The sequence below is a fragment of the Chenopodium album genome, chromosome 10, assembly GCF_948465745.1.
Source record: "Chenopodium album chromosome 10, dcCheAlbu1.1, whole genome shotgun sequence".
Taxonomy (NCBI): Eukaryota; Viridiplantae; Streptophyta; class Magnoliopsida; order Caryophyllales; family Amaranthaceae; genus Chenopodium; species Chenopodium album.
In genome coordinates, this window is record NC_137843.1 from 21,463,657 (window position 1) to 21,535,745 (window position 72,089).

At 34.6% G+C, this 72,089-nt stretch overlaps 2 protein-coding genes and 1 pseudogene across 6 annotated transcripts; 2 read left to right on the top strand and 1 right to left on the bottom strand.

Moving 5' to 3' along the window:
- The first annotated feature begins 21,229 nt into the window (after nt 1-21,229).
- LOC145563788 (nudix hydrolase 25-like) lies at nt 21,230-25,924 on the top strand. The gene is made up of 6 exons (XM_081624214.1): nt 21,230-21,474; nt 23,601-23,651; nt 24,145-24,237; nt 24,387-24,481; nt 25,339-25,450; nt 25,538-25,924. The coding sequence occupies exons 1-6, from the start codon at nt 21,409-21,411 to the stop codon at nt 25,640-25,642; spliced, it is 522 nt and encodes a 173-aa protein (XP_081480340.1). The 5' UTR covers nt 21,230-21,408; the 3' UTR covers nt 25,643-25,924.
- A 3,032-nt stretch (nt 25,925-28,956) lies between these two features.
- LOC145562351 (serine carboxypeptidase-like 50 pseudogene) lies at nt 28,957-31,035 on the top strand (annotated as a pseudogene).
- A 48-nt stretch (nt 31,036-31,083) lies between these two features.
- On the bottom strand, nt 31,084-51,358 carry LOC145562349 (uncharacterized). Of its 5 annotated transcripts, none has more exons than XM_081622598.1 (27): nt 51,044-51,358; nt 50,415-50,527; nt 50,016-50,142; nt 48,731-48,829; nt 48,334-48,402; nt 47,964-48,098; nt 47,806-47,874; nt 44,184-44,239; nt 43,561-43,720; nt 42,793-42,957; nt 41,836-41,920; nt 41,514-41,747; nt 41,253-41,347; nt 41,112-41,154; nt 40,004-40,161; nt 39,691-39,801; nt 37,528-37,596; nt 37,297-37,440; nt 35,539-35,613; nt 35,263-35,439; nt 35,075-35,160; nt 34,003-34,057; nt 33,150-33,275; nt 32,917-33,030; nt 31,678-31,794; nt 31,532-31,593; nt 31,084-31,368 (listed from the first exon to the last, which is right to left on the bottom strand). In XM_081622598.1, the coding sequence occupies exons 1-27, from the start codon at nt 51,152-51,154 to the stop codon at nt 31,296-31,298; spliced, it is 2,928 nt and encodes a 975-aa protein (XP_081478724.1). In that variant the 5' UTR covers nt 51,155-51,358; the 3' UTR covers nt 31,084-31,295. The 5 variants fall into 5 exon arrangements, with proteins under 5 accessions (XP_081478724.1, XP_081478723.1, XP_081478727.1 ...); XM_081622597.1 differs by having other exon boundaries at nt 42,793-42,960; XM_081622601.1 differs by having other exon boundaries at nt 42,793-42,960; nt 50,016-50,134; nt 51,044-51,179.
- Between the last annotated feature and the right edge of the window lie 20,731 nt (nt 51,359-72,089).

Consider the following 72,089-nt stretch of genomic DNA (forward strand, 5'->3'; position numbering starts at 1 on the left):
ACTCGTAGCACTTAATAAGTTATAAGAGGCGGGGAAAAAACATTAAAATAACCGTCTTTTGCAAAGTTGTACCCTTTTTAATAAGTAATTTTAAAAGGTATTATTTTAATTAATCATTGTAAATGGCATTAGTTTTTTTAAAAGGTAATTTTTTTTATTTATAGTATCATATTTGAATTCGTAAAAACGCAAAGGACGTAACAGATTTATTAAACAGACAACATATTCTAATAATTGCATTAATAAAATCAAAACCAAATACAAACCAGACCTAAACTGAATTTCAGACCTTAAACTTCAAACGTTCATAAAAAATTAAAAAAAAAAAAAGTAGAAAAACAAAAGGCACAATTTAGTGAAGCAATCATCCCCCCATCATCAAAAAAAACGAAAAGCTTATATAGCATTAGAGACACAATTTAGTAAGATCATCATCAACACCCTCGTTCGGGATAGGCCCTGCATCTGGACGATGTTGTGGTTGGGTTTCCTTTAACGCTTTCCTTGAAATGTCCACTTTCACTTTTTCAATTAGCACAAGCAATTCTTCTCGTCTTTTTTTTGCTGCTTGTTGTTGATTGCAAACCTCAATAAAACGACCATGCAAAAAAGATAAATAGTGCTGTAAACCAACCAATTGCATATCGGGTTGCGTGTTAGACGAAGAACCGCCATCTTGAGTAGCCATTGTAGAGGTTGATAAAAGGACAAGGTTTTTGAATGCCGTTTGAAAGTTGTTACAAAGAAAATGTTATGAGAAGTTTAAGTATAACTAGGGTTCTTTAAATACATGATAATCCACATATGTCCATTCATCTTACACTCTTTTTTTTGGGAATATGCACGTCCCTTCAATGACCCCTCTCTCTCTCTCTTTTTTTTTTCTTTTAAATGGATTTTTTTAAATATATCTCATTTTTTACTGTTGTATTAATTAATTGTATTTTTTCAAAAAAAAAAAAAATGTATTTAAGTTGTTGATTCTGAAAGGACAAAACACTATTTTTTACATATGTAATATCTTATTTTTAAAAAAAGCAGGTACATTTTTTAAGAATGTAAAAACAAAAAATTAATCTATTTTTTTTTTTTTAAAAAAAATAGAAACTTAATGGACAAAATTCCACATGAAAATAAGACTTTCTTTTAAATAAGATTATATTGAATATGTATTGAAACTACAATAATAATATCTTTTTATTTTTAGTGGTATTTTAAAATAAAATGTGCTGTTTGCATACGTTTTGAAACATAAATGTTGACGTACAGACGGAGTTGTGAACTAAGTTGTATTAATACTTTATAACTCTTTTTCTTATTTTAAGAATTATAAAGTATTTATCCTTTATAAATAAAATTTAACGGTGGTATTTAAATACTTTGGAATGTCGAAAATGATATTGACATGGATTATTAATGTTATTCCAAATGTTGAGTATTGACATCTAGATATTACATACGCATCGTGTTGATTTATATTTTTTTTATTAAGTTTGAGTTGTTAATTAATGTATGAGAAAACATTTTACAGCATCAAATTTTGATTTATGGTATATATTTGTGGAGGTACTTCAAAACATGTAAAATGTGAAATAAAAAAGGCGATATAGATTATTATTAAGGAAGAAATAAAACACCCAAAGTCACTACAACAGACAATGGTGACTTTAAACGGTTAACACACAAAACAAAGAAAAAACGATAATTTAAGCCTAATCGAAGAAAATGCGATAAGTTTTACCGTTATCATTCAAAACAAACACACATGTAAATTTAAACGCTTAACATGAACTTAGTGAATGCGGCTTAATTGTAGTCCCATCTTCAATCCTTGATAAACCAACGTCTTTCTGGCCATGAGTCGTAAGTCCTCCTCTTCCTCATTCCACCATAAGTGTTAATGAGGTATTTAACCCCTCTTGATAATGCACGGTACCTCATAGGAGTACTCCAGTTGCAAATTTCGCAGTCCATTAATTCTTCAAAGCAACCGTGTTTTACCCCACAGGTAGCTATGTTAAATTTCACGAGATCCTTGTAGCAAAATGACTCTAACTGAGTGTAGTCCACATCTACATTATCGTTTAGCCTTTTTCCTACACGCTCATTGTATTTATAGTTCAATGACATTAGGTTAAGGAGGTAGAAGATTTCGTTAATTTTTGGGAATATATGCTTTTCAAAAATTGTTTCCCATGTTCCGAAGGCATCGTGATCGGGATAGTAGGGTTGTTCTTGGTTTGGAGATGACATGTTTGAAAGGGGAAAAAATACTGGCAATTGTAGTAAGTAAGATGGATAGATGTGGGTTTTTGATGTAAAATACCTATTTATAGGTGGTGTCACTCGTGGAAGTTAGAAGGTTTTCTCATAATTTTTATTATTATTATTATTATTATTACTATTATTATTATAATTTTTATTATTTTATTATAATTAGGGGATCTTGAAAGTCACATTTGCCAAAATGCTCTGACATATTTTTTGAGAATGTCATCGTTTGCATTATTTCATAATAACATAATTATTATGAACACAGTTGCCAAAATGCATTAACTTGCTTATTTTGTAAATTATTATTCATTTAGTTCATATTACGGTTTTAATTATAAAGGATTTTTGTGAATGGATTTTTTTTCCCACAAGGCATCCCCAAGGCTTTATAGTAAATTTATTTGTTTTAAATAAACTATAATTAATTAATTAAAAAACAATAATAATAATAATATAAAAATATATTTTTGCCGCTTCAAATGCTACAAGGACTGACCTTATTTTTTTGAAAGAAGGACTCACCTTTTGTTATAATGTATTATCATAAAAAATTAGTAATAACACACATTATATACATTAATAATATAATATTAAAATGTGTTTAAAAAAAATAGTATTGAAATAATTAGTGCTAAACGTATTATAAGATTGTTTAAAAAGCTTTTGCGTATGCCGATATACAGGGAATGCAAAGGGGTTGTTATTGATGATTGTTTTTAGACAACTATTGAAATTGTGTCCACGTTCAACTAATAAATTCGAAAACCTTTTCAAATTCCTGTATTTAAATTTTTTTTTATGATTCGTTAATTTTGGAAATGATATTGGTCATTTAATAAATATTTTAAAATAAATTTTTTTTTTTCAAAAATTCAATTTAAAGATGACAATTTGAATCATAAAGTAATTAATAAATATAATGTTTTTTTTTTAGGGGGGGAGGGGATTGTAACTCTGTATTATAAATTACGTCTCCCTTCGATGTAGTTTGTATTCTCATTACGACCCATTTTTCCATACATTCGTCACCAACACATAATTTTCTTTTCATATTCCCATATTTTCTTCGTAATTCTTATGGAGGAAGACGAACCATACTATCCAGACCATGAGAAATTTGGTGACTGGGAAGTTATTTTTGTGACGCATATTTATCCTAAGATTAATGAGATTTTTCATCTTATGAATTTGTTACTTCTTAATTCTAAGTGGAACTATGTAGTTGGAAAAAGGATCAACGAAAACATAGATGTTGACTGGGCACAGCTAGAAAAATATTATTGTAAGAATATTTATGACAGTCCTTGTGGAGGGCATGAAAACCTTTCCAACATGCAGCATTGTGAATCATGCAATTGGACAGTGCCATGGAGAGTTGAGGCTTTTGACTCAGGCAAACGATATCTTGTTCAAACTTATGGTGGAATGATGAAGCGACGAGTGTTCGATACATGGGAGTTCAAGCGTTCTTTTGTGAAGAAATAAGAGTCACTAAATAAATTAAGGGAATTTAGATAAACTAGTAATGTTTTCGTATGCTAAGTTATGAATTAGTACTATTATCCATCACTTAGTGCTTATCAATATCTATTTTAATTGTTTTACCTATTGTACGTTAAGTTTAAGAAAATTATGTAAGCATCATCATAATATATTAATAATAATCATTTTTCCTTTTAAAATAACATTACACATATATAGCCGTCTGGAAAACTGATGTAACATGTAGGCATGTTACAAAATACATTGGCGCTACGCCTTAACTAAGCAAAAGGTAAAAGCTACAAATACTGAAATACATAAATAAACCATAGTAGATCAAACCATGTGATACCAAACCTAACTAATCTTCTGTGAGATCAACAAATTCAACCTTTTTGTATTGTTTTGGACAAATTTCATCATCATCCAAGTTAATTGGCTTAATCTTCACAACACGGTCATCTACCTCGGCTAGAGATATGATTCTTAATCCCTTGTCATTCACTGGAATGTCTTTGAAGTTACCTTTGTGCACCATGTAATTAAAATGCTCCTCTTCATACATTTTCTCAATCAAAGGGGAATGGCCACCCACACTAACCAACTTTCCCATGTCAAGTGGCCCAATGTGGTACAACACGTTCCTCATAAAGATTCGAAAGCTATGGCAGTCCTTCAATATTTGCATCTCCAACTGCTCGACCTTGGTAGGGGCTGCATAACAATAAAAAGTAGTTAGCATTATAGTACTGTAAAAAAAAAGATGGAGTGTAAAATTGTATTAAGATTGTTTTGTTACCTTTGCATCGGTTACGTTTCGCCATTGAAGAAACCTCAACTAATTCCTTGAAATGTAATGAACAATGTAACCAAAGTATATAATGATGAGTATTGTTAACGCTTTATGAAAATGTAGAGGGAGTAATCCTTCTTATATAGGCGTTTTTTTTCCCGCCAAAGATGTTATAATCAGATATTTCGGCGGGTAAAATGAAATGTATTTGTTTTCACTAGATAAGATTGTAAAATAAATACGGAAGTTCATAGTATCATAACAATGTTTATTGTATCTTATTTGTTTTTAAGGAATTAAAATGTAAAACATTTCGTCAAATTAAAAATAAATGTTAATATAGTGGAATCAAAACAATGGTTATTATATCGTACAATGTCTCTGATACTTACATATTCATTATGCCCTTTTAACTTACCACATTGGAAATAGTAAAACTTCTAGGATGAATAAGGAAATTTGTAATTACCTATGTTATGTGTTACCCATATAAATATAATTTCTCATTTAATTTGTTTAATTGATTTCATTGTACATTTTGTATTATTATTCAATAGGATTATGAATAATATTATAGTCTCACATGAAATATTTTATAAAATCAACAACACAATTTTGACAATATACACATATAATTTTCCATTACTTAATTTTGTTTCAGAGAGCTGATAGATAACTTTGTAACTTATATAATTACATCTACAAATAAAATATCCCAAGAACCAAAGTTTCTAGAACTGAACAAGAATTTTGTATGTTTTCAGTCCTTTTTCATGATTTAATATTTTTATGGAGAAAAGAAATAATTTAAATGAACCAATTATATTATGACACGTTTCAAGATTTAATCTTAATGACTAACAGAGTTAACGGCCATTAGTCATTAATGACATTTGGTGAAATTTTTACAAGCTCGATGGCATTAAGTGAATTTTGAAAACCTTGATGGCATTTGGTGAATTTTTTTAATACTCAGTGGACATTTGGTGAAGTAGCTAACTCTAGATTTGTTATTATTATTTGATCCTTAAAATCATTATACAAAAAAGGGTCTTAAAGTTAAACAACAAATTAATACTCCGTCTGGTCTACTTGAATACCTAATTAAAGAATTTTGAGGATATACTAGACGATGTACGTTAACGTAACCCGTTTAAAATTGGCAAAACCAGTTGTCAAACCGACTGAGTTTAACTTGAACCAATTACAACCGAATCGATTACAACCCGACCCAATTAGGACCCGATATGTGTTGACCCAAATCCGCTTAAACCTGACAAACCCCGTTTTTTAACCGATCAAATTTAACCCAAACCGATTATGACCCGAACAAATTATAACACAACTTGATTAGAATGCAATAAAAATAAACCAAACCGAACCGACCCGAAATTATTTAAAACCGACCGGAACTAAATTATTTCGTTAATTTATAATAGTTATTCCCTAAAAAAACAAAATAATATTATATACTTCAAAAAAACTCTGTGGTACCAATTTAATGATTTCGTAAATTAAAAATTGATACACATAAGAAATCTGATTGACTAGATTTAAAAAGAGGGATACCCAGTTAATAAACAAAATTTGTTTATCTGGGGGTATAATTGTCTTTTCAGGTACTAGTGGAGGGGTATATGCGTCTTTTCATGTACTAGTTGAGGGGTACATGTGTAATTTCCTCACCAAACAGTAAAAGAAAAAAGCAAACAGTAATTGGACAGCTCACCAAAAGTACTGACTAAATGACCCTGTTTTTCAATATATTTACAAAAATGCCATCAGATTAACAAAAATTCTTTTATCTGGCAGATTAACTTGTATTTTCCAAAAAAAAATAAGGAAAAAAGGAGTACATAATTTACACAAAACTTAATGTCATCCATTAACAAAACATAACTTTGCAAAACTAAAATTCATATGTAAACATGCATAACTTTGACAAACTAAAATTCCTCCGAATTGTGAAGAAAATAAAGTGGTCTTTATATTTGATATTGTTGGAATTGGATGCCTATAAATAGAAAGAGATTGTGGGTTTACATGGTTATTTTCACCCAATTTTTTCGTTTTTATTTTGAAAATAAAAATAGTGGTATAGAAAATTTATTTTTTACAGTTACCATGTGTAGGGGTCGTGGTTAGTTGTGTAGTGCGTAGTTTTTTTTTTTATATTTTTTAATTTTTAATTTTTTTTAATTTATAATTATTATTTTTTTAACTTGTAACATGTTGTTAGTCTTTTAAGAAAAAATTCCGAACAAAAATTAAAACTTAAAAAAGGAATTTAATTATTGTTTGAATTTAAAAATAAGTTTCTAAATAGTAATTAATTTTTAACCCAATTTCACTTAATATATTACTACAGATATAAATTTAGGTAATATTTTTTGACAGATATTGCTAGCGCGCAATTGGGTGAATGGTATTAAACGTCCACAGATTAAAGTTCAATGCTTCTTATATGTATCTATTTTTATTTGTACATTAATTGTTCCTATTTACAAAATAATATAATAGACAAAAGGTATTTGTAAATGGAAATCATATCGTCGGCCTTGCTAAAAATTGTCATTGTGCAAAATGATAGTATAAATGTCATAATTTAAAACTAATAATAAAATAGTATTATTTAAATTTACAAGTTAAGGGATACACGATACGCGTGTACAATATAAAAAATGAAATAAAAAAATAATCGAGTCAAGGGTGGTTTTTTTTTTTTTTTTTTTTTTTTTTTTTTTTTTTTTTTATGCGGAGTGAGAACAATTAAAAAAGTAAATTTATGTGGTTGAAAGGGAACGGTTAGTGTAGGGTAGTAATGCTACAATTTTTTTAAAAAACTAATTCTTAAATTGTCACTGTAATTGTTAAAAAAAAACAAAAACAAAAAAAAATAGTATGTTTCTTTAGTCAATAGTTTTATTTTTTTAAAAAATAACCAATAATAACTTTGAAAAATAAATAGATGTCATTAGTAATATTTTAAAAATAAAATTGATATCAATAAAAAAAAATAAGACATTGACAAGACTAGTCAATTAAAAAAGAAAAAACTAAAAGACTTAGTGATTTGACAAAACATTTCCGAACAAAAGGAAAACCGTCAGTTTTACTTTCGGTTCAATTACAAAATGGAACCGTCATTTTGAATAAACTAAAATGAATTAAAAAAAACTACCCGCCTTCAATATTTCTCTATATATTTTACAATTGCACTCTTTCCCACATTTTCCATGGTTACTCTTCTCTTTCCTCTGTAATTCATAGACCCGAAGAACACAAACCCGGAGGGCGACGCCGATGAACACTCCCTCTCTTCAATCATCTTCTCAATTTCATCCATGGATGAACCTACCAAAAACTAAGTACCCACAAACTAAGTTTTTTCCTTACTTATTTATAATTTGAACTCCATTGGTAATGTTGCTTGACCATGATATACTTATTGTTAGATCTAGTTATTTTGCGTTGTTTAAACAATCGAACATGTTGTTAATTTATATTAAGAAAAAATTGAATTGTTGTTTTGGAATTTTTTTTTTTCGGACATCTTTTTCAATTTTAAAGTTTGATTACCCTATATACTTTGTGTTGATTTTGGAGAATTTTTCCTCAATTTCGGAAATTGGTTTTAACATTTCGGATATTAAATTGTTTTAGAGGAAGAAGCATAGTTGAGTGGATTAACAGGGGGGTTATACAATTTACAACTATTTCAACTTAACCCTAGGTTTATGTTAGGAAAGGGTTCATTCAATTTAAGAGTACTTCCGGTAAACTCAAGTTAGATATGGATAACTCAATAAAATTTAATTTATGCATTCCTTAATTGAAGTAAAATTTGATAAAGTATGGTGAAGTAAGACAGGGTATTTAATCAATTATGTTATTTCCTTCGAAAGGGTTTCCGAGGATGATGATCCCGCTACTAATCAATGGAATAATGTAACAAAATTGGCCGAGCAACTGGAAAAGGAGATAGAGGTAAACCGTAATGTTTTTAATTTTGATTTATTGTGGATGTTTGGTAGACTAAGCTATATGGATAATCATGTTAGAGACTCTGTCAATTGGTGTCATACGTTGGAGGGTTACTCTGTTTTCTCCAAAATGTTTCCCATCTATCTTTTTCAATTCGCTTCAAATGAATTGGTGTGGAAGCACACATTTGACCCTATAAATAGTTATACCAATTTTATTGTAATTTATATTTTATATTTTTTAAATTTTTGTATACCTGACCTGTAAATTAAACAGTAATGATTCTGCTAAATAAAAGATGACCCTTAAATACAAAATGACCCTACAAAGCTTATGCTATTTTGAAAAAGGCCAATCAAACAACCCCCCAAACAAATGTCAGTGAGGTTTCTGTCAGCAGGACAGTTTTTGTCTATGTAATTGACTTGGAAGTAAATACACCGATTATACTTTACGGAAAATGACCCTATAAATAGTTAAACAAATGTCAATGAAGTTGGAAAATCACCATCTGAAAATGTAATAGAGGTAAAGCTGATTAAAGCCCCTAAAAAGTCGAAGTTGATTTAATAAATAAAAAGATGATCCTGGAAGTATGAAATACTTTATTATCCTTAACATTGTGTGTGTTTGTAGAGACAACCTGTAGAGGGACATGGTTTTCAGGAAACAAGAGCCCCTGAAAAGCCAGATCAACATACAGTTGATGAAACAAACAAGGTACTAATTTACAAATTTTTTGATTCTAGATTTTGGATTTTGATGAAATGAACAAAAATATGGTGCTATAAAACTATATATTTTCATGCAACTGCTTCCTGGTATAAGTACTACATTAGCTATAAAGATATGAAGTCATTAAAGCATATGATTCAGGAAACTAAAATATGATCTTAAGAAACTTAAAATGATGTTATAAAACTATATGTGATTGATATATGTTTATGTGTTGAACAGTCTGGAGAGGTTCAGGATAATGATTCAACAGAACCCCCAAAAGACACACATCAGCCTTCAGTAGATGAAATAAATCAGGGCAGCTCGTCAGCTCAACCCTTAGTAAATCCAGAGGCTAGTGTTCATACAACTACTTCTGCTGTAAGTAATCCAGTAGCTACAAAGATATAAATTCATTTTAAGCTTATGATTTACTGAAACTACATATGATTGATGTACGTATGTGCATTGAAACTACATATGATTGATGTACGTATGTGCATTGAACAGTCTGCCACCATTGAACAGTCTGCCAATACATATCAGCATACAGTGCAGGATACTAACCAGGGCAATGCATCAGATAAGCCCTTGCCAAATCCTGAGGCTCATCCAACTTTTGGAGCTCATGTAGTAGAAAAAGAGGTACATTGACTTTTTAATAATGTATGATTCTACAAAATAATTTATGATCCTAAGAAAATATATATGATGTTATTAAATTAAATATGTCAGACATTGGCTGCTTTAGACAAGCCACTTCAGCATACAGTGCAAGACACTAACCAGGGCAATGCATCAGATAAGCCCTTGCCAAATCCTGAGGCTCATCCAACTGTTGGAGCTCATGCAGTAGACAAAGAGGTACAATGACTTTTTAATAATGTATGATTCTACAAAATAATTTATGATTCTAAGAAAATATATATGATGTTATTAAATTAAATATGATTTATATTATTAACTCCAATATGTCACATACTCAGACCTCATAAGCTCATCCCACTGTAGAAACTAAGGAGAAGGGTGGAAGAAAAAAGAAAGTACCTTCCGGTGACAACCTTAATAAAGAAAAGGTTCCACCATCTAAAGAAACTACAAAGAAGCGTGGAAGGTCAAAGAAGAACACTTCCATTGATGGCCCTGAAGAAGTAGAGGTGTCAACAAGGAAAGAAACATCGAAGAAGCGTGGAAGGTCTAGAAAGGACACTACAAATGAGGACCTTGATGAAGAAGAGCCTGGGGAACCTAAGAAGAAAAGAGTAGCAAAGGCAGAGGTGAAGCTTGGAAGGCCAACACTTCTTGAATGGAAGAAAGAAAAACCTATAAGAAGCATTAGAATTCAGATTTTAGTGGTATACTCTGTCAATTTCCTTAAGATGCTTGCTAACTGTTAGTAACAATGGTGGGTTTTATTTTTGTGGTTGTAGTACCCAGTCATGAGGATTTATCCAGACAGGATATTCAAAATAGTGAATGCATTGGACAAAGAAAAGGCATGGATCAGCATGGCATGTTTTTAGACCTTCCTTGATTTGCAATTCACATCTGTTGACAGATACTTTCTGTCATGGCTGATAGGGAGGTGGGATCCCAAGACCCAAATGTTGCGCTTTAGGGATGATTATGAGATTAAAATAACAGATAAGATAGTGGGGTGGGTATATGGCTTGCCATTTGGGGATTTCACATTGAGAATTGAGGAGCCAAACGCAGGTGAATCTTTCTCTAATAAATTGCATCTTTAACTTGTTTACAGTATCATAACATTTGTAAAAAGCATCATCAAATAGTTTTCTAGTAAGTCAATTAGAAACTATAAAGCATCAATAACTTATTTACAGTATCTGTCAGTTATTTACAGCACATGTGTTTTATTTTCAGCATCACTAAATTATTTGCAGCTGATCAGAACATTATTTACAACATTAGTTAATTAGTAACAACATTTTTTTGTTTTTGAATATTTCTATTCCCCTCTTTGTGATGACAAATGGATGTAGGTGACAAGGAGTACAAGAAAGTGAAGAGCTCATACTCTAACCAAGGTGGTATTGGTCATGGGATAGTAGAGAAAGATTTAAAGGAAAACATGCTCAACAAAGACCGGTTCATGCAGTCATTCATTTTGTTTGTATTTGGAAATATGATTTGTACGACGTTGAACAATTGGATTAGTCCTACTCTCTGCTGGGTATTGAAAAACCGCTACTTAAAAGATGCAAGAAAGTTGAATTGGGCACAATACGTACTTGATTGGATGATACACACAGTTGGTGAAACAGAAGCGGAGAAGGGTGAAGTGAAAGGATCTCCAATAGTGCTCATGGTAATAAATAACAGTGTTTACGGTTTAATTTTAACACGATTTTGATGATGTGTTGATTTTTCCTTCCGTGCACAGATTGCGTACCTTGACAGGCTTAACATTGATGGAAGGGGTCATCGATGGGACTTAAACGTTCCAAGGCTAGGGATGTGGCAGCAGCGAGACATCAATAGAGCTATTGCAACAGACACTGCAGATGATGGGTCATACGGTGTGGCAGAGGTTTGTGTTTGTTCTGTAATTTACCTATATAGACTTTTTTTACATGTAGAGTACTTACATAGCTACATAAATCCGTTTATTTGAAGGTTGTCAGAGATGTTGTTTATGGTAAGGCTTACCCTATTGGCCCGTCGGGTGATCGTCCCGTGTGGTTGCAAGTTCCACCAGGAACATCAACCGATGCATTTCAAACTATGGTCAAGCTGAAAAAAGTTACCACCACGACAAAACCCAAATTCAGAGAGTTGAAAGGCTACAAAGGCATTCACCAATTAATCTCAAGCGATGAGGTAAATTCTATTTACATTTTATTCTTTCTGTTTTATTACGTTGGGTGAAACCTAAACCCTTTCTTTGTTTTGTAATTTTGAAAGGACAAGGATGATAATGAACATCAGCCTTCAACAAAAAATGTCAAAGATAAAGGAAGGGATGTTGTCTCTCAATCACAGGTTTCAACCAGGACAAGATCTAAGTCATCAGCAGCACCTATTGACAAGATGCAAAAAGAGGTAAACAAACCTCAAGTGCTTTACAACAGAAATATATGCTTCGTAGCATCATTATAGAAATTACACAATGATTACAATATTTATTGAATCATTACTGACTTTACAGAATCGTAAACTATTGTTTTCAGGAATTAATCATTTACAATCAAAATTTATTAATAAATTTAATCTGTTTAGAATTTACAGAATCATAACTTGGTAATAGTAAAGATCATTGTTGAATTTACAGAATCACAACACTTATTAACAATATCAATAATTATTCATACTAACAGAACCATTGTATACCATGTTACATGAACATTTGTAACTATTTTTAACATATAAAGGCCAGTTCTGGTTTTTATTTGAGGTCATTTCTGAATTAAAAGAATTAGAATCTATTATGTTGATTTACATATCATTGTACCATCCCTCTTATCCACATAATTTCTTAATTTAGGTACGAATTCCCAAAAAAAAGAAAAGAAAGGTGGATGATGATGAATCAAGTGCAGAAGATGAATCCAGAAGTGACGAGGATTCAACTGAAGATGATGACCCCCCCAGTGACAGGGAATCCACTACTGACGACGAGGAAAATGGTAGTGGTCCTGAGAATGGGAGCGGTCCAGAAGAAGATGATGATGGGAAGGGTGGCAACGGGGCTCCAGTGTCTACTTCTACTAGTGTCCCTCATAGTGGCAAGGAGGCTACAGTATCCGCTACTGGAGAAGCGCTTAAGGGTGGGAAGGGGGCTCCAGTGTCCCCTAAAACTGACAAGAAGAAGAAACCATAATCCCCTAAAATTGACAATGCTAATAATGTTGCTGAGTGCACATATAGTGACATAGAAGAGGGATTTTCAGAAGATGAACAACTGCCTGTCATTTCAACGTATGCAAACAAGAAACTTGCTGTAATAGCTAACCAAAAGTCAAGGGGAAGAGAGTAAGCAGTCATGGCACTCTGATGTTTGTCATACTTAAGAATATTATACTTCTAACAAGTAAGAAATTAATGTTTTCATTCAAACAGGTTCGGGGATCAGGTATTGTACAGGTATTTGGATTCAGAAGTGCTCCGGTAGACCTTCCACAATGCACTAAAGAAGAAAACTCAAATACCAGTAGAGGTAAAAAGTTGATGTGATTGCTTACCACGCCATATTACAATCTACAAATAATTCCTAACACCCTTGTTCAATCCAATTTCAGATCATGGATGCGTATGCGGTGGACACCAACTATCAGGACTCTGGGGGAACAAAAACTGGGGACTTATTTGGGATTTACGTTTTAAGACCATCATTTTTGGTATTTTTAAATGCCTTACTTTATTGTACAAAATAAGGTGTATTATTAATTAAAATAACTTTCTGAAAAATTGTATTGTAGTGCACGCTATTTGAGGAGGAAACGAAGGGAGAACCTGTGGAAGAGTTAGTCAGCGAAGAAGTTAAGTTCATCAACGACTTCTTCTTTGAAGAGAGATACAAGCTTAAAGATAAGAATAAGGCATTACATCTTTATTACTTATAATATTTATAGTATCATAATGTTGTTTAAAGGCTTAACTTTGAGTTTGCATAATCATTATTTTAGATAAAAATTCCTAGCTTTACATTACATTTAAGGTGTTGCAAATGGGGACTAACGCTCCATATGTGTTAATCATGATGACATCTAGCTGTACATGCCCGTGTACGTGGATCTTGGGTGGTTCATCTATGTCTTCCATATGGAACATAAGAAAGTGTTCATAGTGGATTTCGATGAGAATAATGAAGAAGGTGCTGGGGAGGAAGAAACTGCAAGGCATGTGAAAAGGATTAAAATATTGGTATGTAACTCGTATCTGCAAATAATATAGACCCCCTTACTGAAGTTTTTTAAGATAAGAATGTCCTTATCCCTGCCTTTTCTATGAGTCAGATGAAGCACACTGCAGATATTCTTTGTAAATCAGAAGAGCCACTCCAAAATCCAGATGTTGAAACTTATGAAATTGTTAAGTGTCCTGACATCCCAAAGGCAAAAGCAGTAGCAGACTCCGGCATGCTTTGCATTTTGTTCTTGATAAATATTTTTGAAGCAATGATGTCGATCCTACAGGTGATGATTATTACAGAAACTTTGTCAATTTCACGGTAATAATTTTTAATGCTGTGCCAATTGCTAAAAAGATTGTCGATGTGCAGTTGTATGGGAAGGGAAAGAATGACATTCTTTACAGGAAGTACATGGTGTGGAGATTACTGGGATCGAAAAGCAATCAAGAGAAGAAGGAACTTAATTCGAAATTGGGTGTGTGATTCACTAGTTGTGTAAAGCTGCCTATGTGTGTTACTTAAGTTGTTTTTTTTAGGTGCGTGTAGAACATCTCATGTAGTCTACTTATTTATGTAATCATTATGACATTTCTGGAATCGGATTAGTATTTTGGACTTAAAGTATGGCGTTAGAAAACATCCTATGTAGTTTACTTTTTTATGTAATCATTATGACATTTATGGAATCAAATTAGCAGTAATGGAGTTATAGTATGAAATCGTAATGAGATTGAAAATATCATTTTATTCATGACGATTGCCACTTAATTTGAAAATAACTTACATCCTCAATAACGTAACTATAATCACTACAATACTTAAAACAATTGCTGTTGTCAACCCCATCCTAGAGAGTTTTATGCTGGTCTCTTCGCACTTGGACAACTTTATACGTAGTAACTCACTATCAACCTTCATTTCCGATATTTTGTCTCGGAGAAGCTTATTTTCAAATTTTAGATTGGTCGCCTCGCAGTTCATCGTCATGCACTGCTCCTTCAATTGTCCCACTAGATCCCTCAGGCTTTGGGATTCAAATTGGTTTGCTTCTTCTTCCCAGCAAAAGAATCCACAATTATCATTCTATCAAACAATTTAAACAATTAGGTATATCATAGTCCAAAGCACTTCTTAAACCGAAATTAAGGGGAAATTAAGGGTACACCGGAAATTACCTTCCAATTCGGACATGAATAAAACTTGCGCCTTGCATTTTTAGTTTTTTTGCACACTTTTACTTTGGCTAGTAGACTATGATTGCATACAACAACACGTTCACCAACGTTCATGTTCCAAGAAGAGGATGAACATGATTCATTTTTTTTTTATTTTTTTCCTCTACGACTGTCATCTTCACTCACAATACGAATCTATTGGCATTCGCTCTCTACTAATTTATAGGTTCGAAACGTGGACTATTTGGATTTTTAATTTAAAGCAATTAATACAGTTACCGTTGGGTATATCATGAAATAATCACTTTTAAAAACTACAAATATATATCATGTAACAAAATTTAGTTAACAGGATCATAAGAAATGTTATAGAATGAAAATTGTTTTCTTAGAGTCTGAAAAATACTAGTATTAGGTCCTTGGTACACCCGTTGTTATATTAGTTAGTGCATTAAATACTGTAACCGTTGGTAAGAATAGAGTGCATATTTCAAAATAGTTACCGTTAGTGAATTAACACTTACTTGTAGTACCAAATACCTATTTACAGTATCGCATAATTAATTGTAGTATCATATGTATGTTTGCAATAGCCAGAACATATTCATAATAGAAACACATATTTAACTACTTATGATCATGCAATACTGTTAATTACATTAAGCATCTAAGTTATTGTGCACAAAACAACTTTGATATACATTTTCGTTAACTTAGGTCACGCGTTTACTCGGAAGAATTGACCGGATATGCCCTCCCATAAACAACGCCATCGACAACCTGATAAATCATATACGGATGTAAGGGAGTTAAATAGATGAAAACTGAAAAAACTATTATTAATATGTACTTTGGAATAATCCTTTGCTTTGCCGTAGACACCGTTGTGTTGAGAGTCGGACTGTATTGCCACAGAAACATTGTCCTCGCTCCATGAACAAATCCTGCAACCATTAACATTCCACTCCACCTTGCTTGCATGACTAATCCTGTCTAAGTATATAAGCTGCACCAAACAGGTTATTTATATCATCTTTTTTGTGCATAAACAATAACCAAGTGAAAAACGTCAAGTAAACAAACCACGATTAGAAGTAATCCGCAGCCTTGCTTATCCCAGCTGTCACTGTACATGGTAAGCCAGTCCAACATATACTTGCCCCAGTTATATTTATATGCCATGTTTGCATACTGCAGTACATAAACATGAGCAGAACTTATCAAGCTGTCTTTCATCATCGGGCAAAGCAACACACCTAGAGTGTAGAGTAGAAAGTGTTGCTTGAACATGGCCTTATCATATTTCTCAACACATATGTCAGCATACACTTTTGACTCTTTGATAGCATCGCGACAGGAATGACCCTTGTACATTTTTTTCAAATACTTGAATGTTAGAAGTTTTTTCGGGGTAAAACAAGAAATCAGAACCAGTAACTCTGAGGACCCACCCAACCATCTCACAATCAACAACAACATTGAAGTTCTCCCTAATTTTCGGGGTGCGTAAAACGGGATCAAAACTTGAAACAATCCAACTTATAAAGGATGGGTCTATGCTTGTAACAGACAAATGGAGCAGATTGACAAATCCCATTTCATTAACCCAACCTATTTGAGTAGGATTCAACTTCCCAACGAGTTCAACAAACCGAATTAGATTTTTTGTGCAATTTGAGTACTGTAACACAATTTTTACAAAAAATAAAATTGATCAACATACACCCATCAGTATAACAACTAACTTATTTCTTTTAAAGTATCAGATGAAACCATAAGGTGTTACTATACAGGACAAATAATTTACTTTTTTAACAGTATCATTAGTAGATTAGGGAAAGCATAAGATAGTTAATATACACCAAGAGAAATAGCTTATTTCATTACCATCATCTTAATTGATTTACTTAATATATTTTGGCATCAGAATTTATTTAAAAGTATATTTATTTATTTTACAAAATCATTTGTCCCTAACTAAGTGTTAACAATAACTAATTTATTTCTTTTACAGTATCATAAGCTAAGTGGTTTTAGAAACTTATATTAATTTGCATAAAATAAACTGCAATAATTAAATAAAACTAGAGTTTTACAAAACCATTAAAGTTGAAAGTGAATTTTGAATTAACGTGCAATTTGGATACGAATTTGAAGGATAATTCAAATTTATAATTGAAATGCTTCAATTCAAACGTGTACCTTCGGATTTGGTTTCCGGACCGCAATATGCTTTTCAGATCTTCGTACCCTATCCCTCTTTAATTTCTGGTTATGTTTAATTAATATGTGCACAGATCTATTTGACAATGCAACCCTTTTCAAGTTGATGAATTCATCATCATCCACGACATCAAATAATTCACTCATTGAACAATCAAACGAAGGAATATAAATTACATTATAATGTTCATACCCAAGCCCTTCAATTATGGCAGCCAATTTGTCTGGTTTGAATTCATTGTCAAAGATGTTTACAACAAGGTGTTCTCCATCTTTGTACTTCAACTTAGGATAATATATAAGCCTCCCACCATGCCAGATTGTACACCTTATGGAATTTGAACCTGTCATTCTGAACTTTAAAATGCATGTACTAAAAATGGATCTAAGAAAGAGAAAAAATATGTAATTGGAAAACAAATGGCAAAGTGGATTGGGAGGTGATGGCGGTTTGAAGTTTGGTCCACATGTTCCACAATATATACCATTAGTTTTATTAATTTCATTTAAAACTATAGTGTGTATAAGAATTTAAAACATGTTGTACGGAGATTTCAAAGTGATATGTTTATCAAATTAGATTTTATAAACAGAATAATGATTCTTTAAAATAATAAATGTTTTTATGGGGGAAAAAAAAGGTTTTTTCATGGTCGCAAGGTTCGAACACTTAATGCGTTTGTATAATACAACATTTTGATAATGTCTAGACCATCGGACTAAGGGGGTATCAACACATTCATTGGATTACATATTAATATATATTATTAGTTGAATGGGTTCTCTTTTTATATTTATCAAATTTGTAAAATTTTAACTTATTAACATACTTTTTGTTTTTAATAAAATAGTTACTACATATAAAAAATTTATATCTAAACGTATAAGTTTGTTTCCTTCACAGAAATAAAATAATTAAAAAACAAAATTAAAATATATTTTTGTTATTCTGATATTTTAAAATTAGATATGATTCTGTAAAATTGAAAATAATAAAAACCAAAAAAAAAAAAATTTACATTTAATACCGTCACAGAGTTCGAACGATGGTATCATGTATACACAGGTAGCTTTTATTCTAAACCATTGGACTAAGGGGTATCAGCACGTTCACTATGTGGAAAAAAATTAATTTATTAAAATGTATGTATGAGCGTTCCGGCGAAACTTTAATGTCAATTACAATTCCGGATAATTTTTTTTGGTGTCAAATTTTAATCTCCGTAGCAGCAAACATTAAATCATTTTCCTGCTAAAATTTATACGAAAATTGAAAAACATCAACTTTAACCAAACTTATTTACTTGCAACATATAATTCTAAATTTATTTTTGTTTTTTACACATCCACCAAAGTTTTATTCAAATTAGTTTATTCTTCATATATATTATCAATGCAATTCATTTTAATAATTGTAAACCACCGCGAGTACGGCCGGAATCGACAGGAAGATTACATAAAATTGAATAACGTCATTCAGATTTTCACGGATAAATCAGGCCGTATTGCACCATGTTCTTCGTTCGTTAATGAAGAGAGATAAATTTGAGGGGAAACATTATGAGAGAGAAAAAAATTAGGAGAGAGAAAAAAATGAGGTGAAAAAATCAGAGTTTTTTTTTTTTTTTTTTTTTTTTTTGGGATTATATACTATATTAATTTGGGTAGATGAAAGGTTAGATAAATTTGAAATTCAAAAGTTAAAATTTAAAAAGCAAGGTTTGAAATTCAAATGAAAATGAAGGTGGCCCACTCAAAAAAATATTCCCAATCAACCAATAGGGTGCTTGTGTACAAGATTCCTTTGTACACTTAGTGTACCCTAAATTGCTCCCATGTAAACGAACAAATTAGTCAAAATAATTTGTATACATAATACCTAACCCTTAAATAATCTTAGTGTCCACCAGTTCAAAAAAAAAAAAAAAAAAAAAAAAAAACTTGGTGTCCAAATTATTTTGGTAAAGTCGTTTGTTAAACTAATCTAATCCAGTGGCGGTTTTGGGCCGAAGCAAGGTGGTTGACGGAACAAGACCCCCAAATTTGAGGGGCCCCAAAATATATAATAATAATAATAATAATAATAATAATAATAATAATAATAATAATAATAATAATAATAATTAAGTTTGTTATAATAATATAAGATTGTAGTCGCAATAGAGGTTTGAGTAATTATGCTATGTATAGAAATTACCAGCAAACTGAATATCCTTCATATATATCACTGTATGTTTCGATCAAATCGATTATTCGTTCTAAGAATGGATGGCCCTGATATTAAGATACCCTTCCCCAAAATCAATTTAACCTCTTTCCAAATAATTTTCTCTCCCAAATTTTTTTGAATCTATCATTCTAATTTCCAAAAAACTCTATATCTTTCAAAATTAATTTCACATTTAAGTTGGTTTCAAAAGAAGAAAAAATTTACATTTAACTATTAAAATTTATTGAGTAGAGGGCCCTATTTTGAGAAGTTGAACAAGACCCCATAAATAATTTGTAATTGTAGCCCTGTCACTGCTCTAATCAATTCCTAAGCATGCTAAAAAGATGTGTTACATTTGAAAGAAAATAGAGGAAGTATATGAGAGAAATTATAGTCATGTAAGTAATTGTTGGTTTCGTCATAATGTAAATTTTTCGAATATTAATTTTTTACTCCTTTCGTTTTTTTTTTATTTTTTATTTTTTATTTGCATCACTTTGAATTGCACAAAGTTTTAGAGAGTAATATAATATTGTAAGTGGGTGAATAAATTATTATACTAAAAGTAAGATGGGGACTATAAAAGAGAAAGTATGTGAGAGAAAATAAATATTTTTATTATTTTAGTGGGGACTAAGGAAGAGAGAGAAATGATAAAATAAGTTGAGTGGGGTTTAAAATGATAGATAGAAGTGATGTATTTAAAAAAAAAAAAAACACACTAAAAACGAAAGTGATGCAAATAAAAAAATAATATAATTTATAATTAAAGATATTATTGTCTAAAATCTATATTGACATACGAGCCCAATCATATAGAGTAGGGCATTAAGTAAAAACAGATGTTATATTTTTTACTAGTAACTTTTACACGTATAAAAATAAAAACATTTTACCGTCAATCACATTAAATACGAATTACTGGATCAAGTACCCTACTTTTCAAATTGAATACCAAATCAATTTATTAGAGAATTTTGTTAAGCCTTGTGAAATCAACTTAAAAACACTAAAAAGTCAACTGAAACAATCTTTAAGAACGTGTGTACGCAGTCCTAAAATTGCGGGCATAAGGAGGCAAGTAGCCAACCCGTCAACCTGGGTGGATGGGGTCTACTCCGGCAAAGTCATAATTACATCATTTGACATAAAGGAAGACACTTCCAAAAGGCATCCTCAAAGTCAACTCTTTTTCACCAAAAGCCCACCACCACTACCCATTATTTTATCCCTTTTTTTCCTCAGCATTACCTTTCTCTGAATTTCAGCAAAATTTTATCAGTCTTCAGATACCAAAACGTCCATATCATGTACACATGCGCAGGAGGATAAGGACCTTCTTTCTACATTTTAATTTTTATTTTACTCCTTTTTTTCAGCATCTACTTTTCATTTTATTACTCCACCTAATAGTAAACTTACTCTAACGTTATAACCATGGTCACTCAAATAATACAACCAGGACTCTTTATAATAGTATACATGCGATTATAAATTCCGAATAAAGTAACACATAAGTGAGAGTACTGAAAGGTTGTTTGCCCTGGCAGTTGTCTCTCTGAATTCTATAATACTTCCAATACTGTTAGACTTTTTTTTTAAGTAATAGCTGCTTTTATCATCCCATCATCATATCTCTCACTTCTATCTGACTCTCTCTCCTCTCTCTTCAAAAATGGAGGGTCTTCCCTCTGGCTACCGTCCGAACGTCGGAATATGTCTTATAAACGACGATAATCAGGTACTTTTCCGATAAACTAGGATTGTTTATGCATCACCTTGATGTAAATTGCAAAATTATGCAATCTATTTTTGGTAAAATTTATATATGCTAGCTGTTTACATATTTTTAAGAGATTAATCTGCAATTATATAACTAATTAGGTAGGATTGTTATATCTATGTTTTTTATGTTGGTTGTTCACTGTTATTTTTTATGGCGTTGCTAAAACTGTTCTCTTGAAAGATCAGTTTGTCTATAAATGAAATTTTGGATTATATTGTGGATAACCGGTAGGGTAGTTTGTCAAAGTGTTGGGCGGTGGTACCAAGACATCAAATCCTGTTTATGTTTGTTCTTTGTGGCGTTTTATTCGGCACCTATATATTTTCTTGGATCATAAAAAGAATGATAAATCATGTTTCAATTTTTTTCGTAGCTTTTAAAATCGAAAATCAAGATTTGATTTAAATCTCATTTACTAGTATAATCTATATGACCCTGTTTTTTTTTTTTTTTTTTTCAATTTATTTATTTATTTTTTTATTCGTCTTTTTTAACCATGGATTCTGATTTGGTCTTAGCGTTACATGTTTATCAGAAATTATCATTTAAAGCCAAAAATAGAAAGCCATTGCTTTTATCTTTTGTTTCAAAAGTCTAGCATATGGTTCTTTAATGAATGTGGCCATGTGGGGTTTCCAACATGATTTGAAAGCAGTGGCGGACATAGGATTTTAATTCATAGAGTCACAATTATACTCCCTTCGTCCCCGAAAGAACGACCTATTTCGGTTGATTACGCGGGTATTAAGAAAGTTAAATAAAAAGAAGTAAAAGTATATTGAAAAGATAAATTTACATGGTTTTTGTAAAAAAATAGAGAGAGAAAGTAATAAAATTACGTGGAAAATCAAATTTTTATATGGGGAAGCTAATTTTGCACTAATATTGTTGCAAATTGGTGGGTGTTTTAATGCAAATGGGTCATTCTTTTTGGGACTAAAATTAGGCCAAATGGGTCGTTCTTTCGGGGACGGAGGGAGTACATAATTAAAAAAAAGTGTAAAAGAATTAATTTTTAAAAAATGATAAACATAACCCTTAGGGCTATGTATAAGGAGCTAAAAAAGGAAATATTAAGGATAAATTTACATTAATCACACCGATTTGTACGTGATTTTGTCATGAATTTCCAACTTTATTCCATTTTAGGAAGTATATTTAATGCTTATACATAGCCCTAAGGGAACCGTTTTGGTTCTTGTTAAATAAAGTGGAAGTTGTTGGACATAGTTTTATTATGTATAATATCATGTTGACCAAACATTAAATACTTACAAACTTTCCTTGCATAAAATTGATTTCCAAAATGACTTAAATGCATGTCTATCTTTGTAGATTGCTATCAAAACAAGTTCTGATAGTGATAGACAGTGTGTTCTGAAATCTGAATTCAGATAAGTTGATAATAAAGAGAACATATTTCTTTATTCTGTAAGTGTTTGTATATGGTGTTCCCTCTGTACGGAATCAATAGTGACATTGTCTAAGTCATTTATAGTTCCTCCCTTGTTATTCAGGGTTATCCATGAGTGGTGAATGCATAGACACTCACTTGATTGGAGAGTATCATCGATCACTCCCACATACTTCATGCATTGACTATGTCACTTCCCTCACTTTCATTTGTTCCTATCTTTCACATCATTGATCAAGTGTCATCCACAACACCTACAGTCTGCGCTTATTATACACTGCAGTACTGTACTTCACTCTCCTCGGGGTTAAAAAGATTAGTACCTTAAGCTTTACTTTGTGATGATGTGATCCAAATATTAGTAATGGATATAATGGTGCGTTGATCAGTCTCCTAGAGAAAATCATAACTGCATTTGTGCTACGACTATTCCATGTTTAACTTTCATATATAGATTAAATTTTTGTACTAATGACGAGTGACAAGGACAAAGAAAAGAGGGAAAAAGAGAAGATTCGAAGTTTGTGGCAATCAAACATATATTATTGGAGATTGGAGAATATATATATTTATCAAATTTGTTTCTAAGTGTTTTTTCCCTGCTCAATTGCTCCTCTTTAGTGTAGCTCAGTTTGAGTTTTAACATCGTGGTTAATAAGTGATGCAGATTTTTGTGGCATCAAGGTTAAATGTCCCTGGAGCATGGCAGATGCCTCAGGTAAATATACTTTATCACATTTCTTGTAAGTTTTTTGGTAGATCGTTAATTTTATTGAATACGGCACATCAATGTTCTATTGGCACTGCATATCAGTTTTGTCACAAACTATCCTAGAAGCTTCTTTTAGACAGTATTAATATCATGTCTTTGAGGCTGCAACCAGTTTCAATTCTAACATTGTTCAGATAAGGTAATATGCTTTAGCTTCTGGCTGACAAATGTTTTTCCATGTGATTGTAAGTGTTGTTATGACTTATTAATCGAGTCAATGACTTATGTTCCATTGAATGAATATTCAAACCGCTATTTAGCACACCTCTTCACAGACACCAAAACATTATACCAAGTTTTATAGCTTCTATGAGAGTAACCACAATAATCTCTTTACTTTTGATTCTTTCTCTTCCTTTTGACATAAGTAGCCTGCAATACTGAAATATATCTAGAAAGTTTAGTATTGATCTTTTAATAACTTCTTGTTTTACTATAGGGAGGTATTGAAGATGGTGAAGATCCTAAGTCTGCAGCCATCAGAGAATTACGCGAGGAAACTGGGATCACATCTGTTGATATTATTGCTGAGGTTAATTTCATGAATATTTTTACATTCTATCATGTTGGAATCATCTTATTAAATATAGTGCAGATAGGCTTGCTCTTTTTTAACTCTGTTTTTATTCTATATGAAGTTACGAAGTACATATTTCTTAACTTTTGCTTATCAATTTGCAGGCCCCAACATGGCTGACTTATGACTTCCCTCCTCCTGTGAAGGCAAAAGTGAATCGCTTGTGGGGTGGAGAATGGCATGGCCAGGCACAGAAGTGGTAAACTATATCTTTTTCGTTGTTATTTGTCTTACCTCTCTTTTAGTAGTTGTAATATGAGGAGTCTCAAGGAAACATATTATCACAGAATTTATTTAGTCCTACGGGCCTACCCAATGACTTCGTGACTACATCCTTAGACTGCAAGCCTGTAGATACACTTTTCTGGCTACATTATTGTACTAAAATGTTCGTAGGACTATGAAAATTGAAAACACATTTTTCAAGTCACTTTAGATAAAAGAATATATTCCTATGCCCTGTCTTTATTACTCTTGAGGCTTTTGCAAGAGAAAATATATTCTCTACACGCTCACAGTCTAGGGGACTTTATGTTGGTGAAACACTTTTTTTTTTTTTTTTTATTACCATCTATTTTAGAGAAAGAGGAGGAAAATGCACAAATACATGAAAAGTAAGATGCTTAGTTACATTAATAAACTGTCTATGAATGAATGTTGTTATAAAAGGGGAAACGAAAGAATAATTCTCACAGAATTTGCTCATGAGTAAACCTGTATAACTGTATTCACGATTAAATTTCCTGCTGTTAAATGGAACAGATGAATAACAACAGACTGATATTATATTATAATATTCTTCATTCTTTTGTTTCTATAGTCGCATACTTTTCTAAGAGGTCTCATACTTGGACTACTAATTATATTACGTACCAACTAGTAAAGTAATTCTATAGCATAGTTTGTCTAGCATCACTTCTGTCGGTTTTAGAACATGCTGTCACTGTTGGATGTACTTCTGCACGACTGCACATTCTTTTTAGTTGTTAGTTTAGGCTTACGTCAATTGGTTAGTATTGATCAGAATTGATGACACGTGAATTTCAACATGGACAGGTTCCTTATGAAGTTTACAGCGGATGAACGTGAGATCAATTTAGCAACTGGAGAAGCAGAAACGGAATTTTCAGAGTGGAAATGGGCGACCCTTGATGAGGTCATTGATCAGGTACAGTAAAACAATGATCTTCGAGTTGCTTCAATTTCGCCGTACTTGTTGAACTTCTAGTAGGATATTGACTTTACATTTCAACAGGCTGTAGACTATAAGAGGCCTGTATATGAGGAAATTATGAACAACTTCAGGTCATATATTGACATCAACCCGAAATCTGCTAAATGCAAGTCAGCTAAGTGGTAAACTATACAGCCTAAAAGTCTGTAATTCACCAAGCCTTCTTAATTTACCTTACTAAATCTTTATGTAAATCTTATGTCAGTCTTCTGTAAATTAATATAGAAGCTCTTTTTTATTTTTTCATTTGAGAATTGACATTGTGTAAAACTTAAAGTTTGAGGGATTCCTAGACTGCTAATGTTAGCGCAGCTCGAAAGTGTAATTGAGGAATTGTTCTCAGTTTTCAGTCATTTGATTCTGCTAGTAATATTACCAGAAATGAAAGGAGTAAATATTTAACAAAAAGTTGATCCAGTAGCTTTCAATAATGTAAGAGAGAAGACCAAACGAGTATTCAATTAGGCATTTCAGATTGAGTTGCAATTGTTGAAAATTGTAGTTTGATTGATTCCTGAATCCTATTCAGCTATCTGTCACTTGTCATTTGTCGCGGACATATACATTGTTGTATATATTAATGACAGAACTCGTAAATAATTGTGAAGTATTATTTAGTTATTATTTTAGATATACCACATTTTGAAAAATCCAAAATCGAATTAATTCGAATTGGATTCGGCTTGGCTATATCCAACTGCAAACTGAACTTTCACCCCTAATATTTATGGTTCCATACACAGCCATATGGATTAGAACATACATCATTTCATCATTTGTCCTTAAGTTTTTCAGCACTTGTTAATTTACCAAAATAGCCTTGAATATTCTAGGGATATACCAAAATACAGAATGATGAAGCTATGTTCGTCCTTATTAATCATGTAATATGAATCCCTCGTCATTTAATAATGAATTTCATTTTCAATTAGATAACGTTTTCACGTTTTCCAGTCCATTTGAATAACGCAAACACTTGCTAACCATCAAAGGTGCCTTGTGTTGAATCCCACTGAGTACCTCTAGGCGGTAGTCGCTATCGTTGAAGTTTATCAGTATGTTTTCTTTTGCTAAAACTGGAAGTGATGCCCAACTATATGAGGTTTGAATCAAATTTTGTTTACATTATTGTTATTTGTGATTTTATCTATACACAAATGATTAATTTTGAAGATAGATTGAACAATTATTGCTGCCTGTATTTTTTATTTTTTTTAATTTTTGTACTACCTCCGATTTTTTTAGTTGCAGCTTTAAAATATTTTATATCTCACAAATAATACCCAAAGTTGCAACTAATAAAAATCGGAGGAAGTATAAATATCCTTCCCATGATTCCATTTCATATTTTTCTTTTTACTTAAAATTTTTTGTTAGATAAAATTGATCAAAGTTGAAAAAACAAATCAATAATAAGGAGCTTTGATAAAGAAATTTTGCGAAGGTAAAAAACACAAAGGGTAGTAATTTGGCAGTTACTCTAGGGAACCCATTCTTTTCATTTGCCAAAATTTATGTTATAAGTCACTAATTTTCCTCTAATTTCCTATTAATATGATATTGATTAAGTTGGTATATGTAGACAAAATTTGCTGTATTTTTTTTTTCATTTATTTATATATGGAGTATAATTTTATTGACGAGTCTTAATTGGCTACACAAATCAAGGAAAAGTAAAAATGAGACCGTACATGTAAAGAGGAGAGACATACAGAATAAAAAATTTACTCCCTCCGTTTTTTTTTATTTATTTTACATCAATTTCCTTTTTGGATATTTTTTTTTGAAATGCATCACTTCTATATTAGGTAACTTTATCCTATATTTTATCATTTTTCTCTCTTACTTTAAACCCCACTCAACTTATTTTATCATTTCTCTTCCTTCCATGGTCCCCACTAAAATAATAAAAATATTTATCATCTCTCACATACTTTCTCTTTCATAGTGTCCATCTTACTTTTAGTATAATAATTTATTCACTCATTCATAATATTATATTACTCTCCTAAAACTTTGTGCAATCCAAAGTGATGCAAATGAAAAAAAAAGGAGGGAGTATTAAATAAAATTGGGCTCGTAAAGTGGGGTTGTGGATGATAAAAAAAATAAATAAATAAATTTTTCTTACCAAAGAAAGAAAGTAAAAGTAAGTAGAACTTTAAAAAATGGATTAAACAGAAAATGAGTAAGACTTAGGAAACGGATGTATAATATATTCCCTTTGTGTTTTTTTTTTTTTAAATGTTATACTTTGACTTTTTTCACTTTTCACATAATGATTATGACTCGATTATATTTTATTGACATATAAAAAATATGTTATTATATAATACATTGTGAGATTCGTCATAATGTATACTTTCATAATATGTATTAATTTTCTATAATATTACTAACATTTAATTAGATAATTTAATGGTCAAAATTATATGTCTTGAGACGTGATCAAAGTATAACACTTAATAAAACACGGAGAGAGTAACAACTATTCTCTAGTTCTTAACTAACGAATTATATACAAATTTTGTGCTCGTACACTTTTTCCTACCTGCTCTTGTGCAACCATGTGTTACTTCAATGAAAGAAGCATTATGGACTTATGGTCCCTATCTTATCTCCCAAAAAAAGCCCTAGTAGGGCTATATCCCTTGAAGAGAGGACAGGAAGGCTTTGTATAATTGTATACAGGATAAGTAACTTAAACTAAACCATTACATTACATGCCATTCCTACCATACTGGGCATACTCTAATAATTGATGGTCTAACAAATTACCCAACTAAATGTACATAAATGATCCGATTATTAAGTCTATTAACAAATACTTCCTCTGTTCTTTTTTAATTGACCCGCTTTGACTTTTACACTATTTACCACTCTTCCTTTGACCGTCTTTTATGAATAATATGTAAGGAAAAATATATTCACGTGAGATCTTTTTGAATTCATCTCAATAAGTACTATCATAATATATAATTTTTACTTATGAGAATTAAAGTTATTGATTATTAAAGTTTTGCATTGGCAAGCGTGATCAAAGAAACAGGTCAAGTAAAAAAGAACAAAAAAAGTATGCATTAAGACCGTGTTTTAATTACGAACATAAATAGTGTGTTTTAATAGTAAAGTAGTTATACTTTTGGCTAGAGGCTGAAGATTTAAACCTTGATCTCAGGTAAGTTTTGGTCTAAGATATAAGGGTATAACTTCCTATGTCATACCTAACAACCACTTAGTTAACGACTTCACAAGGCGTCAACGATAGGACATAAAAATAAGCAGTGCATTCCGGGGGCATGTACTTCCAAAGTTCAGTAGAGCACCAAATAGTTTAAAGTCTTTACTCATTATATAGACTTTTCAATATCATTAAGAATAGCTAAAAGTTGAAAATTCACCAACTAATGATGCTTTAATACGCGCATGTCACGTGAAGACTTTATATCATTGTCCTCATCTTCAATCATAAACTACAATGCTAAATAGTAACTAGTAAGCACCACTTCACAAAAATACACAAACAAACACTATGAAAACATTCATCCTCTCATTATCTATCTTTCTTCTTCTTCTCAATTTTACTCCTACTATTAGTTCATCATCCACCCCATTTACACCCGAATCGCTTCCTACTAAATCCGGCTACTTAGTCGTAAACTCGACTTCTAAGTCGTCTATTTACTACACTTATTATGAAGCACAACAACCCATTTCAACACTTGAAAAAACTCCACTTCTTGTATGGCTCCAAGGAGGTCCTGGTTGTTCCTCTATGGTTGGAAACTTCTATGAGCTCGGCCCGTGGCGGGTTAACCATAAGATTGAGTTAGAAAGAAATAAAGGCGCATGGAATCGAATATTCGGGCTTTTGTTCTTGGATAATCCAATTGGGACAGGTTTTAGCATTGCTGCTACACCAGAGGAGATTCCAAGGGATCAACATGGTGTAGCAAAACATCTTTTTATTGCTATTAAATCATTTCTTGCATTAGAGAAAGCTGTATTTGGAAATCGACCCCTTTATATTACTGGTGAAAGTTATGCAGGAAAGTATGCTCCTGCAATAGGGTATTACATAGTAAGAAGAAATAGTGAGCTACCAGAAACTGAGAGGGTAAATTTAGGTGGAATTGCAATTGGAAACGGGTTAACTGACCCTATAACCCAGGTGACAACCCATGGGTTGAATGCTTATTTTAGCGGGTTAGTGAATGAAAAGCAGAGATTGCAGTTAGAGGAAGCTCAAAGGGCGGCGGTAAAGTTGGTTATGGAGAGGAAGTGGAGTGAGGCAACTGATGCAAGGAGTAGAGTGTTGAATTTGCTCCAAGAGATGACAGGGTTGGCTACTTTGTATGATATCAGAAGGAAAATACCCTATGAGTCGTACTTGGTAGAGCGGTTTTTGAGCAGTTCTGAGGTCAAGGCGGCATTGGGGGTGAATAAATCCATGGTTTGGGAGGACTGCAGTGATATAGTAGGCGAGATTTTACATGAAGATGTAATGAAGAGCGTGAAGATCATGGTGGAAATGTTGTTGCAGAAGACCAAGGTATTGTTATATCAGGGGCAGTGTGACCTGAGAGATGGGGTGGTTTCCGTAGAGGCTTGGCTGAAGAAGTTGAAGTGGGATGGGGTTCGGAAGTTTGAAGATGCAGAGAGGAAAGTGTGGAAAGTAGAAGAGGAGGTTGCTGGGTATGTGCAGAAATGGGGGAGTTTGACTCATGCTGTAGTGTTGGGAGCAGGGCATTTTGTGCCCACTGATCAGGCTGTTCATTCGCAGGTCATGATCGAGGATTGGATCCTTGAAAAAGGAATTTTCGCGAGAGATGAAATTGAGATTGAATCACGACGTCCAAAGAATTTTCTTTGAAAATGTTGAAGGAATTTTTTTTATGAATGCTAGTCCTAAAGGCTTCAGCAAGCAAATAACAGTTGCGTAACTCTAGCTTTGAATTGTCAAAATCGAATATATATGTACCATTGTCTTTGATAATATGATCTTGAAAGGGTTGTGTGACAAATAAAGCAGTGATCTGAGAAAGTTCAAGGATTGGTAGTTTGGTACAGATCATTCTATGACCAATTCTTTACGCAAATGGTAAGATCAGTAGACGGGTAAAGACATTGAGCTTTGATCGTGTAATACTAGCAGGCTGTATCGACAATCTTATATTGGTTTCAGATATGAATTTGCAGGCGTTACCATTGGTATGTTATGTCAATTTCATTCAAGTCCTTGTTTTATTCAACACGCATATTCAATTTCGAGAGAGAGGGCAGGATGGAAATCGACGAAGAGAAACAGTGCAACAGTGCTTTAGTTGATTGCTTTTAGAAAGCAGTTGCCCAAAACAAAATCCAATTAAAGGGCTGCTTGAGAGGGACAGTAAGAATACTCAATTGTTCCTGTTTTTGGGAAGGCATCATTAGGAATGAGTGAGGCTGCGAGGATGCTATTTTTTGCTTAAAAATGAAAACCTGCTTTGCATTCTTAAACCATACCAACGTGCAAGAAGCACAGGAAAAAAAATTAACTTTAAAATATACCAAAAACACAGAATAGGTAACAAAAATGAGATACACGTTGCGAAACAGATTTATCTGTATCTAATAGCATGCCAGGCCAATCTGGGGTGATCTTTCTGTAATTATTCACAATCGATATATCTGAAATCTATGGTAAAACAATTTCATGCACTAGAAAGCTTTGAAGTAACATTCAATTGATTCTGCTTTCCTTTCCCTGACCTTTACTTATGAACGAAACTTATCAGAGCTATACATGTGGGCAACAGAACACATAATACCTTGTGCCAACCCTAGACCGCTGGAGATAAATGAAGGAGCATCTGTTTCATCACCATCAATATCCATTTTATATAACTTTTCTGAGATTTGTATACAAGAAAGGAACTCGCATCCTGTCTTTGGTATAACGACAGATGGAAATCCCTTGGAAAATTTTCACTGAAGTCTTTAACAATTAGCTTATGTAATAATATAACCACCTACCGACGGCGTCTTTGATAAAGTGAATAACCGATGAGGGCTGACATCAAGAAAGTCCATAGTACCTGCCAAAGATGGCATAAAATATTGGTTTGATATGTACAATAAAAAACAATTCGAATGAGAATTAGTGAAAGAAAAAACCATACAGTATTGATTGTTTGCCACCGTTCAAGCCTCTTGATTCTGCACTGCAGCTCTTCAATTGCATTTTCAATTGCTGCCCCTTCTCTGCCTGGAGAGGATTCTGAAGCTGAGCTACTTCCCTTCAATAAGTTTCAAGCATTTGTCAAGGCCAAAGCTAAGTGGTGCAATGTTAACATTTACATTGAGACTAGGGCATTGACTATGAGTTAGAAAAGCTAGCAATTACTAAATAGTGGTTTATCCACACTCCGAAACTTATTATTCCCAGAATACATAGTAATACAAACTACTTCGGGTGAACATGAAAAGTGATATGGAGTATTGCCTAGGAGATTTTTTTTCCCACGCAGTTTCAATTCATAGGAATGCTTGTTTGGTTGAGCATACAAAGATTTACTTCATATAGTACATTTCACTTACCTAAGGGACCCAGGTAAGTAACTTCATCCATTTTGTTTGTAAAAGGTATAATTTTCTCGTTAGTGTAACTTCTTTTGATTTTGCAAACCAAATAACTCCACCCCCAAATCCATAGAAGTTTTTATTTTCGGTGAATTTTGACATAAACCAGACAAGCATTAAAAGCTTTTATGATGTATGGAAAACTCTGTGGCATTTCCTTGGAAATCAATGGTTTGTAGTTGACGGTTCTAGAATACCCATATTAAGATTTGACTTTGCCAACAATTGTTCTCAGTTTCATGAAGAATTTTTTTCTTCTTTTTTTTTTTTGGAGTAAATAAATTAATAAATTGTATCCTAAATTATGTGGGTTAGAGCAATGTGACCAATCCCAACAAAGAAAGTACCTAAGAAATTTGTTCAGAGCACAATATATCTTGCAATTGCACTCATCTCATCATCATAAGATCAAGTCCACCAAACTATTAGGCAGTCAGCACTGTAAATAATGTCCACAGAAATGCATTCTATCATATCACACTAATCAGCTTTCCAATGATGAATTGACCCTACAGCATATTGGCATCTACAAGCACCAAGTTGCTTCTAATAATTACCACACACCCCAAATCTGTAAGTACAGAGACATAGAAACATGACAATACATTTATTTTTAATCCATTAAACTAATTACTAACCCACCACGTTATCAGACATAGCCAATGCCAGTCAGTAGAAAGAGACACTTGCAATGGAGAAACATGCCAATCCCATTTGTTCTTCATTTAACAAGACTCATCACATAAAGCAGCTTAACAAACAGTCAACAAACAAAATACCTGAGACTGAATGATTTCCACAAGCTCCTGTAGTCTTGCAGATTGCTGGGTGTGGACTCCACTGGAGTCTATTGCTAGGGCTGGTAAGCTCTCTAATATTATTTGCAAATAGCTCTGGAACAATAACACATATTAGCTTTTATACCAGGCCAGAAAAATATTCTGTTAATAAAGCTACAAATATTGCAACTAGAAAACCATGGAGGGGTTAACGACAAGTACAAAGTCAGAACCTTAGTGGTGTATGAACCATCAAGCCCTAGCATTGAGCCTGCAGCCACTACAGCTTCTTTGTCAACTCCTTTAATTTGGATATAGGGACTTGGCACATCTTGCAGATTATCAACTTCAACAAGAATCTGAAAGAAGATATCCAAAGAGGAATTTTCTATAATGAAAACCACAAATTTTACGGATAATAAAACAGCTTGGAACTATCAAGTATACATATATAGCTATCGTGGAAAATTAAAGTCAAGAACATATACTAATCAATGGAAGTGGGTCATGCCAACAAGTAAGCTGGCAGCCTGGCATAATCCAGCACAATTTCACCACAAGGGTCCCATGGCAATGCCTGGTAAAAGGGGCAACCAAAAAAAAAAGACCCAAAGACCTATGAGCCAGGCATAGCTAGTGGGCTTTCATTAAAATTATTTTTCCATATCATTATTAGTTTTTGATTAAATTGCTTTATTCAAACACATTTTTATTAACAAAAACATTGTTTCAAGCTAATTTCAATACCATATGAACATTACTCCCTTTGTTTCTGATTAATCTCAACACTTTCCTTTTACTTCATCACTCTTTGGAACAGCAAGATACCATTTTATGCATGGTTTAAGCAACTCTTATAATGGGCAGAAAAGGGCGAAAAAGTTGTAAGAATATTCCATCTAACAAGTTATATCAAGCCATAGAAAATCATCCCAACTTCTTATTTTTTCATACATAGCATGATAGCAGTATGTCAGGAACCTAATATCTGTTAGATTAAAAAGTTCAATATATTCATTCCAGCAACAAGCTCAAATTCCAAATTCATATAATAAAAAAACCTTATGAACTCAGGTACTGTCTAACCTTTCCATCTTGGTATATGTACGCTGAAGCTTCAATGTATGCTACAGCTTGATACCTGGCAGCAGATTATAAATAATTTAATTTCAGCACCCTAGCTTAGAAAACTTAATAGACAGCCAATGGTTTGTACAACATTCTACAATCATAATCGCTCAATGCTACAATCCAAAAAAAAAAAAAAAAAAAAAAAAAAAACCACAGCCAGAAAAAGGGATAAAAACCAAGGCACTAAAATGAAACAAGATTCCTCATCACAATACAATCTTTCAGGGGCATATCCGAAGGCCAAATCCCACAACCAAAAACCAAAATTAAAAAAAAAAATAAATAAATAAATAAAAGAGAAAATATTGACTACAGTCCAAAGCATCCAATTTTAAGAACTGCCCTAAATTAAGATTGTGGAATTACTAACTGAAAACCATTTTTTCTAGCTACAGGCACTTCAATGAGGTTCTCATACAAACCTATTATTGGGCTAGAGTGCTAGACAACTCTTTTTCATAAATTAGGATCTATGCAATTTATCTAAACTACACCCTCCAGCCACCTTTTCAGAGGCAGGACCCAAACAAACAGAAACTATATCCTAATGTCAGAAATTATACAAGTAATAAAGTTCTTGTGCAATAATTCAAACTAGCAACTCCACTAGTCCACTTTTCCTCCAATCTCCCCCAAAACTACTTCCCTGTTCCCCACAACTGTGATCTAAGACATTCCAAACAATGCCAAACAGAAAAATGCTTTATTCAATGTCTCCATCTGCTTACTGTCAAAATCAACCTTTAGAGATCTCAAAGTAAGATAGGCTGGAAGCAGCTGAATACCAGTAACTAGATGATCTTTGCTGCTACAATATTTGGTCAAGCCAGCTTATCAGGCAATTAAATTTTCAAATCCATCATAGGTGATTATAGGCCATATCAATCTATCAACAGGTAATAATGATAGACTAGTTGATAAGTTACATCAAGTCAGATTTTTATGAACTAGATGTAGGTCAAACCAAGTAAATTAATAAAAACCAAAATTACTGGAAGTGCTATTACAGAATTATGGAACAGCTTACCCAAGGTTAAGCAACCCAACCACTGTGCTACTACTGATATCAAAATCGACTTTCGGTTGGATAATAAAGTTCCCTTCTCGTATTGGCTGAAGCATTGTAAACAGATAAAGAAGGAAAATTACAGGCCGGAAGGAAGAACTACACTAATTACTAATTAGACGTTGATAGATGGAGATGTAGATATCAACCTCTCGTATCAGCAATGCAAATCTTCCCTCACACATTCTGACTCGTATACAATCACTTTCCGTTAAGTGGCCATTAGAAGGTATTCCAGGAAGCCTAAAATATATGTCAGTAAAGTTCTGTACAGAGCTGCAGACCTTAATAGAGTCAAGAATCTTCAATATATCTTGATAAGCAACCTGTTATTTAAAAATTGAGATCTCTGTTTAGAAAAAATAAAAATAAAAATAAAATTGTATACAGATCAATTCTAGGAATAGAGTATCAGATGTACGTACTTGCTTGTTACTTTTCAAGACAAATAATGAGCTTTCAGGGGATAAAACAGGATCAAAGTCATTTCGAATTTTGAGCTGCATACAGAAATGAGAAAAGTGTTATCATATCTTCTGTTTTCATCACAAAATTTGTACTCTGATAAAATTGTCATAGCAACTTATTCTAATTTTGGATATCAACAAAATTGAAAATTCTGATTAAAGTGACTCTAAATTTTGTTCTCATTTCATATATTCCATTCTCCTCCCTCTTTAGTTTATCTTTTTTTAATATATAGAAGATATATATTCTTTTCTTTGCACCAACTTGAAACTTATAAATGACAAACAAAGGGAGCTTTGGGGGGATTTTAACTCTGTACAAAGATCTACAGCTTAAATTGATACCAGTTTTGGCCATTATTCAACAAAAAAAAAAAAGAGTACAATATTCATCACTTCATCCCTCCCCCCCCCCCCCCCACCACAACCCCCCAAAAAAAAAATTAAATAAATATAAATAAACGTAGTAGACATCAATTATCTGATAATATTGTTTCTCTATTTTCAAATGCACAAGTAGTCAAGTAGTACTAACTGAAGGTTTTAAGCTCTGCAAATTTTGGGCTGAGCCTAATAAATGGCTCCCAAGACAGGCTTTGGGTCATTTGGGGTTGCTCACACACATACCAATATAAAAAATTAAAGAATAAAACTATGGACAAAAAAAAAAAATTGTGAAATTCGTTATACCTAAAGACAATACTGCCATCCTACCAAATGTAACCCCCTCTCTATATCTAAAATGGAAAAACATGTGTGTAGAAGCAATACTCTCCTAATTAAAGTTTAGTTTATGTTAGAAAAAACATATGCTTGGTACAAGGTTGGATCCTTGCTTCCCTTGCATCCATAGACATCATAACTACACACTACCACCAAGCTACCAAGTCAACTAAATATAGGAAAGGGCATGTCTTTCACTTCAAATCAAAATTTATACTACATAGGCTTACTGTTATTCTAGTCTAAACTATTAGACTATTACTCTAAGTTTCAATGGGTATATCTTTCCCAATTTATTCATCCCTTAACTATAGCTTATAAATGATTGCTTACAATTTTAATTGTCTAAACTTTCATCACTAAAGATTATTAATACAATCAATATAAATTTTTCGTCCCTCAATTTATATTTGAATAAATAATAGTTGTTTGTTAATCGCTTTGCTCTACTCAATTCCACAATGATATTCTCATTATCTACAAAACACAGAAAATTCTAAGATGAGGATTCCCTGTTACCAAAACCCCAACCTTTACGTAATAATGGCTGGGAAATTTTCTTAATTTGAAACGCTCCCATTGCTGAAACTCAAGTTGTTTATGAGCTACATAGCTTAGTATTAATAGATATATGACTAAATAAATAAACAGAATATTTGACTTCATTCATATGTTTATTTATTTTGATACATAAAATGTTCCGATCACTAATTTAAATTTTATACAGAGACGCTATGAGAAAATGAGATTATCACAGCTACTGATCCTCCTATTATTAGAAAGAAGAGATAATCTTAATGTTACTTGTAGCTAATGTGGAAAGCTATATCACAATTTAGCCTTATTACAGTTTGCAAATTCGATTCCACTCTATTAAGGTGAACAAAAATATCTTACCAAATTTTCATATACCAACAAATATGACAATTCAAGGCATCACTTGGGCATAAAACTATATCATTTTTTCAAGAAGCTAAATAAAAGAATACCAACATGTGCATGAACAAGATGAGGTTCAATATGCTGCTGGAACATGGGGAACACCGCCATCATTACTTCATTTTGAGACATAACACAACCAACTCTGCTCTTGTCCCTTTGAACTCTAGAAATTAGGTGTGAATGGACACCTCCCACCTGTAATTATCCAATCTCATTATATAAATTAAGCATTGTGCCCAACAAACAAGCGACATTCAAGAGAATGTGGAGAGTAATTCTTACAACAGCAATCCACAAGTCCAGTGACCTTCTAATATCAGGATGCAGAGCATAAACCCCTTCAAAGATAACCTACAAAAGCAACACACAAAAGATTTTTTTGAGCACACAAGGCAATATACCACTTAAACTACAAATCAAAGCAAAATAAAAAAAAAGTACTTCAACCTTGCAAATTATCATTTTTGGATATGTACCTATGGAAGGAAAGCTTAATACACCACACATTACCAGAGAGTAACCAAAAAGGACTCCCAACTCCTGACCACAGAAAAATCCTACCTTCCACCCCAAACAAACACCCATAAAATGGCCAAAAAAAGCAGCCTGCAACAGGACTCGTGCCACTTACACCTTTCAAACCTCATATATTAAACCCACAAATGACTCCAGATCCCAACCAAATCAAATAAACTTTGCCAAATAAAACAAAACTGAGCGAGAATGCAAAGACAAATAATACCTTGTGTCCTCAATAACAAAATACAAAGTGCACATGTCATCCTGCATAATTGCATATTACCCCCTCTGGTGCTTAAAGATTGCCCCAATTTCATTTTAATTTGCCCCTTTGAGTTTTCCTTAGTTCCTTTTTTTTTTTTTTTTTTTTTTTTTTTGTTGATGTGTCCCCACAGTTTTTCTCTACTATATTTTTACCTCACATGCTACAAGACAATACTACCTACTCACTCAATACAACTCTTAATAAAGAGAAATGTTGATGAAGGGACAATCTTTAAGGGATGGAAAAAGTACTACATACTGAACTTCCCCAAACTAGCAACCTAGACAAATGCTTTCACTAGCTTTGGAATCTTAACCTTACAATTAGAACTATAGAAGCAGTAACATGGAAGGATTGAGTATTTGTTGATTTTTCAAGTGTTAGTAAAAGGAAATACAGGAAAAAGACCCCCAAAGGACCCCAGGAATCAGTCATCCACACATTCCTTATGTAGGAGCCTAACAGAGCATAATCAAAGGATCACAAAAATTCAGTAAGATAAATGAAGATTACACAAACATTGGCACCTTCACTCAACCAAAAGAAAGAAATATGAGTATCATGTGTAAAAAACAATCAATAGACAGAGGGAAAAAAGGATACTAAAAGACTGATACCAAAAATCCTTTCAATTTTAACAATGTGCTCTTTAGTCTTTATTATCCACTGAGTACTTGACCAAGGAAAAGTAGAATGAAGAGCCTAAGACCCTTAACACCTGTAAGTCAAAGGGAACCAAACTAGGGCGGAGAATGCCACAATTACTTCCCAACTGAAGATATGTTTTTGCCACCAAATTATCCAAAATCCAGACCATCATTACCCTTATACCTAAAAACAAAATTCCATCCCACAATATAAATCCTCTTCTCCTAACCAACCTCACACCACATGGAATCCTCTTCTCCTTTAAGATAATCACATAGAAATGTTAACTATACAGCACCAAACTCTTCCAATAGTCTGTTTGAGTCCACTTCAACTTCCATCATCTTCTCTAGTATCAGATTAGGAAAATATAAAAAATTATTTCAACACATCAAAAAGAACAATTACCTGATAACTACCTTTACATCTAACTAGTAACTACTAAGCTCACACTAATATAACACCTTAAGCACCAGACATTAATTTTAACCCCCACTAAATACCTAAACAATAATAAAGTAAACAAGTACGTTGTGATGACCCTCTTCAACTGCTCAATTTAAATGCTATAACAATTAAAGGGAAAAAAAAAAAAAGGGAGGGGGTTGGGGGGCGGAAAAAAAAGCCAAATCACGTTCATTATAGAAAAAACCACTAAGAAAATAATTTTAGAATGTACACACTAGTCAAACTAAAAGAAAGCAACACTTGCAGGAGAGTAACCAAATCGTTTTTGCAAGTAAAATCTGTCCAGACCAGCAATACCTCCATCATGGAAGATATTCCCAGTAGGGGGGTTGTAGTAGGATATAACCAAAACAATAAGATATCATAGTCAACCATTAATGTCCTTAACTCTAAATAAATTCACAATAATAGTCCACTGTCATTTGAAATAAATACAAGGAACTTGGAGATCAGTTTCCAATTTGAAGCTTTTATTGTTTAACCAGCTTAATTTTTTTATTTTTATTTTTTTAAATAACAAAAAAAAAAAAAAAAGTGCACCTTACCACTCCACAGTCTTCAGAAACTTCTAGGTCCCTAGAGCCACTCCGAAAACCACTCTCCAAATCAAATATGGGTATTTTTGTTCTCCTACTCTTCCGTATGTCATCAATGTTCTACAACAATAACAAAGATGTAAGAAAACAATGAACAATATACTATCTATGAGAAAAAATATCAAACTGCATTAATAATTTGAAAAGCTCCAAATTCCTTAGTACACAGAAGACAGATGCTAGTTACAAAATAGCAAGGTAAATAGTATAAATGAGCCACCATCAAAAACAATTTTGTTACAAAAAAGTTATATATTCTCACCTTTGACAGCAAAGAATGATCAAGTGAGCTGAAGTCATCATACTTATAGTCCTTTACATGCTCAAACTTGTAGTAGCTCTCAAGGGAAACAACCTCACAGCCTATTATGTTGGCCATTTTGTGAGCCAGACTTGTTTTGCCAGAGCCACTAGGACCACCTACAGAAGAAAAAGCAGAGCAAACAGAATAAGAGAAAACTTACGGATAAAATAAAATTGAAAAAAAATAAAATATCTTATAATTGAGGCCATCAGAGCACCAGCTGACAGCCTGACACAAATGTGTACATTGTCAAGGTTGCTCTCTCCACATGCCTCACCGAGGCCCCTTGCTCTGCTGCTCAAAACTCTAAGTCTGCTGATTAAACAAAGCAGAATCATGCTTCAACTTTGTCATCAGTCCCTCTCCCCCAATACACATGCATGCCCGAAACCCTCAAAAAAGGCAGTGCCTCCTGTAAGCTTATATACTATCCTAAAAGATCAAACTCTGTTTTATATTAAGTTGTTGGAGCATGATTGACCTCTGTAATTCAAACACTGCTTTGTATTGGCCTATTGGCAACTTTACAAAGACAATTTGCAGTCTTAGCCACACTCAAATAGTTAAAAGGATTGCAGGCTAGCCAACATTGGAGAAGTATCTTAGTGGTGCATAACCAGGAAACTTGGGTGTAATATTCAAACATTCAAGAGTGGATACAGATTCAATTTATGGGTTATGACAGGGAAATCAGGAAGTTGCTGTGGCAAGATGCATTGCTGGCAATCTTGTGGTACATTTGGCTGGAAAGAAATGGTAGAATTGCAATTACCATCTCACAAAATATAATGTGAAATATAGGAAATGTTGGCTTTATAATGGGCAATGTAGCTGGGGCTTTCCCCAATAATTTCTAGGAGAGATACAGAGGAATTGGGATAATCTGTAGATAATTTAAAGTTTCTTTTTTAAGATTTATATGATTAAATAAAACAAATTATTTTCTCATCAAAAAAAGTGGCGCAGCCATATATGTTTGGGGTTGATATTAGGGCATGAATAAAGGCAGGTAAGGGAAGATATAGGGGACAGGGTAAAATAAAGAAAGAGAGATCACATATATTACCTATCCCAACTATGATTGGAAGTCCTTTATTCTCTAACAGAGCCTGAATCACAGCGAAGGCAAAACCATTACTTATTTGAGTCAAAATAGGTAATAAAACTTCATGACTAAGAACAGCAAAAACTTTCCCTCGATTCTAACCTGTATAGCTTGAACAGCAAGTAGCAACCCTCGATCAAAGTCATATGAATCAGGCATTGGAGCAAGCTGCATACTGTCCCTGCAAGAAGAGGGATCTGCAGTTGTTTCATGAGATAGCTATAGATAGACAAATAATAGAAATGACCTAGTCTAAACAATGTAAAACAAAAAAAGAAAAAATCGCTTGATAAAAAAAATAAATAAATAAATAAATAAATAAATAAATAAAATAAAATCCATTTCCAGGTAGAGATTACAAACCTAAAACAGAAGCATCAGCACTTGATGGAACTGTTGAGATAAAATGCCATGTTGCTAAGACAGGTTCCATCTTGGATTTGGTAGGTGATCGAGTCCATGGTTGAGACAGATCTTCAAGCTGACTAACAAAATTAGGAGTAACACGAATAGGCCGTGGTGTAGACATTGCTCTTTCCAGAGTAGGTGTCGTCGAGGTACTAGTTAAGGGTGGTGGTGTATTAAGACGTGGTACTCCTGTACGTTAAATGTTAAAATAAAACACATGTATGGACCTAGCACAGAAATTAATTTCTTTTGCAAATATAAACAACTTGATGCTAACCATTTTGCTCAAGGATTAGCTCCAAATATGATTTAATTATCCAAGGCCCGCAAACACCCAGTCTCAAAGCTTCAGATCCAACAGTCTACAGAAAGGAAATCAAGCAAGATCAGTTAGGTAATCTCCTGGCCCTTTTATCTGGAGAACAATTCTGTTGAGGCACAAATGCAATAACCTAGTATATTAATGTGTGCATAAAAATAGTAGAACACTTGGAATATAAAGGTGCGGACATGGGGTATGGGTCCAAATCACATGGAGTACATTCTTCACGTTTCTAAGAAAGAGGATGCAACTTACCTTCTTTCTCAATGTGTTTAACTATAGTTATCTTTTCACAGTTTACGTCATTATCCCATCTAGTTGTAGTCTAGAGCAGTAATTCAGTTGAGCTTTCATAGCCTATTTGACTTCTTGAACAAATGGTCTCTTTTTCAATAACATGTTTATGAAACAAAATTAGTTGGCCTTTAAAATTCTCCAACTCAGTCCAATCAAAAGAGCTAAACGTTAAACAACATTTATTTTAAGCCACTTTTTCAAAATAAATAAAGAAAAAAAAATTGATAATATTTTGAAAGTTACTGCAAAAAGTTATCTTATATCCAAAAAAAGTATAAAAATAAAAAATAAAAAATAAACAAGGCCAAGCCCTAATCCACATTTGGGATTCTACTAACATATGTTCCCAGGTCTTTAATTTTGATATAGGAAGATCCAAAATAATAACATTTAAAATGCTTCAATAGGTAAAAGAGATGAGCAAACTTCTGATAATTTTAGCAATAGGGCATCTTCTTATAAACAGCTCGTGATAATATGTTGACAAAATTTCATCAAGGGAAAAAATTAGGTTTGGCCGGGAACCATCCAGCATATCAGATAAAGATCAACAAACAAACAAAAAAAGATGATAACATATATAGATATGGGTTAAAATGGGAAGCCATGGCTTACCTTTCGATTACTACCCCTCACCACCATGAATGTTTCACCAAGAGAGTCGATAGTTTCAAAAGCCAGTGAAACCTCTCCAAAGTTGAAAGTCATTGATGCCCTTTTATAGCTGACGACAACATTATATCCTAGTTGAAGCAAACCACCAAGTGTCATCTTCCCGACCTGCTTTCACATGATACAGGGGATTACAATCAGAAATAAGCATGATTCTTTATGATTTAATTTCTATAAACAATAGTCACATTGTTAGGGACCAATTGCTGAAAGGTAAGAACATACTTGACGTAGATCGCATGGGGTTATTTTATACAATAAGTAATAACAGGATTACAAAGAAACTCCAAGTTACAATTCTTGTCATAGCATCAAAATTAACGCTCACAGGATTACAAAGAAACACCACTTTGATAGACGTTAGGTGTCATATAGGACAATTTTTCATAATCCTAATATAGCCTTGAGTTCAACCAAATTGGCCACTCATTTTTTACAATATTAAGATAAAAATTGAAAACATAAATACAATTACTCCTGAAGTAAACAGTATTCACATGAAATCATAAGGAAACATGAGAAAGGCAGGCCCTCAAAGCATAATATTTGTAGGGATATCACCTATGATAACAAAAGTTGTTAACCTTAATTATTAACGACATAATTCATATAGATCACATGTGCTAGTAGGCATTTAAATTAGTCTGAAATTGCTCATGTATTTATAATGCTATGCTTGATACGTTCATCAATAAGAGCCTCATAACTTACCTCAAATTCTGCCTTAGGCCGGATGATAAAATGTTTATCAACAATCCTCTGATCACCAAGTGAAAGGTAATAACGGATTCCAGATTGACGCACTTTGATCCAATCATTTATCCGAGCTTCTTCATTTGCTGAAGGGGGCCGAAGGTACATCTCAATAAAACTAAAAGAAAACAAAACAGTCATAGGTTGACTAAAGCAAATCAAGGTATATGCATACAGTGACTTGAACTCTAAGACATGATGCAGTTCTGCACAAAAATTAGCCATGTATAAACAATAGATGCAGTTCTGCACAAACATTAGCCATGTACCAACCCCAGAAAATGATATAGCACTGAATTTTTTCTAGTCTTGTTGCCAAACTACACAAGTGTCTAAACATGATTTAGTGTTCAATATATATTTTACAATGCCACATTTTTAAGGCATAAAATCATAAATAATGGCCATCACAAATATAAATGTTATCAACTGAAAAGGGTCAATCTGAATGACCATAGAAACAAGAGCTTAGTTAACACTCCCTAGGTGATATAGAAAACTTTCAGATGTTTCAAACCTACTGAAATTATACGTGTTATAAATAGCACAATAACTAAAAAAACAGCAACCTCAGCACTTACTTATCTGTTTGTGCCTCCTGCCCACTCAGCGTGTAATCAGAATGTCCATTTGGTGACTGTAAAAGGGGCACTAATATCAAAAATAATTAAATAAATAAACAACATATAAAATATATATACATTTACACACGCACACACACACGCGCACACACACACACACACACACACACACATATATAAAAATCAGCGCACAAGTGCTACTGAACATCATATCTGCACTGTTTATAAGTTTTGTCAGTTTTTTCCAAGGAAAGCATGAGGTTAAGATGGTCTAAAATGCAAGTCAAGAATGGGCTTATCTTCATAACAAAAGCAAAAAAATCTATACCAGGTACATCTTCCTATGGAAAAGTAAAAAAATCAAAGCAGAAACGGGTATCAACATGTGGACTAATTAGCTGTCTTCAACATATTACATGATAAGAAAAGGCAATACAATCCCGAACGAGAAAATTATAACATGAAAACCAAGTTTATGAAAAAAGCTCCCTTCAAAACAGCCTGGAAGTAGTTTAAACTTTGAATAAGAAGCCATAGAAATAGTCCTTTCCAGGTGCTCACAAATTCTGGCCTTCAGTGTCATCATTCATCCAAAAACACCACCTGCCTGCAGAAAGATAACATGCTATCCAGTCCACCAAAAAACCTATCCTCCACTTCATGACCAAAATCTATGGAACAAACTCAGTATATATCCACCCCACAAATACCAGGCAAAAGTTTAATGTTCTTCCAACAAATTACACCACGCACGCAGAACTTAGCGGCAAAGAACATCGGTAAGAGTCTTACAAGAACACTAGAATACTAAAAGGCACAAAAGGATCAAACATTTGTCGTTCCCATACCCCTTGAGTCCTTAGTTATAATCATATACTAAATTAAACCCCGTGCTATGCACAGTTTTTAAATAATTATAATGACAATAAATTTTACTAAAAAACAAAAATTGATATAAAATATTATGTATAGACTTAGTATTAGAAAGTATGAAATATATGTGAAAGAAAATAATTAATCATCTAATAGTTATAATAATGGGCAATTTGATATTCAAGGAAGTTTACTTTAGATTTTGTACAAAGTAATAGTCATAATTTAAATACAAAGCTTATTTTTATGTAAAAATAAGTTTTATTTAGTAAGTAATTTTGGAGGGAAAACTTTTTTTTTATTATGTTGCCAAGTGTCCCTCCAAGTTTCGCCTTTAGTATAATGTAATTGATTGTGATAGTGTGGTACCAGAAAATCATTCATGACTTGTGGACAAGCCAAATCCAAAACCTGTATTTCTTCTATGGTCTTGTACTTCCTCTTTCAATAAACTCCCTCCATTTTGCACCATTTCAATGTCTCTCACCAACTATATCCTAAATTGTTGGACATTAACTGGTAAGGCTTCAAAAGCACACTTATTTTCCCTGTGACCCTCTCAATACCTTAGATATTTACATTCTAATTGACAGTACAAACCCAAAGCACCATGGAGCAAAGCTGTTAGTCACCTACAAGAGTGTCTCTCTACAGCTAAGGTGTCACTCCTTTCCCTAACTGGATATTTTTCAGATCACGTATATCCCTACACTACCATGCATGACTAACCAATAGAATCATCTTTTCTTTGCTTATAGTGATTAAGTCTCTGCATCAACTTGTTATCATACACTTGGTTCCTAAAAGTGAATTATCATCATACAGTACCTCATAAAGTTGCATGTTTTAAGCATTGACTGGTCCATACATCAACCAAAATTACTCAATTTCCACATTTAAAAAAAAATAAGGGCTTAAAGTTTGACCTCTCATGTCACAATATTTGTTATAAATCATCTCATAACTTTAAACTCTATATTTTTCTATGACAAATATAATTCTTATTCTTTAAGATTAGTAAGCCCATAGCCAATTCATGCTGCTTCAATCAAGAACCTTAAATTAAAGAGCTATCTTGATGGTTTAATTTGTTCAAAAATGAATTTCCACCATCATAAGCACTATAGATTGCTAAGAGTAATTAAATAACACAACACACACTCTATTTCCTAATCCTCTCAAATGAGTTCATAGGCTTCTCTTTCATTCCGATTCCCTTATATGCTCAGTCCACCCCATTACATAAAATTCATAGTCAAAACACAAAAAGTCACCCACATATACTCCTACACTTGGTTGCAATAAACATTCCCTCATAAACACTTTAAGTAGAAAAAGTTGGCTATATCAAATTGCCTTATTGGAGAATTTTCCCGGACATGAAAAACATGTTATAAGGAAAATTTACCTTCTTCTGAAGTGAAATGTCATAATTTCCCTCTTAACAGTTTAAAATCCCAAGAACAATTCACATGCGGGAAATTACCAGAGTGCTAGAATCCAACTCCATTTGAATGTCTTTAATGCTTTCTATGACTTTTCCTTAAGTTTTCTAAGCATTATATTCCTTTATTATGTTTCTATCAATCCAGCGACGGTAGGACATTGTAATTCCAAAATGAATTTCTTTAGGGGACAAGTGATAAATTGAATCCAAGCTTCCTGCCCATTGTTGTCTCATGCTTTATTACTTGTGTGTTGTTGTATGCTTTATATTTGTTTCAATCAATCAATCAAAGCCTTAATCTCATAAGTGGGGTCAGCTACATGAACCAAAAGTGATTATTTTATATAGTCATCCACAAAAAATCTTCCTCCATCCCTTACGATCAAATATCTCATTCTTATGCAAATCCATATGTTTCATATCCTTCCTAACTCCTTCCAACCAAGTCATTTTCTATTTCCCTCTACCTCGTTTAACCTCTCCATGATCCCACTCTTCGTACCGGTACACCTTGAGGTTTCCGTCTTACATGACAGAACCAACGCAAATGATTTCCCTTAATTTGTCTACAATGCCTGCGACACCCACTTTCTTGCGAAAAACTTATGGCATTTCCGTAACTTCCATCTTTTAAATGTGCTCCTTCTTAGAAGCCCAACTTCCTGTACCATAGAGTCTTATGGCAGTCCTACATAATTCCCCTTCAACTATAAAGGAATGGTTTGGTCATATAACACTACTGTGCCCGCTTTCCATTTAAAAATCATTCAAATATAAAATTCTACAAGTCCCCAAATACATAAAAGTTGTCGTTGTACCCGTCACACGTCCCTATTGTTGACTTCACTCGTGTGGCCAATAGGCAAGAGTGCTTCTAACTTAACGTTCGCTTTTGTTGATTGGTGCTCATAAGACCTTTTCACATCCGACTTGTGCCCTTGTCGCTACCGCAGGAATCCGATGCCAAAGACACAGAGAATGATGCAAAGCACACAGACGTGAAACAAAGACACACTACAAGTCTTCCTATTAACGTAGATAGAGCTTGGCATAAATAGAAGATGCATTTGCCTAGTAGCTTTTATTTATGTATCAATATATTATACTATTAACATAGATAAATTTGGGGTTAATTTGATGTCAAAATGTATCATCTGTATCATCTATATAGGTCCACCCTTGGCTATTTAATCATCTTTAAACAGTAAAAGAAGCTCATTTGACAACTTCAGTCATATAATATTAACGACATATAGTATGTAGCATAACACAATATAACTCAGATGGCCACCAAAAACAAACCTTGCTTTTACATTTCAACTTGTAGATTGCCTCTCTAAAAGATGAAACAAAGCTGTTGTTAATTCTGATCTGCATAAAGCATCTCGTACAATAAAGATTATATAAGAATATATGTGGCAACACTTAAAAGCCAAATTTATACATAATTCATAGGGAACCTGTGCATGATGAAGGTCTGGCTCAATGTGCTTTCTGAACAATGGAAATATGCTGTCAATGAGATTATCCAGGGAGCAAGAATCTCCAATATCATATCGAACCTTAGATAGAAGACTAAAATGAACACCACCAACCTGCTTCAAAAAAAAAAGTGCAAAGGCCAGGCATGTAATTTTATACAAAACTGTTGAAACAAAAATAAAACAGAGATGTAAAAGATGAAATCTCAAATTCTCACAAACATCAACACCAACAATTACAACAATAACAAAAAAATTTACAAAAAATTTAGATAAAGGTCTTGGTAAACAAAAATTTCTAAAAGGAGAAAAAAAAACATAGAATACAGATGAAAGGAAGACTAATTACCACTGCAACCCGAATGTCCAGCAATGACCGCAATTTTGCATGCAAGGCATATGTACCATCAACAATTACCTGCAAACATGAAACATATAATGTTGGGCAAAATATTTTAACAATTTACATTGTAAAATAAATAATCCCTCTTTTTTTTTTTCCTTTTTGGTTCTACCAACTTTTTGGGTTTCTCTTTTGTTCTATGAATTCTACCCGCTTCTATTTTATTCTATATTTGACAAACACCTTTTACCAGCTTACCCCTCTTACACCATCAAATAAAAACCTTTTACAACCTCGCTTTTGCTTTATCCAATTTTTAAAACACAAACCAACTCCTCTAGAAACAAGAGCCTAATGCAAGTGGGTCAAGAATGAAAGTAGAAGTAGAAAAAATAAAACCCACCACTCCAGATGAAGTCCCCCTTATGATTGTTGACCCAACACGTCTCTTTTCTTGGAAATCAAATACTGGTACTGCAGTATCTTTACCTTTCATTAAGTCCTATTCCAAAAAGAGAAGCAGGCTTCAATATACAAATTTACATGATTAGCTTCAATATAAGCTACTTCAACAAATGATATGTCCATATCAAGTAAAGCATAGTGAATGGATAGTAAGCTGAAAGAATAGGCAATAAAGAGCCCCAAATAATTACAACTAGATAAAAAGCATATGAAGGCTTCTCGGCTAAGAGGGGAAAAGCTAATGTCAAATAGATAAACTAAAGAGAAAATCATTCACAAAATAATTTACAACAAATCAATAATTATAATTCTTTATCCTATGTAGATACCAATGACCCACACTAAGAAGAACTCGAAATGAAAAAAACTTGTGCTTAATAAAAATACCAACATTGTGGAAGTATCATGTCAACAAACCTACAATGAACATAGTACAGCTTCATTTCTTCCTCATTTAAAAAAAAAATAATAATTAAAAAAAAAAAAGATTAAATAAATAAATAAAATAAAAAAAAAACACTAACCTAATATAGTGGTTCTTTTTGAGGACCTAATGGATCAATCAATCATTGCTTAATACAAAAACCCTACAAAAATATTGATTTAAGCCCTATTTGGTAATTAGCCAGAACTGGTTGTATTAATTTGTTTGACTAGCTATTTATATATAGTTGGTTGTGTAAAGTGTGTGATATATAATTTATTAACAGTAAGCTAATTCAATGTATGTAATAACCAAAAAACTAAATGTACAATAAGCTAATGAAAAAGCTCCTATGCTCTTTCATTTTACCAACCATACAAATTAGCTTTTTCATAATGGTCAAACCTCTATTGGCCTCAACAAGCTTAAAGCTCACCAAAAAGCCCTTTACCAAACAAGGGTTTGATGACCTTAGAACTAACTCCAATTTCCTCAATACAATTAATTTAGGGTGTTAAAACCCTAAAGTAGTGAAATCCCTCGCAAAGGAACCTTATTTGTAAGAAAATTAGTGAAGAAGATCAGAAGATTATCAAACATCAAAAAGAAAGGACATTTATGACAGACAGATTCATACCAAAGCCAAACCATACTACATGAACAACTTTATTATTCTGTTACATATAAGGTCCTTCCAAAGAGATTTTGACACTTCATGATTAATTGAGAGATTCAAATTCAAAAAAATGTGCATAATCAAGCTTCCTCCCCAGCAAATAATAACAAGCTAAATACAAACCTCCATATTACTAACTAATGCTTCAAAGTCTATAGAATCCAAATCATTTGATTCTTCAGCTCCCTTCCGATAGTTCTCCATCAATATAACAGTACAACCAATCACGGATGTCACCTTTTCTGCCAAGCTTCATAAACCAGCACACGTTACAACACTATTAATTTAGAAAAAAATCATAAAAACTGACATTTAGTTGATGAAACATCTTAGTAAACATCCTATGTCCCCTAAAACCTATAATCAAAGACTTCATTAATCAAGGATTCAACCTCATGAAATAATTGCATAGTCACGACTCACGAGAGTACACAAGACATAGTGATGAGCACATCTCAAATTCTCAATCAAAAGGTCTAAATTAAAAAATGTCAATAAACATAGTGATGAAGATGAACACACCTAGTTTTGCCTGAGCCATTAGGACCGCCGATTCCCACAGTCACAAGACCTTTTCGCTTCTCGCGAAGTTCTTGAATTGATTTTATTAGCAAATAACATCCATGGTCAAAAGACTGTCATTATTCAAAGACCAACAAATTAAACTAACAGCAGATGATCATACATTTAGTATGGGAAACCAGTTATAACCACAATAATCATCCAAATTGAAAATTAAATCTAACTACTCCGTAACAAGTTCTAAGAATTCGAATATGGCTAAAACAAACAAAATTCATATAATAATAAATTAAAAACTATTCATTAAATATAAAATATGCTACGTAATACCTAGGATTCTAAACTTCTTAGATAAACAATTCCACAGTGTATAATCGAAGAGAAACTATTAATTCATCCTAAGTAGTTAATATCCATAATCCCACATTTAATTATACCCAGAAATTAGAAAAATCCACAAATTAATACCCAAAATTCTATATTTAATGCACAAAACAGAAATACAAATAATCAAAGGAGAACAATTAAAACCATTCTGAAAATATTGATCAACATTGAAATAAACCAAAAAAAAATGATCAAACTACATAAAAATATGATTTTTATATAATCAAAGAAAAGAGTCGTACCACATGAAGAGGAAGAGATTGAAGAATGGAAGAAAAGGAAGAAGTAGAAGGTTGCTGAATATAATCTCTGCCTCCTTCTTCAAAAACTCGCTGCACCATTGTATCATCCATCAACTTTCTCTCTCTTCTTCAAAACAAAAACAAACACCCAATTCAAGAGAAATGAAGATTCTGCAAATAAAATTGGTCCTTTATTACAATTTATATGAGATTTTTGCTTTTGATGAAGCTTGAGATTGAAAAAAGTAAATGGGTGTTGTGTTGAGTTGTGTTGCCCCCACTAATAGAATCGGTTTTCCGTTGAGTTATCGGCAGTTCTACAATTCACTACTACGAGAATTGGAATTGAAAATCAATTTTATTTGTACTCCAAATCAATTGGGAAATTACAAGTTTATCATGTCTAGAGATGTCTAAAGTCTAAACCATACCCGACCCGACCCAACCCGATATAAATTCAAAAAACAAGATTTCGACTCCCGTGGTCATAATAATTTAGCACGACTCAATCTAAAAAATTAATCTGACCCAACCGAACCCAATCTGATCATCCAAATTGACACCTCTAATCGTGATAAACAAAAAAAAAATGCTTATTTAGCTCTTTTCCCAAATAATGCTAGGAAAATGCGCAATTCCCAAATTAAGGTCATTTTTTTATTAATTCCCACCGTACTGTCTATGTTAGCTGAAAAAAAAATAAATCGATTCTTTTAAGGAAAAATTGTCAAAAATAATACAACATTTGAGCCTGTCAAAAACAAGTCAATATTTTGATTATTTTTTAATAATACAACCTTTTGAGGGTATCCATTTTAAACAAGATATTCTATCTGCAACCTTAACAAATCAGTCAATTTTTTTTTCTAATAAATTCATTTAACAATCTAATTAACTCTTAATTAAACTTTAATTATGGATATTTAATAATTTAAAAAAAAAAACACCTACCTCCACCACCAGCAAGGCAGCAACCCCCTCCCCCAGCGCTAGTGCCAACCCCAACCCCTGAGTGTCGCCCCCTTCTCTCTTACCCACAAAACCACCATCCCTGAAACCCTCCCTCCCTCACAAAACCACCTAAAACCCAGGGTTTCAGGGATGATGGTTTTGTAGGGAAGAGATAAGAGAGAAAGTGGTGACGCATGCATTGCTGTGATTAAAACTATATGATATATATTATATAACGAATCAAAAATCATACTTCCTCCGTTAATTATTAATTGCAACAAAAGGGTTGCACGCGGACTTCAATGCAAAAAATTTAGGAGTTCTTAATTGTAAGATGAAAATTCTAAGGTGATCAAATAAGTTTTGATCACCCTAAGCTATCCAAGGTGGCACACTAACACCACAAAAAAATATGGGCCCTATTTTGGGTATTTTTGTCCCTCGGGAGAGTTACGGCTCGAAGACTAGTTCGACTACGCCTGTACCTACAAATAAACGGAGACTCCGGTTGGTTGGAGCTCCACCTCTGACGATCAAGTTAGAACTCGTAGGAGAATGAAAAAGATGCGGAAAGTAAAGTGGGATCCTCTCGGATTTCAAGATTAGGTGTTTTCTCTGATGTGAGAGAATGTAGGGTGGATGTAATAAATGATTGAATGTCCCCCAAAAATGGGGAGATATCTCCCTATTTATAGGGTTATTGGGAGGTTTCCTCTCTTAGGTCATTCTGACCTAGATTTGGTGGGCTTCGCCGTTTTACGGCGTTATAGGGAATTGGGCCTTGAAGGCCGCAATTCCACAAGATATCTGAGGCTGACACGTATCAGCTGGTAATTGGCCCAAGTGGACCTGTCCAGGCTTGACACGTGGCCCTCTCTGATTGGTCCACATAGATAGGGTATTTTTACCCAAAACATTTGCCCCTCACAGGTAGCAAGTGGTGGGCCACATGGTGCCTGTGACACGCGGCATTCCAGGAGTGGTGAACAGTAAAAAGACTGTTCACCTTCTGAGGTGTGACGGAGATGCCCCCGTTTTACCCCTCTAGAAATAGGGTTTTACCCCCCTCTTTTCCCCTCACTTTACTCAAATCACTTTTACTTCTTAGAGAAAGAAAGGGAGAATTCTAGAGAGAGAGACTATGCCCCCGCTTGTAGCGAGTTTCAAGTTTTCGTCTGCGTTTTTGAGGAACATATCCGGTCACCGTTTGTAGCAGTTTTCAGATTTTCTAGAGTTAAGCTAAAGGTAACCGCCTCTACTCTCTTCAATGTTATAATTTCCCGCTTGTGTACTTAGACTTCCAAAATAAAAATGGACTCTCCATCGACACACACGGCACCACCTAGGTCTTTTAGCCGGTCTCCAGGTACGGCTGAATCTAGAACAGGGGGTGCCTTTTCTGGACATTCGGACCTGCTTTGCTCATCCCCGAACCCCTCCGTCTCTGTGTCTATGTAGGACACCATGGCCAGAGTCAAACAGGCGGCTATCAAGCCCTAGGAAGCGGCGCGCTCAAGAAGTGTCCGCTGATGAAATTATTCCGGATAAGGAATATGAGGGTTCGGAGGAGCAGGCGGAGTCTTCTTCGGGTGGCACCCCTTCAACCCCAAGTCACTTAATCCTAGGGGAGACAAGCGGCGAGGACGCTGCCTCTTCCCAAGGCTTTGATGAAGAGGAGTCTGGTGGAGAGGAAGCCGCTGAATGATGCGGATTAGAAGCATCGGGCTCTAATCAAGGAGATATTGCGGCTGACTACCAACAACCGGTTAGGGGGCCAATCCTGCCAAATCCCTTAGAGACTAGGATGCTTCCTAGAGATCTTGCTGCCATGAGGGGTAGCTTTCGAGCATTTGTGGATGCTCATCCGGTTGGGGAGGGCTGGAGAATAGAAGTTCCGCCTGCTGAGGCGACGATTGCCTGGGAAGACAACATTGAAAATGACGACAACTGCTTCGGCTGTTATGAAGCCGTGATTGGAGCCGGCCTTCGTTTTTCCCTCCACAGGGGTATTAAGAAAATTTTGAAGGGGTATGATTTAGGAGTCTGGCAACTTACCCCAAATTCATGGATTAATATACTTAGTTACATCATGCCTGCGAATTCCAAAATATAGAGCCAAGGTTTGCGGCCTTTGCTCATATGCACTACATGAGTTGGGCACTAGGCGGGTATGAGGCATGGTACACACTAACCACCCATCCGCAATACCTGATGTCCTTGGACAAACCGTCTAAGTGGACCAGCTAAAAGGAGAAGTTTTACATGATCTCCTCGCCCAAAATAGGACACAGCCGGTTCCTACGCCAGTACAATAAGGATCCGGCTTTACTTGGGAAGAAATGCACCCTCCCCCGCATTCCATCTAGGGCTTACGAATAAATAATGGAGCCCGGGTTCTTTGAGACTACGACTGAGCCCCTAGAGGATGGGACCCATATAATTGTTCCAAAGTACTGGATACCCCATCTGGATTTTTTGAAGGATAAGGCCTTTCTTTCCGCCTGTGGGCTTAGCACCATGTTCCCACAGGGTAGATTTACTATACATCCGGCAATTTGCCGCCTATATTAATGCCTTAACTGTTTTATTGATCTATTTAACCAACTGTTTCCTTTCTTTTTTGCAGAAGACGCACAGAACATGGTTGACCCAAACAAAACGCCTGCAAAGCCGGCTGCTCAGCTGAGGAAAGAGCAGCTGCTAGAGAAGAGAGCCGCCTTGGAGGCCAAGGAGGCTAAGAAGAATGGGGTAAGACCACCTGCCATGCTTTCTAGCTTTTTTGCATCAACTTAATTATTTACCGGTTGTACCCCTTTCTCTTAATTTGGGAATTCGCCAGTTGTAACTCTTGCTTTTCATTTGCAGAGTGGGAACAAATCAATTCCCCGCTCCATTACAAAGTTGTTCAAGCGGCCGGGGATGAGCTAAATAAAACCTCAGCTAAGACGGCAAGGAAGAATCCTCCTCACTCCACCTCTTCAGCCAACCCAGATCGACCCACAACTGGGGGCAAAGGCCCGGTTGTGTTGAAAGCTTTGAGCGAAAGCTCAGAGCGAGCTGCTGGGAAACAGCCGAATGTCTCTACGGCATGGAAGAGTGGCGAGCCACTCAATGTTGCAGCCGGCACTGCAACGACTGAAGGGGTAGAGTCCTCCCAGCTTCGCACTTAAGGTAAGACACGAATCGAACTCCCTTGGCCGCTTGACTTCATGCGAGTCAAGACTCGGGTCAGTCCGTCTGGAGGTTAGATGAACAGCCGGCATGAGTCGGGTGCCGCCTGTGCTGCTTTCTCACCAAGTACTTCTTTTGGTGCAGATGCTCCGTTAGGGCTGCCTGACATCCAGGCGTTTGCCAAGAGGATGGTGAGGTCTCTGACCAGGTTAGAGAAGAATTCTGTGCCTGATGTGCAGGCGGTGGATTTCGATAGAATCCAAGGCCTGCTAGCTGAGGTAACTTAGTACTTCATTCTTTTTCCTTTAATATTTTCAAGTGTTTTGCTAACCGTCTAACCCCTTTTCAGGCGATGTTGAGGGTAGACGGGCTGAGGGTCCCCTTCAGGTGGAAGCGGGAAGAGGTAAATGATGCTAAACAGAGGGCCACCCAAGCTCTCAACTCTACTGAATACAATAAAATAATGTGTGATGTTGAAATTAAAGCAGTAGAGTTGCAAAAGGAGGAGCTGATTAAAAACTTGACATCTGCTAATGAAGCCGCCAACAACCGGGTGTCCAAGCTTGAGCTGGAGCTTAAAAATGCCCAATTAGACCTTAAGGCATTGGAGGGGGCTGATCAGGAAAATACCAAGCTAAGGGAAGATGTCAGCCGGCTGGGGGTTGAGCTCGTTCAGCTGAGGAACCAGCACCAAGAAGAGATTGCCAAGGAGCAAAGCTGACTGGTTGCTGAGAATAAGCGGGACACTGAAGCCCGTCTGAGGATTTCCTGGGGACTGCTCCACTCAACCATTGAGTTTGAGGTCTTCAAGCTGAGATATGATTACACCACTAAGGTTTATGATGCTCAAGTGTTGAATGAGCAGGATCCGCCTCCATTTAAGGCATGGGTCCTAGAACAAGGCTTTGAGGTTTCAGATGATGAGGAGGATCTGGCTGCGGATCAGACTGATCAAGTCCAGACTGATCAGGTTCAGGGTGAGCAAGCCCTAGCTGGGCAAAACGAAGCGAACCTCTCAGCCGGTTAGGACTTGCCGGAGCAGACTCAACAGTCCTAGTTCAGCCTCCCTTGTATTTTCTGCCTGTGAGCCGAGTATGTTTATTTTTTATCGACTAAGGAGTCGGGTAACAATTTTTATTTCTTTTCTTCCGGATGTCTATTCGGTTAACAATATTACCCGGCCTTGACCGGTTTTGAATGAAATTTGCCGACTGAGTCGGTTTGATGAATTTGTTTCAATTTTTGCACTTAAATTTTGCAATTTTTGCCTATCTATTTTCAAGCATGCGGCAGTCAGTATACCGGCTACTCTTGCCCCTGGCGGCTTTGTGGTTGGTTTCAGTACTTCTTTCATTGATTGACTTGGGAACTTTTGATACTTTAAGGAGTATGAGATGTTCCTAAGTCAATCAATCACAGTAGTGATTGCCCCAACCAAGTACACATCCGTCCACAAAACCAGTAAGTAGCCGTTTACCCAACCGAAGAGTTAGCTGTACCATAGCCCTTTACCTCCGTCTGGGTTATTCGTAATCCAGTTAAACTGTCTTTTGACAAGGTAGGAGGAAAATTGCCGCCTGGCACTTGATGAGGCAAAAGACAAATGGTCCATCTGACAAATGGCCCCCAGACAGCTTTAAGGCCGTCTGGGGTACCTGCAATCCATTGCACTTTATCCGTTTTCCCCATTGGGTGGACTTAGAATAATTTCGTCGAATAATCTAAATCAGAACTTCAGTTATTAACCGGCTGATGTCATTGGACATCCGGCTTTCAAGCTTATTCATTCTTTAGATTATTTTGGTCAGACGGCTATGAGTTGACCAATTAGATCGTTCAATTTTTGCCGTCTACATGGATACGTAGAGCACTTGGTTACCCTGTTGGGAGATACTCTCTGCAACGATTCCACCCGGATGGGCGTTGTCGGACGCCTTACTCATGTTGGAGCAGACGAATTTATAAAATAAGATAGCATTCAGCCATTGGCCTCATAGTTTGAACATTAGCTTAGCCACTAAGTTTTTAACTTAGTTTAATTCATTAGTTGTCCGTCTGTGCATTGCGCAAGCGGTAATTCATCATTACGCATGTATGTATACGAGGTAATTAACAGGTTTGAAAAAAGCAACTTTTTTCATTGATAGGCTTTTCATTTACAAAAAGTTACAAATCTCACAAGTAGTACTTTTTCAAGTTGTCTACATTCCAAGTTCTGGGCAGCCGCCTGCCATCTGGAGTTTCCAGGCGATAGGTGCCGTTTCTCACTTCCTCATAGATCCGGTAGGGGCCTTCCCAATTAGGAGTTAGCTTTCCCTGCTCATTGGCCCTACCAGTTGCCTCAATCTTTCATAACACAAAGTCCCCAATTTTCAAGGGCTGTTTGTGCACTCTTTTGTTGTAGGCACGGGTCATTCTCAGACGATAAATCTCATGGCGCAAGGCGGCATTGCCCCTGCGCTCCGGGAGTGAGTCCAATGCTAGCCGCATAGCCTCCTAGTTTGCTTCTTCATCGTATAGCATGACTCATAGAGTCGGCTCATAATGCTCGATGGGCAAGACGGCTTCAGCACCGTAAACCATGAGAAATGGGGTTTCACCGATTGACCCTTTTTCAGTTGTCCGGATGGCCCATAGGACATGAATTAACTCCTCAGCCCATAAACCACCGGCTCTTTCAATTTTCTTTTTGATGCCGTTTGAGATGAGTTTGTTGAAGGCTTCAACCTGGCCATTTGCTTGGGGTCGGCCGACTGATGCAAAATAATGTGAGATCCCTTGATCTCCCAACCAAGTCTTGAGCTGAGGCGTCTCAAACTAAGAGCCCTTATCAAACACCATAGACATAGGTACCCCATACCGGGTGATGATGTTCTTCCAAATGAAAGAGATGACATCCTTTGTCTTGATGCCCTTGACCGCTTCTGCCTCAACCCACTTAGTGAAATAATCCACAACCAACAGAATATAGCGCTTTCCGCTTGGCGCAGGCGTATAAGGACCTAGAATGTCCATGCCCCATTTAGCAAACGGGACCGGGCTGTGGATTGCTGTCAGGTCAGTTGCCGGCTGATGGATGAGCTTGCCAAACCTTTAGCACTTATCACATTTTCTAACCATCTCCATGGCGTCTACCTCAAGAGTGGGCCAAAAGTAACCTTGCCGCCTGGTCCTGACAGCCAGGGATCTGCCACCTATGTGAGAGGCGCAATATCCCGAGTGCAACTCTTCGAGTACCTCTTTCCCCTTTTCTAGGGTAACGCACTTCAACAAAGGTTTTACGAAACCCGCCTTGAAGAGCTCTCCGTCTTTCAACTCGAATTTTGCAGCACGCTTCTTTAATATGGCCGCCTCCTGGGGTGAATCAGGAAGCGTACCGTCTGTAAGGTATGCCTGGATGCCATCCATCCAGGTAGAGCTTCGGTCAAGCACTCCAATGGGCTCATCGTCAGATATACTCCGTTTTTCCATAACTTCCCAGAAGACTGACCGAGGCTTATCACGGGAGGCGGAGGATGCCAATTTTAACAGAGCATCCGCCTGGTTGTTTTCAGACCTGGGCACTTGACTTAGATGAAATTCTTCAAGTGTCCCGGCCTCAGCTTTAACTGCCTACAAGTATTTGATCATTGCCGGATGAGTGACTTCATATTCATCATGGTATTGGCTAACGACCAACTGAGAATCTGAGCAGGCGTCAACTTTTGTTACCTCCGCCGCCTTGCACATGCGGATGCCGGCTAGCAGGGCTTCATATTCCGCCTCATTATTTGAGGCCTAGAACTTGAACCGTAGTGCATATTCATATTTATCCCCTTCCGGAGATTGACAGATTATTCCTGCACCACAGTCGTTCATAGTAGAGCTCCCGTCTACATACACCTTCCAAACCTGATCAAGGTTGTCCGGAGCGACTGGCCTTGTCATTTCGACAATGAAGTTGGCAAACGCCTGACCCTTCACTGCCTTACTTGGTTCGTAGGTGATTTCAAGACTTTGCATTTCAATAGCACATTTGAGCATTCTGCCGGATGAATCCAAAGTTGTCATTGGCCGCTTGAGGGGCTGATCTATATAGATCACAACCGGATGTGCCAGGAAGTAAGGCTTTAACTTCTTAACAGCCATGTAGAGAACAAGACCAAAATTTTCAACCATGGGGTACCGGAGTTCAGCATTTCTGAGAACATGGCTAATAAAATTGACCGGGAGCTGAATACCGTCTCTCTCAGTAAGAAGAACGGCACTTAGGGCATGATTTGAGACGGCTAGGTAGATGTAAAGCGTCTCCTTTGGCAGAGGGCTAACAAGCCTTGGCAAGGAGTGTAAATGTTCTTTTAATTTCTAAAAGGCCGCCTCAGCATCATCTCCCCATTCAAATCTAGTCTTCTTCCTGATTGCTTGGAATATTTCAAGCATCCCACACTTGAGCCCCACTGTGATCATACACTTAAGCATGGTGGCATCCAAAGGGAAGGAAGCTAGAGTAAAAGAGTCGCCAACAAGTTTTAGGAACTTGAAAACCGTTCACAGGGTGAAGGTTACACCCCTTAACGATCCAGGAGATTGTTAACTCCAATAGGTCTGGAACCATGACTGGAAGTTCGGGGATGAAGGTACAAATCCAACCTAAAAGAGATTGAAATTGCCCTAAAAATAGGCCTCTACTTTATTCTTCTCGTATTCATGTGCGCTTTCTGACTAACATACAATCATTAGGTTAACCCTAAACCTGTTTAATCCATGTTGGTTGAATATTAATGCACAAACAAATCTATTATTGGCAATCACTTGAATTATAATCATATTAACCTAAATAAGATTATTAATTATCTTATTAAGCGTGATTACATGTACAAATTCCCTTTAAACATGCATAAAAGGCGTGATCAAGCAATAACAATAATAATCAACAATCATCATCATCTCAATCATAATCTCAACAAAGGTTAATAATAATAGCAAGATCCTAGGCATGTCACTAAACATTAAAGATCAAAGCTTTATCCTAGCATGATACTAACAAGATATAAGGAAAGAAATAGGAAGCATCATAAAAACATGCATGATATTAGAAATATTAAAAGCATACTAGGGAACAATAATAATTAAAGCATGATTTCTATATCAAAATAACAACAATAGAAGCAATTACTTACTTCGATGCCTCGTATCTCTTTCTAATAACAAAATACACACGTTAGTAACTTCAAGGAAAATAATAAATCAAACAATTAATTAATTAAATTAAATAATTGAAAGAGAGATTTGGGACCAAACCCTCAGAAATATTAACCTTTCACGTCTAGGGCGAAGGCAACTTCGAACTTGGCTAGGTGTGTCTAGAATTAATGTATGTGGAATTTTGTTAGAGGGAAGGTTAGACAAAGAATAGAGGGAGAAAGCTTAGAGAGAGATGATGGTTGTGAATTGTTGATGATTGATGAATGAAAACAGGGAAATACTACCCCTATTTATATAGAAAAAATAGCTTGGAATCAAATCAAGTCCTAAACGGAATAAAATACCTCCTGTCGCCAACGACAGGAGTTAGCGCCAGACGACAGGAGCAGCGTCAGGCGACGGATTTTTCGTCTCGCGCTAAGTCAAAATTAAAACGCGCTTTGTACGCGGAATCATCTTCTTAATACGATTAAGCAGCTAATTCCACGTTAAGCAGATAAAATCATATTTGTGCCAAATCACATATGTTATTCAAAATAAAACTCTTTAAAATATAATTATCACTCCTAATCTCATTAGATTAAAAAGAACCTTCTAGATATTCTAGAAGATTAAAATCAATCCTAATAACTTTAGAAATAATAATTAATAGGCCCTCCTCTAGATCATTGGGCCACATGTAAAATCATTTCGGGCCAAATTTAGTTTAAGCAATAACTTCCTCATTATTCATCGGAATTGGGCTTATAATATATCGTTGGAAAGCTCTTTACGAGCCCAATCCAACTACACTATTATTGGACCCTTATCATGGACCAAACTAAACTGGACTGGCTATTTTCATAAATAGAGTAAGAAAAGAAATGTTTTCAAAAACAGAAAGAGAGATATTTTTAAATAAAAACATCTACATCACTAAACTTTTCACATTTTCACCTCGTTCGATAATCAAATGACATGAAAGATATTCATCATTAGGTTTGGTTTTGGGGAGACACATTTGGGTGTCTACAACTGTCCTTTGGAGATGCCTTGTTGAGGTCTGTGTAGTCAACGCACATGCGCTAGGTACCATTTGGCTTCTTTACAAGCACAACGTTCGCAACCCAATCAAGAAAGTTTTAGGTTGGATTCGTACCACTATGGAGTTCAATCATCCCCGAATATCCAATCATGGTTCAAGACCACTATGGAGTTAGCGATCTTTGTGTTCGTGAATGGGGTGTAACCTTCACCTCGTGGAAGGTTTACAAGTTCCTAAAACTTGTTGCGACTCTTTTACTCTAGTTTCCTTCTCTTTGAACGCCACCATGCTTAAATGCATGATCATAGTGGGCCTCAAAGTTGATGCTTGAAATATTTCCTACAGTTTTTGGCAACTTCATTGGGGAAGATTTCTATTTTAGTTCCTAAAATTTAGTTTGGCAATTAATTTAGAATGAGTGGATGAGACTTGAAATGTTCTAAGTATTCATGTGCATAATTTTGATTAACATTGTGGCATAAGCATAAAAAAGTCTGCATTGGAAAGACCATCCGTAAAGCGTCAAAAATATAGGATTTTTGCACGTAGGAAATTTGGGAAATATCTTTCACAACTAGAAGCGAAAAAAACGCTACAAAAATCGGAAAATCCCAAGAACACAGAGAGCTGCCAAGGAGTGTAGGAACTGTCGCGAGACAGCAGGTTCCATCGCGGCGCGATAAAGCCATTTCCTCGCGATGGATACTGTTTTCTCGCGCCGAGTTCTTCCAACACTGAGCTAGAAATCTGCCTTCTTGTTTTGAACGATTCTAGTACTATTTGGCCGATTCTACTTCCTGATTGAGTTTTTCCTTCTTTTCTGAAACCCATATGTGTTCTGAAATATGGGTTTTAGAAAAAAGTTGATTCCCAAAATATGCACCCATTTTTGCTTTTTTAAACCAATAAAAGTCAAAGTTAATTCGAGTCGAGTCATTAAAAAGAGTCAATGGTTTAATATTACAGCACTTGGTCAAGGAGAGAAGGGCGTCTAATCAAGGACAACACTTCCGTTCAGCGATGGTTTTGACGCGAAGCGATAGTCCTATCAGTTGCGCGATGGTCTGGTTTTCTACTCAGGTCTTTGCGTCAAGTCTAATTTGTTAATTAATTGATAACCGAGGTCATATTTTGGTCATAAACCGAATCTAGTCACATAGTCCCATGGTCTTTACACGAGTCTCAAGCATGTGACTTCCACTCACTAGTCAAAAGCACACATATTGTATATATATGTCACCACGACCATGTTTAAGAGTCTTATGTACACATTTTCCGTCATTTTTTTAGGGGGGGTAAGTCGGATATTATCCTTCCAACATAAACCATGTTGTTTGAACCATAATGTATTCCCCGTACTTGATTCCCAAAATAAGCATCCATTTTTTCTTTTTTAAACCAATAAAAGTCAAAGTTAATTCGAGTCGAGTGTCGGTTGATATTATCAAGCGCATGGAACATACGCTCAGTCAAATGTGTAATGACTATAGATTCCATGGGATTAGCTCTCAAGGGGTCTCAGTGGACAAAGAACTTCTTCCGCAGAAGTTCAACGCCAATGACATCCCTAAGTTCAAGCCAACTGATAACCCTTATTTTCATTTAATTAAGAGCTTTTGAGACAATAATAAACATTAAGGCAATTGATAAGAGGGTCTTCTTCTCTCTTTTCCCACTGTCCCTTGAAACTGTTTGTCAACAATGGTTTTTCTCCTTGGATAAGGAAAAAGTTGCTTCTTGGGAAACTATTACGAATGCCTTCATTGATAGGTATAAATGCAACATCCAAGTTGAAATTAGCCATAGGGAACTTGAGATGCTAAAACAGAAAGAAAACGAAGGATTTACAGCCTTCTACAATAAGTAGAAGGAAAATTTCGTTAAAATGGTCGAGGTCCCTAATGAAAAAGAGTCCGTGAGGATGTTCATCAAGAACCTCCAAGAAAAGTATTCAAAACATTTGAAATACCAAAAAAGCTTGAATACTTTCAAAGCTATTTACACATAGGCATTGACATCGAAGATGACCTTGCAAAACAAAAAGTTGCTAACAATAGCAACAGTGGCTGGAAAGGAAAGAAGAATGACAATCCTTCTTAAACCACCCACTCAAATAACGTTAGCACCTTTAACTTAAATGAAGTTCTTGCCATGAATAATCAGGGGTAAAGGAAACCATTTGGGAGAAACTTTACTCCTATTGGCATGAGCTATGACAAGGCTTTCGATAGCTTTCATGCCAAAGGACTCATCACTCCTATTGAACCAATGAGAGATCCACCGGTCGAAAGAAGGACGGCTAATTAGAACCCGAACGCACACTACAAGTATCACCAAGGCAGGGGCCATGCTACTGAGAATTGTTGGAAGCTAAAAGAAGCCATTCAAGACGTGATCGACAATAACAAAGTTTTATTATTGCCTCCTACTAGCAAGAAGCCGAGCATTAATAATGCTCCACTTTTGGATTCCTTGGCAATCTCCGATGAGGAAGATCACATCGATCTATCACTCCTCATCAAGACAATAGAAGAGACTCATGCCGTCGAAGAAAAGGAGGAAATTTTTTTCGATGCCATGAGTGATTTTCCACCAACCAAGGAGGGTCCCTTTAGGGAGGAAATATGTGTCCTTATAAATACGATAGAGGAGCTAGTAAACCTAATAAGAGATCACAATAAGCAAATAGAGGTGGTCGAAAAGCAATGCATTGTTGAAAAGATGATGAGCATTTCTCCATCAAAATCCTCCGAAAGGAAGCCATTCACTTTCAACGTGGTCACACCACCAAGAAAGAATGACAATATTTATACACCTATCGGGGTCTCTTATGAAAAGATGTTCAAAATGCTCTTCGAGATGGGAAAAGTCAAACCTCTCGAGCCAAGGCATTTGAATCACTAAAAAGGACGGATCGATTCTATTGTCAGTATCACCAATCTGGGGGACACACCATAGAAAATTGACTTAAATATAAGGATCTCGTCCAAGGATTTATAAATAGTGGAAAACTTGTCCCAATAAAGCAAGAGGAAGATGTTAGCATCAATGGAGTTTGAGACAGTGATGATGAGGATGTCTACCTAAAAGACATGGAATAACCTCCGCTCACCATAGTTTATCCAATCGACAATATTTGGGATGAAAAGAATTCTCCCATCGATGCCCTCATAAGGTCTGGAAGATTACAACCTCCAGTCACAAATACACCTATTCTAATTACTCAACAAGTCCTAATACCAATTATAGAAGACAATGAAGTTGTCATGAAACTTAAGAAGACTAAAACATCCCATGACCATAGGCTCGCAGTAACAGATGTTGTGGCTAAGGTAGGAATAGACTCAGAAACTACTCCAGGGGGATTAGCCAACTTCCTCACAAGTGATCTTCTTAGTCTAATCAATTTGAATACCTTTTCTGACAAAGATTTCCCTCCAGAAGGTTACAAGCACAACAAAGCTTTGAATCTCACGGTAATTTGCAAAATAATGAATGTGTCAATGACCTTTGTAGACAATGGGTCGAAAATCAATGTTTGCCCACTCCGAACTGCAAGGATGTTGGGAATAAAAGATGAAGATTTGTCTCCATCCTCACAGGGAATAAGAGCCTACGACAATACTCGTCGTCAAGCTCTTAGAACCATCACCATGAATGTTACCGCAGGAGTCATCGAACATACTACTACTTTTCAAGTGGTAGACATCAAGGCTTCATTTAACTTACTATTGGGACGCCCTTAGCTTCATGACCTTAAGGTCATCCCTTCATCCCTCCATCAACAAGTTAAAGCCATAGTTGGAGGAAACCCTGTCATAATCGATGCTTCCCCTATGAGGATCAAAGCGATTGATAAACCAATCATAAATATGGAGCACGACGAAAATGATAAAGATCTAAAGGGCTTTAGTGCCGAAGAGGTCTCTTTAATCGAGGAAGATGAAAAGACCCCTCTCGAATACAACCCCTATTCAAATCTTGTCAATCAATTGATCAAGTTAAGGTGAAGACGAGATTTTGGAGATGGCGACATATAGCGGTCCTCGACGATGTCCCAAAGTACAGAGTATATTGTTTGCAGCAGCGAGGTACTGCCATGGCGAGTTAAAGCCACAAAACTAAAGATGGCGAGGTCCGGTCACCTTCGACGATGTTCCCTAGGATGTGGAGGATTGTCACAGCAAATGATGATAGCGATGTACTATTACCTTCAGGTAGCGTTTACGAGGTACTGTGGAGGTCGTCACAACAAATGCAGCAAAAGATATTACTCTAGAGGCGTGTACTTGACGGTGAAAGATACGCGTCTCTAACTCCTTTAATTGTATAACTAACTCTAGCTTGCACGTATCGGTGTTACAAAGAATGATTTAGTATCGCAGAACGTTCTGAATCATTCTCCATCCCTATCGACTACTTTGACTTTTGTTTTCAAAACTTATGTTTCTCCAAACTCAGTCAAAGTGGGGGCTTTTGTAGATACCTGATTGTGTCTCCCCAAAAAAAACCAAACCTAGTGATGAGTACTTTTCACGTCATTGATTATCGAGTAAGGTGAAATGTTGAAAAGTCTCGTGAATTTCCCTTTTTTCTAAAAATGTTTTAAATAAAAATAATTCATTTCATATTTCAAAAATCATTCATTTCGTGTCCTATTTATGTTAAATTCCTAATCTAGTTTAGTTTGGTCTGTAATATGGGTCCAATAATTGAGTAGTTGGATGGAGCTCGAAAAGAGCTTTCCAAAGATATATTATAAGCCCAATTCCGAGTTATAACGAGGAAGTTATGGCCAAAATACTAAATTGGGCCTAAAATAAGCTTTATATGCGGACCCAATGATCATGTGGAGGGTCCATTAATTATACTTATATTTCTAAAGTCATTAGGATTTGTCTTAATTTTCTAGAATTATTTACAAGGTTATTTTGAGTTCTAAAGGCATTAGGATTGATAATTATAATTATTATTTATTTTGAAAAGATAATGATCAAGAATTCTACATCAGATGAAACAAGTGTTTTAAAAAGGATTTAAAACTAATTTAATAAAGATAAGTACGGACTTCGGCTATCCCGATTTAATCTGAAGTCGGATTCTGTACAAATCTTATCGTACGGAATTTATCACGTCACGATAAGCTTAGCGCTGTGTGATAACGTTATCGCGTCGCGATAAACCTATCGCGGCGCGGTAGAACCTTTTTTACTCCGAAACGAATTCCGACTCGTTTCTTATCTTTTTCGATCGTTTTTCTCTATAAATAGGGGCGATTTTCCCCATTTTCAATTCTCCCACAATCATCATCAATCTCTCTTTATCTCTCTAAGCTAAAGCTTATTATCTATCTTTTTCTTGATTTTCTAAACCTTTTTCAAAACATTTTCATAAACATACACCATACGTCCTTCACGAGACACCAATACACCTAGCCAAGCTCAAAGTTGTCTAAGACCTCGACGTGAAAGGTTGATAGTTCTGAGGGTTTGGTCCCAAATTTATATTTCAATTCTTTGATTAAGATTTATTGTTTGCTTTAATATTTTCATTGACATTAATTACTAACATGTGTATTCTTTTGATAGAAAGAGGTACGAGGCATCAAAGTAAGTAATTGGATTTAATATTCTTTGATATAGAAATCATGCTTAGAATATTATTTTAATTCCTAGTATCATGTTAGGATGTCTTATTGATTCCAAGTATCATGTTAGGGATAAAGCTTTGATTTTTAATATTTAGTGACATGCTAGGATTTGTTATTAATCTTGTTAGTATCATGCCTAGGATCTTGCTAATAATATTATGCTTTGATGAGATTGTTATCATGATGATGAATTATGGAGTTAATATTATCAATATTACTATGTTACTTGATATTATCGTTTCGCTATTGCTTGATCACGCCCTTTCTTGTAGGTTTAAAGGGAATTTGTATTTGAAATCACGTTTAATAAGATAATTAATAATTTGATTTAGGCTAATAAGATTTTTAATTTAAGTGATCGCTAATAATAGATTTATTTGTGCATTAATAATCAACCAACATAGGTTAAATATGCTTAGGATTAATATAATGATTGTATGTTAAATGGAAAGCACACATGAATATGAGAAGAACAAAATAAAGGCATATTTAGGGCGGGTTCAATCTCTTTTAGGTTGGATTCGTACCATCATCCCCGAATATCCAATCATGGTTCAGGACCACTATAGAGTTAGCGATCTCTGTGATTGTGAATGGGGTGTAACCTTCACCTCGTGGACGGTTTATAAATTCCTAAAACTTGTTGGCGACTCTTTTACTCTAGTTTCCTTCCCTTTGGACGCCACCATGCTTAAGTGCATGATCACAGTGGGGCTCAAAGTTGATGCTGGAAATATTTCCTGCAATCATCACCAAGTTTAAACTTGTAAATCACGTAAAGTGCAAGATGGATGAGCAATAAATCTATGGATTTGTGCACATCTAGAGTATTGATAATCAAGGGTTGAGGTTCACGGGGTATTAGCCGTGTACTTTCTAGAGGTCGTCTGATCTACGAGTCTCTTGTATAAAAATACTTTTTAAAAACTATAAGGAGTTAGATGAGATCTCATACTAGCTATGGCCACGAAGTCCGTTGCCATTGGATGTTTATTGATATTTCCGAAAGGAGGCATGGGGTTTTTCTTTTATTGATGTTCTAAATTAGAGCATGGGAAGACAACCTTGTCTATTCTTAATCCAATGAATAAATTGAAATTAAATAATCAGTACTAATTAGAAAAGTCTTAGTAATGTTAACAGTTGAGTCTTGTGTTCGAGTCAATAATTAAATTGATGTGTGTTGATTTATAATTAGTAGCATGCTAGGAATTCTTTGTTATACTTTGTAGCTTGTATGTACGTAGTGTAACTGATTGCGTGCTTTTGTATGTCTTTTCTTGGTCATGGCCTTTGGCTTTCAATGATCCTGTAATGATCCAATCTTTACACTTGTAATATTGGGGAGCAGACTTATCATAGGTGTTTACATAGTTTGGACTTGCATCAAGGTGGTGGGATTTTGAGTAGAGAGTTGGTTATTGTTTGCAGTTATTTATTTTCATAAGATTGAATTTATTTAAACTCTGGTTTGGTTTAATTAATACTTTGTTTATTGGGTTTTGTATAAGAGCCTTAATGGTTCCTACTTGTAAGACATAATTTCGTTTTGCCTATTGGTTTTGAAACTTTATTTTAATTGAGTTAGTTTTTCCGCTGCTAAATTCTGAATTAGCCTTAACGTTTAAATACGTGGCGGTAGCACGTCAATAATTCTCTTACATTTTATTTAAGATATTTACAGGTTTAAAGAGAGAATTATTGGGGTGTTACAAAGTGGTATCTGGGAGCATAGGTTAGATTCTTTTGCAAGTGGTGTAGTAAGAACCACCCTGGGAGAGACTGTGATGGTAACAAATTGGAAATATCATTCTAATTGTTTAACTCCATCAGGAAGAGTGTTTGTTTTTACAAAAATGGCCAAGTTTTTAGCTCAAAAACAAATCATTTTTGAATTTGTTGTAACAAATCAAACATTGTCATTCCTTTACAATTGAGTCCCTTCATCATTTGGGTGTTCCTAAGATTAACACATTAAGAGCAGGGACTCATTTCACATAAGGCAACCATTAACAAAGTTACATATGAGATTCATAAAATATCATGTAGGCCAACCTATAAGGCAAACACATAAGGGACTCATAAAATATATTGTAAGGCAACCTATTAAGTAAACACATAAAGGATTCGGTTCTCTTTAATAATGTCATTAAGAATAGATTCATATAGGCCAAATATCCATCCAATATTGTCAATAAGTAGACAAATTTTATAGACAAGATCATCATCCATCAATTACATTCCCCAACGGCATACAGAAACAAGAAGTAATCACAGGCAATCAGTCAACAACAATCAACGACCAAACATCCAAATATGCCACATAAGTAACTCAAAACAAGGACTCATAAAAGGAACTCATAGTCACAAACATAAATGAGCAGAAATTAAGGGTTAGATTGTAGTTACGTTGCATAATCAATTGTCAGGGAACATTTATGGATGGAACTCCTTTAGAGAAGCCAAATAATTTTCATCAACGTTGTCCATATCAATAGGGTACCCAGATCGAACCCTTTTGTGTCTAGAAAAGAGGACCCTTGCTCTGCTGCTTAGCAAGAGCAGATTTAGCAACCTCAAGCTTGCTTTTCACAGCAACTTCAAGGGTATCAACATCCACAGGTGCCTTCCTTTTCAGATCTGGGCGGAGGGGAACAACTTCAGCCTTCACAACAACTTGTTTGCTCAGATCTGGCTCAGGAACCTTCTCCTCTTCAACTTTCTTAACCAGATCTGCCTTATTAGAGGACTCCTCCTCATCTGATATGTACTCCGACAGCTTAGCACCAACCCGCCTTTTTTGAATCTAGTCTAGAGCAAAGAGCTCCGACGAACTGGCTTCATTTTACCAATTCCTCGCTCGCACTTGTAGCGCTGGACCCTAGGAGGTGGAACATCGTTCTTTTGTTTCTCAACACCCAGATTCTCATATGCAAAGAGATAAGATGATTTTTCATTTGGGGAACTCATAATTTTAGAGGAATTTGTTCAAATCTGAGAATGAACTAGTTCGTAATTTGGAGAGGAGAGAAAGAAGAGAAGTTCAGAGGGGATGGTGAAACGTTTGGAATGCGAGGAATGGGGGTTCTATTGATAAATCTAGGTTAGGGTTTGAAGCCATGAAGTAAATGCAGGTGGTTGAAGGTTGAAGGTTGCATGAATGATGAAGTTGGGTAGTTGAAACAATTTGGGGGAAGAGATTAAAAGGAATTGAATGGGAATTGGGATCTGGTTTTTTTGGTGGGAATGGCTAGAAGGTAATGTTAGATTAGGATTTTAATTGTTTTTAGTTAAGTGTATAAGTGTATGTTAATCATTTTATAAAAAGGGTAGGTTAGTATTTTTGCTATAAAAAACTTACCAAAAAAGGAAAAAAAATTATTGCAATTAAAGCTTAGCACCCATTTATAGTAATTGTATCAATTAACAATTAACGGAGGAAGTATGATATATATCATATAATGAATCAAAAATTAGTCAAACTTAATAAAATCATGATAATTTTAAAACCTAACAACAGAAAAGTGGAAACACCTTTTTCTTGTTTCATAATTTTCGTTTTTTGTTTTCAAATTAACAGAAAACTGAAAACAAAAAACGGTGTCAAACAAGCCCTTAGTTATATTCTACGGGTTAATTATATTCTACGGGTCATTTGCGGGTTCATTTAAAGCCCATGAGCGGCCCGATCACAGCCCAATCATATAATTATCAAACTCTTCTTCTTCTTTCTCATAGTTACTTTATTATTTTGATCGTTTTCTTCCAAACTCTCCCACGATATCTCCATCACTCCATTTTCTCCACGATTTTCTCCACCACTCCATTTCCTCCACTTCATTACTCCATTTATAATATTTGGTGATTTAACCCAAAATTAAAAGATTCCGTACCTTTGAAAGTTTATCTTAAAGATCTTAAAAAGTGAAAATCCTTAGAAAAAAAGAAGTTGTAATTATCTATGGCTGACAAGTATTTTAATTCGTTCTATATAATTTTCTTTCGTTTTCACTTATCGATGTTTATAAATCCTTTTTAAATTTTTTGTTTTTTTTTTTTTTTTGTTTTTTACTTAAATCCTTTTACAGCCAAATTTGAGAAGTTCCCTCGAAGAAGCCTCGTCATAAATGGGGGAAATTAGTAGTTAAAGAGAATCAGTTTTTTAGGTAAGCAATTTTTTAAATATAACTTTGTATAAATTAAAGTGCAATGTGAACTTTTTCTATTTAGATATTTGTGCATAGTACATTATTTGACATTAAAATTCTTTTTTCAGGTTATAAACAATTTTTATTAGGGTTTTATATTATTTTTTCGATGATGTGTTAGTGATGTTAGGGTTTTAATTATTTTTGTTTGAAAATAGAATAGTATTGTTAGTCATTATATTAAATTGCTTTTGTTTAGTATAGTCAGAGATTATAATATTTTTGTGACATTGTGTAGGCTTAATTTATTTTTGTTTTATTAGTATAGTCAGGTTTTAAATTATTTTTGTTTGGGGTTTTATATTTTGACTAGCTTTTTCCCCGTGCAATGCACGGATTCATAATAATAAGACTTGTAAATAATAAAGTCAATTAAAATGAAGTCAGTTAAAATGAAATGACTCGTATAACATTTTTTTTAAAAAAAAAATTAAATTAATTTAAAGTCTACCCTTAAAAATCTCTAGTAACTTATATGATTTAAAATATTTTATAAATTATTATAAGTTTTTATTCATTAATTTTTTTTATCATGTTATTTTGTAAGGAAAAAATAATAAAAAAAATTTAGGCGGGAAATTTTTTGTTGAGAATGCGACACATGTACTACTTAAAAGATAACTCTTGTAATTACTTTAGTATATAGTATAGATAGTTAGGTATAAAATTATTATTGTTTGGTTATAGGTTTTCATAGTCATATTTGAAATTATGTTTGTTTGGTTTTAGATTTTCGTAATCAGGTTTTAAATTATAATTGTTTGGTTTTAGGTTATGATAGTCAGGTTTAAAATTATTATTATTATTTGATTATAGGTTTTGATAATCAAGTTTAAAATTATGTTTGTTTAGTTATAT

Bases quoted from the DNA above. Each gene is read 5' to 3' on its own strand.
- LOC145562349 (XM_081622597.1), bottom strand. From the start codon at position 51,154: ATGGATGATACAATGGTGCAGCGAGTTTTTGAAGAAGGAGGCAGAGAT. The intron at 48,403-48,730 runs GTGGGTTTTATT...TCATGTTTGCAG, and splicing joins GGGGGACTTCATCTGGAGTG to GTAATTGTTGATGGTACATA. The intron at 43,721-44,183 runs GTAAGTGCTGAG...GTTTTCTTTTAG, and splicing joins CAGGAGGCACAAACAGATAA to TTTTATTGAGATGTACCTTC.
- LOC145563788 (XM_081624214.1), top strand. From the start codon at position 21,409: ATGGAGGGTCTTCCCTCTGGCTACCGTCCGAACGTCGGAATATGTCTT. The intron at 24,238-24,386 runs GTTAATTTCATG...ATCAATTTGCAG, and splicing joins CTGTTGATATTATTGCTGAG to GCCCCAACATGGCTGACTTA. The intron at 25,451-25,537 runs GTACAGTAAAAC...ACATTTCAACAG, and splicing joins TTGATGAGGTCATTGATCAG to GCTGTAGACTATAAGAGGCC.